Here is a 72,089-nt window from a genome sequence, read left to right on the forward strand (position 1 = left end):
CAAAAATACAAAAATAATGATTTTCCAGAGAAGATACAGGTCTCAGGGAATTAGACCAAAGTTCTCAATTGGTACAAATTATATAGAGTACTGCTTACAGTACAATTAATTAGGTTTAAAAATAAGCTCAACTGGACACCTAAATGAGGCAGTGAATTAACTGAAAGAGAAAGCACGCAGGGCATTCTACGCCATTAAAAAACAAATTCAAATTGAAATACTTATAAAAATTGGGCTAAAACGAATTGAATGTGTCATCAAACCAATTGCACTCCATGAGAGAGAGCGACAGAGAGCGAGTGAGAGGGTGAAATGTAGAGTATGGTAGATAAAGAGAAGAGAAAGTGAATGGAAGTGATCATGAGAAAGGTGTGTCTGAAACGATGTCTCACGAGGCAGTATGCCGTGTAGGGGAGGCTGTTGGGTCATTCTCAGTTTGACACAGGAGCTGGTCAAGGTGAGCAGATCTGGAGGAACCGTTTCTATGTCTGAGAAATAACACACACACACATCATAGACCACCTGAATGGCATACTGTGCAACAAACTACAACCATTGATGTACTGACTCACTCACTCACTTACACATTCCCTCATTAACTCACTTACTCACATACAGTACACACTTAATCACTCATACACCACTCACTCACTCACTCACTCACTCACTCACTCACTCACACTCACTCACTCACTCACTCACTCACACTCACAAACTCACTCACACATTCATTCACTCAATCACTCACTCTCTCACACTCAATCACTCACTCTCTCACACTCAATCACTCATTCACTCACACACACACTCACATACTTACACAATTTCTCACTCACTCACTCACTCACTCACTCACTCACTCACTCACTCACTCACTCACTCACTCACTCACTCACTCACTCACTCACTCACTCACTCACTCACTCACACAACTACACACACTACCCTTTCACTCACTATCTCTGGTGAGTCTGTGGATGGCCTCTCTCCACTCCTCTAGTTCATACAGAGATGACATCACCAGAGTGTGGCTCTGAAAAATAACGCACACAGAGGGGGATGTATGTGTATTAGGGTTTAGGTGTGTGTGGGACCAGAAGTCCTCACATGGATAGTAAATAAAGGAAAATTCAGACAAGTGGAGACTTTTCACAACCAAAAAGGCTATTTTAGGCTTAAGGGTTAGGTTTAGGATTAGGGTTAGGGTTAGAATAAGGTTTAGGGTTAGAATTAGGGTTAGGGGTTAAGGGCTAAGGTTAGGGTTAGGGTTAAAGCAAGGGTTAGGTTTAGGGTTAGAAGAAAATAGTATTTTGAATGGGAATCAATTGTTTGGTCTCCACAAGGATCGTAAAACGCGCGCGTGTGTGTGTGTGTGTGTGTGTGTGTGTGTGTGTGTGTGTGTGTGTGTGTGTGTGTGTGTGTGTGTGTGTGTGTGTGTGTGTGTGTGTGTGTGTGTGTGTGTGTGTGTGTGTGTGTGTACCTTGCCACTGGGGCTGTGTAGTTCCAGGGGGAGGAAGGGAGACTGTGTGAGAAACATCAGTTCAAGGTGCTCCATCTTCTTCCTGCCTCGCTCTGAAGTTCGAGCGGCCAAGGACTTCAGTGGGACAGGCTTCTGTAGGACACACACACAGTTAACATTTTAAATCTGAATACTTTGCAGCGTAATGGTTGTATTGGACAATACACACACACACACACACACACACACACACACACACACACACACACACACACACACACACACACACACACACACACACACACACACACACACACACACACACACACACACACACACACACACACACACACACACACACACACACACACACACACACACACACACACACATAAAGACTAACCATGATCTGTCGCAGTTCGTGTCTGAGCACGTACATCTTAGCTCTCATGGTGTGTATGCGCTGGTGTGTGTCTGTGGTGCGCTCCATCTCTGGTCCCCAGCGGAGTTTCAGTCCAGCTAGAGGCAGGTACCAACAGAACCTGTACTGGGCCTGCTTACTGGGAGATAGGACACACACACACACACACACACACACACACACACACACACACACACACACACACACACACACACACACACACACACACACACACACACACACACACACACACACACACACACACACACACACACACACACACACACACACACACACACACAAATGAACAAACAAATGGACAAATGCATGCACACACATTCTGTGTGATTTAAAAAAAAGAAAGTCTCTTAATAAACTTCAACACACACATTCTGGACCTGTCACTCACCCTTGAGCCCCGCCCTTGAGTTTGGTGCATAGCAGCAGGTCAGTGTACAGGAAGAGATGGCAAAGGTTACGCCCCCCCTCACACACATCCACCACGAAGCCATCACGCATCAACTGACGCCGCTGCAACACACACACACATACAGCGATGGCTATGATACGGTGTGTGAAACTTTATACGGGTGTGTAGTTAAAGTAGGTGCGTGTGTCCATGTGTGTGCATCATAAGGGTGTGTGTCTTCTGCGCATCGTAAGTGTGTGTGCAAGTGCGTGGATCTACATCTGTCTGTCTGTGTGTGTGTGTGTGTGTGTCCTCTCTGTCCATCTCACCATGCCCCTGCTGAGGGTGACCTCTTGTTTGCACTGTGACCCCTCGTTGACCCCAGACAGAAAGCTCTGGGAGAGTCTCAGAGCCTCCAGCAGCACGGGGTGGTCACCATGCGTCTGGGGAGTGTGCTTCAGTAGGTCCTATACAGTAGATGAGAGAGGGAGGAGGGAGAAAAGAGGAAGGATGAAAGAAAGTGGGAAGGGGAGGAAGACAGGAGATAGAGTGGTAAGTGTAGAAATGAGTGTCGGTGTTTAAGTGAACAGATAAATGAACGGATGGACGGAATGGGGGGGACACTCTTACATGCAGCACTAAGGTTGTCTTGGTGACTCTGTCCAGAGGCTTGTACAGCAGAGCTGCAGGGATTCAAACAACATGTGATTCATACAGTGGAGGGTGGAGGGACATGCAGTGACTCCTTAAAAAGAGGCAAAACCTTCATCTTACCCTCAAAGGTGTATTCCGTCTTCGATTTGTCTGATCCATTATAAAACATCATACTCTGAAAACAGGAGAGAGGGAGTGTGAGAAGGTTATAATATTGCATAACTTCAACTTTGAATTTGCTGATAATTCACGTGTTTCGTTCGAGGTAACAAGTGCATAGAGACAGAGAGAGAGAGAGAGTGAGAGAGAGAGAGATGTTGCAATTCACACATTTCCAAATCAGTGATCTCTTACATCGGCCAGTATTCTGAAGTTTACATCAGCCAGTATTCTGAAGTTTACTTCAGCCAGTATTCTGAAGTTTACATCAGCCAGTATTCTGAAGTTTACTTCAGCCAGTATTCTGAAGTTTACTTCAGCCAGTATTCTGAAGTTTACATCAACCGGTATTCTGAAGCTTACATCAGCAAGTATTCTGAAGCTTACATCAGCCAGTATTCTGAAGCTTACATCAGCCAGTATTCTGAAGCTTACATCAGCCAGTATTCTGAAGTTTACATCAACCAGTATTTTGAAGTTTACATCAGCCAGTATTCTGAAACTTACCCCGAACAGTATTCTGAATCTTACCTCAGCCAGTATTCTGAAGCGCTTGTCAGTCTGAGTACACCTCCTCACGATCTCCACAGCACTCTCATAGTTATCTATGAAACCACGATACACACCTATCTGGCTCACCTGTGTGTGTGAGAATAGGTGTGAAATAAGACCCCTGTAGCTGATAGTGAGTCAATAAAAGGATGGATGGAGCAGAAGGAGGAACTCACAATCTTAAGGAAGAGGTCTCCAACAGTTAGGTGGAAGCCCATTTGGCCCTGCTCTTTCCCCGGCCCCTGCCCCGGGTCTGTCTCTGGGTGTATTTGTGGCCCCAGCAGCCCCAGGCGGTCCCTCAGGCAAGTGTAGAAGTCTCTGTGCAGGTCTCTGAGCTCAGGCACCTGATAGAACACAGTTCGGACCTGCTGGCTGGACAGAACTGGCTGGGACGTCCCTGCTGTGGCCTTCAAGGCCTTCATAGGCTGGGGAAGGAAGGAGGTGAGGGATGGGATGGGGGGGGGGAGAGAGACAAAGAGAGAGAGAGAGACAAAGAGAGAGAGAGAGAGAGACAAAGAGTGGGTGTGATAAAAAAAGTTGAGAAAGGGAGGTGAGGGAGGGGGGTGAGAAGAGAAGAGAACGACGAGCACAGCTTAAATGTTCACACGTTAGTAAATATAGACACACAGGACACATGTATCTGTCAAAAGCCTTTTTGACACCCACTCTCGCAGTGCACACAAATGCACACTACAAATTCTCTCTTACACACTGTCATACAGTACTCACACTAAACACAAGCATCTGGGTGAACAGCCCATACTTTTCAACATGGGTGGGTCTGACCAACCTTACGATACCACACCAAGTGGGGGTTATTTCTCTATTTGTGTTGCTTGTTGACACAAAAGCAGAAGCATGACTATTATAATGAGATGGAGATAAAGGAGAAGAGAAATTAAGATATATAAAAAAGGACTTGGTCACTCGTTATTGCAAAACCACTTCCTATCACAGTCACTCACTCCTAATGCTGCCTACTTGTAATGGTTGAATTCCAATACAAAACCTCACCCACTTCCCTCAGCCCTAGTTCACTAGGTGTAAACAATATGGAGAAAACAATCCTTTCCAGAAGCTTATATTACACCTTATATTACAGCTTATAATTACACCTTATCCCTTTCAGGACTGTGAGGTGGAGTCAACAGGTAGAAAGGAGAGGAAGCATGGTTTTCATAATGAAATCAAGCCCTGGACAAAAGAGAGAAGTAATTCTCTCAACAAATAATTACAGAAGTGTTGTGGCTACAGGAGGAAGCAGTATGCCACCCGACAACAGAGCCAATAGAAAACGTGTGTTGTAATTGTTATTGCAAAGGATGCTGTATGCCACCATACATAACCGCGTGCTTAAGGACCCTTAGAAACAAATAAACACACCAAAGCCCCTGAGCAGTGTGTTCATGTGTGTGTGTGTTACCATTAACAGTGTCTCTAGCTCATTGAGGTAGATCTTCTCACTGTCCAGGACCGTTCTCAGGACCATGAGCCTCCTAACCAGCATCTCTTCCAGGGTACGCAGGACCTTAAAGGCAGAGAAAACACTCTGCTGTAAATGTGTGTGTGTACGTATGTGTGTGTGTGTGTGTGTGTGTGTGTGTGTGTGTGTGTGTGTGTGTGTGTGTGTGTGTGTGTGTGTGTGTGTGTGTGTGTGTGTGTGTGTGTGTGTGTGTGTGTGTGTGTGTGTGTGTGTGTGTGTGTGTGTGTGTGTGTGTGTGTGTGTGTGTGTGTGTGTGTGTGTGTGTGTGTGTGTGTGTGTGTGTGTGTGTGTGTGTGTGTGTGTGTGTGTGTGTGTGTGTGTGTGTGTGTGTGTGTGTGTGTGTGTGTGTGTGTGTGTGTGTGTGTGTGTGTGTGTGTGTGTGTGTGTGTGTGTGTGTGTGTGTGTGTGTGTGTGTGTGTGTGTGCAGGTCTGACCAATAGGAGAGGAAGGCACCATGTATGGCGCCATAGGGCAATAACTCACGGGGGTGTCGGGCAGGTCCATGCTGTCTGTCTGGAGGGGGGAGAACACATCCTCCTCTGGAAACACATCATCCTCCAGTGGATCAGGCCCTGTACCACCTGCAGCCTCCACTGAGATAGAGTAGAAACACACACATCATTTACACAGAAATAAAACATGCATACAAACCCACACTTATGGCAAGACACACAGTAATGTACTTGCCTAGGATATGCTGTGTCTCAAGGTAGTCCACTGCCTCCTTGAATAACTCCATTGCGCTGATATAACTGTAACAATATCCGTGGGTGTCTGGGTGAGGCGACTGGGAGTGTGTATCTACAGAGGCGAAATAAATAGAACACGTGTAAGCAGCAGCCGTTAAACTTCCTGTTTCAGTGGAACAAAAAAAAGAGGGTGGGGGGAGGGGGGGGGGGGGTAGCCTATTAGGACAGGAGTGAAACATTTGTGAAGCAGTATTGTCCGACATTGAACTGTCTGGTCCAATATCCAGTGGCCTAATTTGCCAAGTAAAAAAAAAAAAGACTACTTAAACTTCACACAGGATGAGAGCAGTGAGCACAACTTAGTTTGACGTCTCGGCTTACATTAACCATAATGTTGATTTTAACCATACTCTCGAATGCAGCACCTTGGACAGCACAGGCAGGAAACGGGCGGCACGCACACATGCAGCAGCAAGACTGTGACCCAGAAACACTTGTGATACTGATGACAAGAAAAACAATCATTTCAGCAGTAACTCGCTGCAATTGTACAATTATGGTAAAACTACTGACATGCTTTTGCAGAATATGTATTTTTTTATACACAATGATAGTCTATGGTTTAGATATAAAAGATGAATGTCACTGTGAACCAATCGCTTATTACAGGGACGGTAAAGGGGTTCTTTACTTGTGCAACAGGGCCATCTTGCGGTCAACCCTGTGATAAACATTTTTTTTTTTAAATCTCATAAAGTTGATCTGGGCTACATCATGCCTTGTTTTATGATTCTATTCACCGTTGCGTCGAAGTTACATTATGACATCACATAGCATCGTGAAATGAAAGTTCTCTGTCTTGTGATGACAATTCTAGAATGGCTGGTTACGGTCATGCGAACAGATACATTCAGAAGTCTATTTTATAGATTTTTAGATCCGGTTTCCTTTCATTTTCTGTCCTCAGAGCATCTTCTGGGAGATAAGGGGAAGAGAATATCGGATCATTCAAAATGCACTACCATCTATAGAATTCAATTCGAGAACATCACACTCACAGAAGTTCCAAAAGAATAAAGAAAATGCAAATGTCATATTATGTATGTATACAGTGTTGTAACGATGTGCAAATGGTTAAAGTACAAAAGGGAAAATAAGTGAACATAAATATGGGTTGTATTTAGCGTGGTGTTTGTTCTTCACCGGTTGCCATTTTCCTGTGGCAACAGGTCACACATCTAGCTGCTGTGATGGCTCATTATGGTTTTTAACCCAGTAGATATGGTAGTTTATCAAAATCGCCTTTGTTTTAGAATTCTTTGTGGATCTGTGTAATCTGAGGGAAATATGTGTCTCTAATATGGTCATACATTTGGCAAGAGGTTAGGAAGTGCAGCTCAGTTCCCACCTCATTTTGTGGGCAGTGTGCACATAGCCTGTCTTCTCTTGAGAGCCAGGTCTGCCTTCGGCGGCCTTTCTCAATAGCAAGGCTATGCACACTGAGTCTGTACATAGTCAAAGCTTTCCTTAAGTTTGGGTCAGTCACAGTGGTCAGGTATTCTGCCACTGTGTACTCTCTGTTTCGGGCCAAATAGCATTCTAGTTTGCTCTGTTTTTTTGTTAATTCTTTCCAATGTGTCAAGTAATTATCTTTTTGTTTTCTCATGATTTGGTTGGGTCTAAATGTGTTGCTGTCCTGGAGCTCTGTGGGGTCTGTTTGTGTTTGTGAACAGAGCCCCAGGACCAGCTTGCTTAGAGTATTATTCTCCAGGTTCATCTCTCTGTAGGTGATGGCTTTGTTATGGAAGGTTTGGGAATCGCTTCCTTTTAGGTGTTTGTAGAATTTAACAGCTCTTTTCTGGATTTTGATCATTAGCGGGTATCGGTCTTATTCTGCTCTGCATGCATCATTTGGTGTTTTAAGTTGTACACTGAGGATATTTTTGCAGAATTCTGCATTCAGTCTCAATTTGTTGTTTGTCCTATTTTGTGAATTATTGGTTGGTGAGCAGTCCCCAGACCTCACAACCATAAAAGGCGATGGGTTCTATAACTGATTCAAGTATTTTTAGCCAGATCCTAATTGGTATGTCAAATTTTATGTTCCTTTTGATGGCATAGAATACCCTTCTTGCCTTGTCTCTCAGAACGATCAGAGCTTTGTGGAAGTTACCTGTGGCGCTAATGTTTAGGCCAAGGTATGTATAGTTTTTGTGTGCTCTAGGGCAATGGTGTCTAGATGGAATTTGTATTTGTGGTCCTGGCGACTGAACCTTTTTTGGAACACCATCATTTTGGTCTTACTCAGATTTACTGTCAGGGCCAAGGTCTGTCAGAATCTGTGCAGAAGATCTTGGTGCTGCTGTAGGCCCTCCTTGGTTGGTGACAGAAGCACCAGATCATCAGCAAACAGTAGACATTTGACTTCAGATTCTAGTAGGGTGAGGCCAGGTGCTGCAGACTTTTTTAGTGCCCTCGCCAATTTGTTGATACAAATGTTGAAGAGGGTGGGGCTTAAGCTGCATCCCTGTCTCAACCCATAGCCTTGTGGGAAGAAATGTGTGTGTTTCTTGCATATTGTAACCTCACATTTGTTGTTTGTGTACATGGATTTTATAATGTCGTGTGTTTTCCCCAACACCACTTTCCATCAATTTGTATAGCAGACCCTCATGCCAAATTGAGTCGAAGGCTTTTTTGAAATCAACAAAGCATGAGAAGACTTTGCCTTTGTTTTGGTTTGTTTGTTTGTCAATTATGGTGTGCAGGGTAAATACTTTGCTTGTCGTATGATAATTTGGTAAAAAGCCATTTAACATTTGCTCAGTACATTGTTTTCACTGAGGAAATGTATGAGTCTGCTATTAATGATAATGCAGAGGATTTTCCCAAGGTTGTTGTTGACGCATATCCCACGGTAGGTAATGGGGTCAAATTTGTCTCCACTTTTGTGGATTGGGGTGATCAGTCCTTGGTTCCAAACATTGGGGTAGATTCCAGAGCTAAGGATGATGTTAAAGTGTTTTATTATAGCCAATTGGAATGTGTTGTCTGTATGTTTTATCATTTCATTGAGGATACCATCAACACCACAGGCCTTTTTGGGTTGGAGGTTTTTTATTTTGTCCTGTAGTTCATTCAATGTAATTGGAGAATTCAGTGTGTTCTGGTAGTCTTTAATAGATGATTCTTAGATTTGCATTTGATCATGTATATGTTTTAGCTGTTTGTTCTTTGTTATAGAGCCAAAAAGATTGGAGAAGTGGTTTACTCATACATCTCAACTAGATAGATCATTCTTTGTGTTGTTGTTTGCTTAGTGTTTTCCAATTTTCCCAGAAGTGGTTAGAATCTATGGATTCTTCAATTACATTGAGCTGATTTCTGACGTGCTGTTCCTTTTCCGTAATCTATTTCTGAATTGTTTTAGTGATTCACCATAATGAAGGTATAGACTCAGGTGTTCTGGGTCTCTGTGTTTTTGGTTGGACAGGTTTCTCAATTTCTTTCTTAGGTTTTTGCATTCTACATCAAACCATTTGTCATTGTTGTTCATTTACTTCAGTTTTCTGTTTGAAAGTTTTAGATTTGATAGCGAAGCTTAGAGGTCAAATATACTGTTAAGATGTTCTACTGCCAAGTTTACACCTTCACTATTACAATGGAACATTTTGTCCAGGAAGATGTCTAAAAGGGATTGAATTTGTTGTTGCCTAATTGTTTTGTGGTAGGTTTCTACGCTGCATTCCTTCCATCAATAGCATTTCTTAATATTAATCAGTTCCTTTGGCTTTGATGCCTCATGATTGAGTATTGCTCTGTTCAAGTAGACTGTGATTTTGCTGTGGTCTGATAGGGGTGTCAGTGGGCTGACTGTGAACACTCTGAGAGACTCTGGGTTGGGTTCAGTGACAAAGTAGTCTACAGTACTACTGCCAAGAGATGAACTACAGGTGTACCTACCGTAGGAGTCCCTTCGAAGCCTACCATTCACTATGTATATACCCACAGTGTCACAGAGCTGCAGGAGTTGTGACCAGTCACGGGAAATACTCTGAGTTTAGACACAATGTGTTTGGGAAAAAGTGGACTCCCCTTTTGAGTCCATAAGGAGTACGGTCTGAGTCTTGCGTATGTCCTCAGTGGGTATGGGGGGGGGGGGGGTTGTCAGGAGGGCTATGAGGGTGGATGACAGGGGGGGGGTGGTGCTCAGAGGGGTAAGATCCCCTGGGCTTGGGGTTCTTCATTTATCTGTCAACGTAGTCAGGGTCTGGGGTGGACGGTTCTGCTGTGGTGTCGAGACTTTTGTCAGGAGCTGAGGTGCGCTCTTCAGCTGGCTTCTTTGTGGGGGTGGCCACCTCTCTAGTGGGTTGTTCTCTGTCACGCGCCATCCCCTCTCCTCCAGAAGTCCAGCAGTCTGATCCTCTCCTCTAGTGCTCTGTTCTTCTCCTGCTCCAAATCTTTCTCCTGTTGAAGTTGTCTCACCACAGTTCAGAGTGCAGATATGTCTCTCTCCACCTCCAGCTCTCCTGTTCTGGTTAAGGGGGTGTTGTTGTGCTGGACTGTTGTCTGGGTCTGTACTGACTGGAGTGTTAACACCTGCTGTTCCTGGTCCAACTTCCTTATTTCCAGCTGGGTAAACATATCCTTCATTTCAACAAGGGAGTAGTACACTATGCTGGGAGGTTGACTTTCCTCATGGGGTTTCTCATCTGTGTGGTTATATAATGAAGAGGTCTGGTCTGACCCGCTCGGGGTGGGGATATCTTTCTTAAGGGAGAGCTTCTCCTGCTGAGTTAATTCTTTGATTAGGTGAAAGTCTAGCTGAAACTGTTTGAGGTTGCCCTGTACCAATACTGTTCCAGACTTATAGCGATTCATATTAGCTGACTCAGAGTCCTTGTTGTCTAGTATCCTGAGTTTCCACCCCTGGGCTGGCTGAGAGTCGGGGTACTCGGCTGAGAGTCAGACTCGGCTGACGTCATGTGGCCCTGGGCCACCTTCAGCAGTATTACTTATGGCTAGGATGCGGAGACTGAGCTTGGGCCGATTCCGGTGTGAGGTATCTGGCCCAAATGTATTACTTGGCCCTCGGGCCATTGGGCCAACTCTCAGGCAGATGATTACACAGGCTGCTTTATATAATTAACATTTCGTTATTTCTTTTTCCATATTTTCTCATTGTTTCTGTGATAAAAATCAATTTAAAAAATCACATTTAAATGAAATTCCTGTCCTGTGTTGTGTTTTTAGTATTTTGATACTTGTGCAAGGCAATTGATAAGCATTAAAACTTTATGATAGGAGCCTCCCGAGTTGCGCAGTGGTCTAAGACACTGCATCGTGTTGTTACAGATGCTGGTTCGAGACCCGTGTCGACTGCGACTGGGAGACCCATGGCGATGCACAATTGGCCCAGCGTTGTCTGAGTTAAGGGAGGGTTTGGCTGGCCGGGATGTCCTTGTCCCATCGTGCTGTAGATACTCCTGTGGCGGGCCAGGTGCTTGCACGCTGACACGGTCACCAGGTGTATGGTGTTTCCTCCAACACAACATTTTTTGGTGGATGGGTATTAATTTCAATGTATAAAATGTATAATAGTAATATTTAAAATGAGTAAATCGGTTAATTTTGTATACATTTATTTAAATTTGCATCGGGACGCTTCTGGGGGGGATTCTGGTAAGATGCCTGCAAAGCCTGAATTCTGGCCAGTCATTCATTTTGATTCCGGGCCGAGTCCGACACTCGATTCTGGGCTGATTCAATCAGTTCCGGCACCCCGGAAGAGGGCCGCTTCTGGGCCGATTCCTCATTTCTAGCTGGGAAGGCTCGACAGGTGCTCAAGATACGTGCTTTCAAGACCATAAATCACTATCATCTCTTTGCTACGAATTTATATTTTATAAGTCCAATAATATTCTGATACTCTGTGATAATATTTAATCTCCATCAAGTGCATACCTTGGCATCCAGGCCTTATTAGGCCTACTTGTAACCTAGCCTATTGATAGGAAGATGACTGATAGCTAAATGATGACTGATAGCTAAGATGATTCATTCGATGATTCTTTCAATCTCTCTCCTTTCTCTTAGGGCTGTTTTGCTGTGTGTGTATTTCAGAATTGGTCAAATACTGTCACACCATTGGAGAATCTGCCGCGCCTTTGCCTCCACGACCCATCTCAGCAATTCTCAGCCGCAGTCCGCACACAGTGCACTTTCCCTAGACAGCCTGGAGGGGGTGGTATTGCTACACTCAGGTATGGCCCAAGCACCTAGCCATGGATTTCTATTCTCTCTCTGTCTCTTGTCTCTTCCTCTGCCTCTCTCTCACTCTCTTATTATTTCTGGGGTGTATTTTATTAGGGTCCCCATTAGCTGTTGCTAATGCAGCCGCTACTCATCCTGGGGTCTCTCTCTCTAACGTGAATGTCCTCGAGTGGCTTTCATCATCTTCTTTACTGTTTTCTGTGAATGGATGACCAGTTTCTTACACTCACCAATCCTTTCACCTTAACCCTGCATAACGTTATGAAACACTCCCTTCCTAGCTCCTCAGAGTCATTTCTCTCTCTCTCTCTCTTTCGCTCTCTCTCGCTCTCTCCCTCCCCCTCTTTCCGGCTTTCCCTTCCCCCACTTTCTCTAAACACATACTCATTTCAAGAGAAAGGAAAGTCTACGATACAACACACCCATTTTACACAAACTACACAGGAAATGGGAGAGGAAGGGGTTAAGTACTTCTACAAGTGCACTCAAATTCAAAGCCCCTTGAGCCTTTGTGTGTGTGCGCATGTGTGTGTGTCTGCCTAAGTGCTTGTGTGTGTGTGTGTGTGTGTGTGTGTGTGTGTGTGTGTGTGTGTGTGTGTGTGTGTGTGTGTGTGTGTGTGTGTGTGTGTGTGTGTGTGTGTGTGTGTGTGTGTGTGTGTGTGTGTGTGTGTGTGTGTGTGTGTGTGTGTGTGTGTGTGTGTGTGTGTGTTACAAATGGTCTAATGTCCCCATAATGATGTTAGGGTGTATACAGAGCACTAATGACGTAAACAGAGGAGATGGCTGTTAAATAAAATCTCCCATCTCTGCTCACATGAAAAGTTCAAATCAAATCAAATTGTATTTGTCACATGCTTTGTAAACAACAAGTGTAGGCTAACAGTGAAATGCTTACGGGCCCTTCCCAACAATGCAGAGAGAAATAAAATAGAGAAATAATAGAAAAGTACAACACGTAATAATAAAAATAATAATAGATACATAATGAGGTCACATACACATATTTAGCAGATGTTATTGCGGGTGTAGTGAAATGCCTGTGTTCCTAGCTACAACAGTGCAGTAGTATCTAACAATCCACAATAATACACACAGATCTAAAGTAGAAGAAGGGAATTAAGAAATACATACATATCAGGACGAGCAACGTTGGAATTGACAAGGACCAGAATGATATGATAACTTAGCAACATACACAGGGCACCAGTACCGAGATGATGTGCATGGGTACGAGGTAATTGAGGTAGATATCAAATCAAATTCAAATGTTATTTGTCGCGTACACATATTTTGCAGATGTTTTTATTTTATTTTTCATTTCACCTTTATTTAACCAGGTAGGCTAGTTGAGAACAAGTTCTCATTTTCAACTGCGACCTGGCCAAGATAAAGCATAGCAGTGTGAACAGACAACACAGAGTTACACATGGAGTAAACAATTAACAAGTCAATAACACAGTAGAAAAAAAGAGAGTCTATATACATTGTGTGCAAAAGGCATGAGAAGGTAGGCGAATAATTACAATTTTGCAGATTAACACTGGAGTGATAAAAGATCAGATGGTCATGTGCAGGTAGAGATATTGGTGTGCAAAAGAGCAGAAAAGTAAATAATAAAAACAGTATGGGGATGAGGTAGGTAAAAATGGGTGGGCTATTTACCGATAGACTATGTACAGCTGCAGCGATCGGTTAGCTGCTCAGATAGCAGAGGTTTGAAGTTGGTGAGGGAGATAAAAGTCTCCAACTTCAGCGATTTTTGCAATTCGTTCCAGTCACAGGCAGCAGAGAACTGGAACGAAAGGCGGCCAAATGAGGTGTTGGCTTTAGGGATGATCAGTGAGATACACCTGCTGGAGCACGTGCTACGGGTGGGTGTTGCCATCGTGACCAGTGAACTGAGATAAGGCGGAGCTTTACCTAGCATGGACTTGTAGATGACCTGGAGCCAGTGGGTCTGGCGACGAATATGTAGCGAGGGCCAGCCGACTAGAGCATACAGGTCACAGTGGTGGGTGGTATAAGGTGCTTTAGTGACAAAACGGATGGCACTGTGATAAACTGCATCCAGTTTGCTGAGTAGAGTGTTGGAAGCTATTTTGTAGATGACATCGCCGAAGTCGAAGATCGGTAGGATAGTCAGTTTTACTAGGGTAAGTTTGGCGGCGTGAGTGAAGGCGGCTTTGTTGCGGAATAGAAAGCCGACTCTAGATTTGATTTTCGATTGGAGATGTTTGATATGAGTCTGAAAGGAGAGTTTACAGTCTAGCCAGACACCTAGGTACTTATAGATAATATAATAATAATAATATATGCCATTTAGCAGACGCTTTTATCCAAAGCGACTTACAGTCATGTGTGCATACATTCTACGTATGGGTGGTCCCGGGGATCGAACCCACTACCCTGGCGTTACAAGCGCCATGCTCTACCAACTGAGCTACAGAAGGACCACAGATGTCCACATATGTTATTGAGTGTGTTGCGGAATGCTTATGTTCCTAGCTCCAACTGTAATACTTAACAATACAAAACAATACACGCAAATCCAACAAATAAAAAGAAAGGAATTAAGAAATATAGACATTTTACAACAAGGAATGTCAGAGCCAGGAAAATAAATATACATGTGCAGTGCCTTCGGAAAATATTCAGACCCCTTGACTTTTTCTACATTTTGTTACGTTAAAGCCTTATTCTAAAATGGATTAAATAAATAAAAAATCCACATCAATCTACCCACAATACCCCCTAATGAGAAAGTGAAAATAGTTTTACTTTTTTTTGCTAATATATTAAAATAAAACACTGAAAAACTTTATTTACATAAGTATTAAGACCCTTTGCTTTGAGACTCGAAATTGAGCTCAGGTGCATCCTGTTTCCATTGATCATCCTTGAGATGTTTCCACAGCTTTATTGTAGTCCACCTGTGGTAAATTCAATTGATTGGACATGATTTGGAAAGGCACCCACTTGTCTATATAAAGTCCCATTGTTGACAGTGCTGGTCATATCAAAACCAAGCCTTGAGGTCGAAGGAATTGTCCATAGAACTCAGAGACAGGATTGTGTCGAGGCACAGATCTGGGGAAGGGTACCAAAAAGTTTCTGCTGCATTGAAGGTGGTGGGAGCATCATACTGTGGGTGTGTTTTTCAGTGACAGGGACTGAGAGACTAGTCAGGGTCGAAGCAAAGATGAACGGAGCAAAGTACAGAGAGATCCTTGATGAAACCTACTCCAGAGCGCTCAGGACATCAGACTGGGGCAAGGTTCAACTTCCAACAGGACAACAACCCTAAGCACATAGGCAAGACAATGCATAAGTGGCTTCGGGACAAACCTCTGAATTTCCTTGAGTGGCCCAGCCAGAGCCCGGACTTGAACCCGATTGAACATCTCTGGAGAGACCTGAAAATAGCTGTGCAGCAACGCTTCCCATCCAACCTGACAGAGCTTGAGAGGATCTGCAGAGAAGAATGGGAGACATTCCCCAAATACAGGTGTGCCAAGCCTGTAGCGTCATACCCAAGAAGACTCAAGGTTGTAATTGCTGCCAAATGTGCTTCAACAATGTACTGAGAAAAGGGTATGGAAACTTATGTAAATGTAATGTTTCTAAAAACCTGTTTTGCTTTTTCATTATGGGGTATTGCGTGTAGTTTGATGAGGGAAAAAACTATTTAATCAGTTTTAGAATAGGGCTGTAACCTAACAAAATGTGGAAAAAGTCAAGGGGTCTGAATACTTTCCAAAGGCACTGTATATGATGGTGTGTATAGATAGACAGTATGGACAGTATACGAATAGAAAAGGTGTGTTCAGCAGTAGTTATACAGGATGAGCCTTGACTATAATACAGTATATACAGTTGATGTCAGAAGTTTACATACTCCTTAGCCAAATAAATGTAAACTCAGTAAAAATGAGTTAGGATCACCACTTTATTTTAAGAATGTGAAATGTCAGAATAATAGTAGAGAGAATCATTTATTTCAGCCTTTATTTCTTTCATCACATTCCCAGTGGGTCAGAAGTTTACATATACTCAATTAGTATTTGATAGCACTGCCTTTAAATTGTTTTACTTGGGTCAAACGTTTCGGGTAGCCTTCCACAAGCTTCCCACATTAAGTTGGGTGAATTTTGGCCCATTCCTCCTGACAGAGCTGGTGTAACTGAGTCAAGTTTGTAGGTCTCCTTGCTCGTACACGCTTTTTCAGTTCTGCCCACATATTTTCTATAGGATTGAGGTCAGGGCTTTGTGATGGCCACTCCAATAACTTGACTTTGCTGTCCTCAAGCCATTTTGCCACAAGTTTGGAAGTATGCTTAGGGTCATTGTCCATTTGGAAGACCCATTTGAGACCAAGCTTTAACTTCCTGACTGATGTCTTGAGATATTGCTTCAATATATCCACCAAATTTTCCCTCCTCATGATGCCATCTATTTTGTGAAGTGCACCAGTCCCTCCTGCAGCAATTGCCCCCCTACAACATGATGCTGCCACCTCCGTGCTTCACGGTTGGGATGGTGTTCTTCGGCTTGCAAGCATCCCCCTTCTTCCTCCAACCATAATGATGGTCATTATGGCCAAACAGTTCTATTTTTGTTTAATCAGACCAGAGGACATTTCTCCAAAAAGTACAATCTTTGTCCCCATGTTCAGTTGAAAACCGTAGTCTGGCTTTTTTATGGCGGTTTTGGAGGAGTGGCTTCTTCCTTGCTGAGCGGCCTTTCAGGTTATGTTGATAGGTCTCTTTTTACTGTGGATATAGATAGCTTTGTACCTGTTTTCTCCAGCATCTTCACAAGGTCGTTTGCTGCTGTTCTGGGATTGATTTTCACTTTTCACACTAAAGTACGTTCATCTCTAGGAGACAGAACGAGTCTCCTTCCTGAGCGGTATGACTGATGCCTGGTCCCATGGTGTTTATACTTGCGTACTATTGTTTGTACAGATGAAAGTGGTACCTTCAGGCGTTTGGAAATTTCTCCCAATGATGAACCAGACTTGTGGAGGTCTACAATTCTTTTCAAAGGTCTTGGCTGATTTCTTTTGATTTTCCCATGATGTCAACCAAAGAGGCAAAGATTATGAAGGTAGGCCTTGATATACATCCACAGGTACACCTCCAAATGACTCAAACGATGTCAATTTGCCTATCAGAAGCTTCTAAAGCCATGACATCATTTTCTGGAATTTTCCAAGCTGTTTAAAGACACAGTCAACTTGTTGTATGTAAACTTCTGACCCACTGGGATTGTGATACAGTGAATTATAAGTGAAATAATCTGTCTGTAAACAATTGTTGGAAAAATTACTTCTGTCATGCACAAAGTAGATGTCATTAACCGACAACTATAGTTTGTTAAAACAAGTAATTTGTGGAGTGTTTGAAAAACAAGTTTTATTGACTCCAACCTAAGTGTATTTCAACTTCCGACTTCAACTGTATATATGAAGTGGGTGAAACAGGATGTAAACATTATTAATGTGACCAGTGTTCAATGACTATGTACATTACATGGCCAAAAATAGGTGGACAGCTGCTTGTCAAATGTCTCATGCCAAAATCATGGGCATTTATATGGAGTTAGTCCCACCTATAACAGCCTCCACTCTTCTGCGAAGGCTTTCCACTAGATGCTGGAACATTGCTGCAGCACTTACTTCCATTCGGCCACAAGGGTATTAGTGAAGCCGGGCACTGATGTTTGCCGATTGGGCCTGGCTCACAGTCGGCGTTCCTATTCATCCCAAAGGTGTTCGATGGGGTTGATGTCAGGGCTTTGTGCAGGCCAGTCAAGTTCTTCCACACCAATCTCTACAAACCATTTCTGTACGGACCTCGCTGTGTGCACAGGAGCATTGTCATGCTGAAACCGGAAAGGGCCATCCCCAAACTGTTACCACAAAGTTGGAAGCACATAATCCTGAGGAATAGTTCTTGTGCTGACGTTACTTCCAGAGGCAGCTAGGAACTCGGTAGCGAGTGTTGCAACCGAGGACAGACAATTTATACACTCTACATGCTTCAGCACTCAGCAGAACCCTTCTGTGTGGCCTATCCCTTCGCAGTTAGACGTTTCCACTTCACAATAACAGCACTTATAGTTGACCGGGGCAGCTCTATGAGGGCAGAAATTTTACAAACTGACTTGTTGGAATGGTGGCATCCTATGACGGTGCCACGTTGACAGTCACTGAGCCCTTCACCAAGACCATTCTATTGCCAATGTTTGTCTATGCAGAGTTCATGACTGTTTGCTCGATTTTATACATCTTTCGGCAACAGGTGTTGCTGAAATAGCCAAATCCACAAAATTGAAGGGGTGTCCACATACCTAGTGAACATAGGGCAGCAGTCTCCAAGGTGCAGGGTAGAATTTCAGGTAGCAGCCGGCTCGTAACATACTGTAACTGTCACGCCCTGAACTTAAAGAGCCTTTTTATTTCTCTATTTGGTTAGGTCGGGGTGTGATTTGGGTGGGCATTCTAGTTTTTCTATTTCTTTGTTGGCCGGGTATGGTTCCCAAACAGAGGCAGCTGTCTATCGTTGTCTCTGATTGTGGATCATACTTAGGCAGCCTTTTTTCCACCTTTAGTTTGTGGGATTTTGTTTTTGTACTGTTGCTTTCCAGCTCTACAGAACTGTGTGTTTCGTTTTGTATTTGTTGTTTTCCGGTGTCATCAATAAAAGAAAGATGTACGCCTACCACGCTGCACCTCGGTCCAATCCATCTTTAAACGAACGTGACAGTAACTTTATTCCTAGTTGTATGTGAATATAAAGTGCCAGATAATTAACAGTAGCAGCAGCGCGTATGTGATGTGTCAAAAAAGTTAGTGCAAAAAGGGTCAATGCAGATAGTCCGAAAAACCTATTTGGTTAACTATTTAACTAACTATTTGTCAGTTTTATGGCTTAGGGGTAGAGGCTGTTCAGGGTCCTATTGGTTTTTGACTTGTTTACTATGTAACTGAGCCACAGAGGAGGGTAGTGCATTGTGGAAGGGTGTTGGTGGGGGGGGGGATACATAACATTTGATGCTTGGCAAGATTTAAACACTTCTAGAAGTTTAACAAAAAAAATCTAACAGTAGATTTGTGGTGATGGCTGGAGCGGAAAGGATGGAATGGTATCAAATAAATCGTGTTGGATGCCATTCCATTTGCTCTGTTCCAGCCAATATTATGAACCGTCATCACCTCAGTAGGCTCCACTGGTGTTATCTTATTCCAGTCAGTTGTATGTGTGCGTATGTCAACAAACTTAATCCTGGTGAAATAGGATCGACCCGGCGTATGCCTACATCCATGTTATGTTTCTGCTAATATTTCCCAGTTCCCCATGTGTTGTGTAGCACAGTGCAACACTTCAGGATTGAAGTTGTCCACCTTGGCTTAAACTTTAAACCATCTCCAATTGAATCCTATTCCTCATATGTACTACTCTCGGACCAGTACAGATCCTCTGGTCTTAAAATTAGTCCACTGCTATATGAGTAATAGGGCATCATTTGAAACTTAAATCGAGGTGGACAACTCCAGTCCTGAACAACTCCAAGTGTGTGCAGGCTTGTGTTCCAGCCCAGTTTTGGCCCATTAAATGTACCGACCTTTGACTTTCCCTTTTCCACTGCTCTGTCAGACTCCAGAGTGGAGCTCCAGCCTACCAGCGACACCACCCTGAACCCTAGGAGATACCACAGCAGCCGGCTCTCCCTGGAGGACAAAGCACTTCCCGCTGTCGGGGAGGGGAAGTTCCATGATGGGAAAAAGAGCATAGGGACAGATTATGAGGAGAACTGGCAGGACGTGAGGGACAGCACCAGTGAGTCCATGCACCTTGAGGATGACGAGGATTAGGAGTCCCTCCAGTCCATCTATGAGGAGGAGGAAGAAGGGTCGGTGGTGGTAATGCCCAAAGCACATATAAGTAATAATAATAATAATAAGAAGAAGAAGAAGAGGCAGGATGTGAAGGGGACCTCCACTGAGAGCCCATCCCCATACCTGCAGGTACAGACATTGAAGAACTGATGTTTGGGGTTGGGGGGGACAACACGAGTTCCCTCCATTCGATGTTATTCAATGAGTCTCTTGTAAAAAGCACTTATAAAGAGAATTCACTTTTGTCATTATAGAATCAACCAAAGGGTTTGGGTTGTTTTGAACGCGCTACTTCTGGTTTGAAGCTCTTGTGTTTTTACATTTGCAAAGGGACGTAAAGGTTGTGCTCAAAGCCACGACAATGTTTTTCTAGTTGGCTTTTGAGTACCCTTGTTGTTCCTCTGGCTTAAGATGAAGCGGCGTTATAATATACTTATCTCTTGTTGGTTTCTGACAGTGTTTTGTATTTCCTTTGGCTTTTGTCCTTGCAGGAGTTCCATAGTTTACCGAAGAGACTGGTTCCCTCTGAGATCAAACACTGTCCGTATGAACTTGTGATGAGTGACAGAGACAGAGAGGAACTGGGTTGCAAAACCAGACATTGGGTCAAGTACTATTATGTTTTTCAAATGCTTTGTTTGATAGAGCCTGTCTGGAGTGTCAGGTGACAGTGTTTTGCACTTTTCGGGACTATTTCATCGGTTATATTATGCCAGGCAAACTCATTAGAGTGCAGCTAATGTTTTTGAAAGACAAAAAACAAATACTATTTGAACTCTGTCTGGTGAAACAATGAACAACAACTGACAAGAAGAAAAAGAGGAAATGTTGATACTTTTAACCTCGACAAAATGCAGACAGATTTATGATCATTTGGAGATGTGTGTTCTCTACTAACTCCTCTTTCAGTTCCTAGTGCTGGCGTCTTGCCAGGTTTCTCTCAGAAAACGTGCATGGACTGAAGACTGCAACCAGACACCATCCTTAGTGACCAAGAGCAAATGTGCCCGCTGGGTACACCACACCCATTCAACATGGAAACATGGGTCTTATGTGGTTGAGTCGTTGTTCAATAAGATTTCCGCCATTGTTCACCCACTCAAAAAGATAGCTTGACGTTTGCTGCAATTCAAAATGTTGGCTGTGCTTTCGACCATCTGAAAGCACAGCCAAATTAAAGTGGAGAAACAATGTCTGATATTTGGTTTAGTTGTCATCTAAATGTGTTTTTCACTGCGCTTTCAACCTATTAAAAGCACAAGAAAGCTCGATTGGGAATACCATGTCAGATATTTTGTATTTATACAACACGTTGACGTGTTATCACTGTGCTTCATCAAATAGCAAAAACAAATGACCTGGATTTCAGTTGAGATGAAATCAAATCAATTGTTGTTCATCACATGCTTCGTAAGTAAGAGGTGTGGACAAATAGTGAAATGCTTACTTACGGGCCCTTCCCAACAACGCAGAGTGAAAGAAAATAGATACATAATAAGTAAAACACGTAATAATAAAAGCAAAAATAGATACATAATGAGTAATGATAACTTGACTATATACAAGGGGTAACATGCAGGGAAACAGGGGGTAACATAACTAGGAATAAAGTCACTGACTGATAAAGAGAGAGAAGGAGCAATTGAAGATACGGCCAGTTGGAAATGATTTACAGATGGGCTTGAAGGAAGGGGGAGGGGAGAAAAAGAAGTTGAGGCAACAGATGAGAGCAAATTGCATGGGAAGGAAAGCAAGAGAACAGTCATGGTGAAAGGGGTCAGCTGGGTGAGAGGCTTATGAGGAAGAGAGAGGAGAGAAAACAGCAGACATTTTTAGTCTGTTGTTATTTCAGCCTTTCCAATGTTATCATCATCTCCATTTCAGAGGAGTTCCCTTCATATTGCTTGCTAAAAAATGAAATAAAGAGTGTTATTAGTCTTATTAGTGTTGTTTTAGTGTCTCCTTTATGCAACCAAATGAAATGGTGATTGCTGAATATGACGATGAAAACAAAAAGTTTGTTTGGTGAAAACAATTGGAAAATGGGACTGGAGCGAGGTGTGTTGGTAAGATATACCAAGCTGACACTCAACAAGTAGCAGTGAACCAAGCTGACACCCAACAATCAGGAGTGAGCCAAGCTGACACCCAACAGGTAGGAGTGAGACAAGCTGACACCCATCTTCCCTGTCCCTGCTGAAGAAAAGCAGGCCCAAACCATGATGCTGCCACCACCATGTTTGACAGTGGGGATGGTGTGTTCAGGGTGATGAGCTGTGTTGCTTTTACGCCAAACATAACGTTTTGCATTGTTACCAAAAAGTTCAATTTTGGTTTCATCTGACCAGAGCACCTTCTTCCACATGTTTGGTGTGTCTCCCAGATGGCTTGTGGCAAACTTTAAACAACACTTTTTATGGATATCTTTAAGAAATGGCTTTCTTCTTGCCACTCTTCCATAAAGGCCAGATTTGTGCAATATACGGCTGATTGTTGTCCTATGGACAGAGTCTCCCACCTCAGCTGTAGATCTCTGCAGTTCATCCAGAGTGATCATGGGCCTCTTGGCTGCATCTCTGATCAGTCTTCTCCTTGAATGAGCTGAAAGTTTAGAGGGACGGCCAGGTCTTGGTAGATTTGCAGTGGTCTGATACTCCTTCTATTTCAATATTATCGCTTGCACAGTGCTCATTGGGATGTTTAAAGCTTGGGAAATCTTTTTGTATACAAATCCGGCCTTAAACTTCTTCACAACAGTATCTCGGACCTGCCTGGTGTGTTCCTTGTTCTTCATGATGCTCTCTGCGCTTTTAACGGACCTTTGAGACTATCACAGTGCAGGTGCATTTATATGGAGACTTGATTACACACAGGTGGATTGTATTTATCATCATTAGTCATTTAGGTCAACATTGGATCATTCAGAGATCCTCACTGAACTTCTGGAGAGAGTTTGCTGCACTGAAAGTAAAGGGGCTGAATAATTTTGCACGCCCAAAATTTCCGTTTTTGATTTGTTAAAAAAGTTTGAAATATCCAATAAATGTCGTTCCACTTCATGATTGTGTCCCACTTGTTGTTGATTCTTCACAAAACAATACAGTTTTATATCTTTATGTTTGAAGCCTGAAATGTGGCAAAAGGTCGCAAAGTTCAAGGGGGCCGAATACTTTCGCAAGGCACTGTAAATGAGAAACACAGTTCTGTCTTGATTGAAACTGTTGAAATCAATTGTTTGTCTGCAAATATGTTCCATTCTTACATTCTCACAGAGATCAAATTAACTGCACATTCACTTCCTCCTTACACCTTGACCTTTTCAGTAAAGGGAAGTAGGTAAGTATTTACGATAGCCTGCTGTATGCTAAATGAATGGTTCACACTTTGGCCTCTTTGGAGTCACATGCAGTAGCGGTGCGTGGGTATGTTCACTGGGGAAGCGTTGTGATAATTGTTTGTTTGCTCTATAACCTGTTAATTCATATGCCTTGAGATTGTGATACAGTGAGGGGGGGAAATTATTTGATCCCCTGCTGATTTTGTACGTTTGCCCAGTGAAAAAGAAATGATCTGTCTATAACTTTAAATGGTAGGTTTATTTGAACAGTAAGAGGCAGAATAACAACAAAGAAATCCATAAAAACGCATGTCAAAAATATTTTCAATTGATTTGCATTTTAATGAGGGAAACAAGTATTTGACCCCCTCTCAATCAGAAAGATGTCTGGCTCCCAGGTGTATTTTATACAGGTTACAAGCTGAGATTAGCAGCACACTCTTAAAGGGATTGAAACATAAGAACACTCAACTGAAATGTGGTTGTCATTTGAATCACAGGTTACACATTTAGTCATTTGGCAGGCACACTTATCCAGAGCATTAATATTAAGGTAGCTAGGTAAGACAATCACATATCACAGTCATTTTAAGCAAACCTTTCCTTGATGGAGCAGCGTTCAGCAAAGTCAGGACTAGGAAGAAAAGACAAGTGCACAAGAAGGGCAAGTACATGGTAAGCTGTTTATAATGTTTTAAAGCCTGACATGAACATTCAATGGTTATTCAGACAATAATGATGGTATAGCATTTCTCTCCTAAAGACACATCTGAAGTATACAGTACATTCAACACACAGTATGGTTGCTATAGATTGTAGTGGTATTATATGCATGGCCCTCATTTATGGACGTCACTATTCAGCCATGATAGCAAAATTATGGAAGTGTGTTCTTTTTCAAACTATAAAATGCAAACAGTACGCCCCCATGTTAACCGTCACGCAAGATAAGGAACAAAAAGTTAAAGCACTTGCTCAACATTTCTGGTGAAATTGCACTTCTTGCTTGGCCATCTAGTTTACCACTCTCTTTTCTGGGTCCTAAGCCACGTGAAGCTGTTGGGTGACCATGTGAACCTGCTGGATGCCCGATGTGGTCCGTGTCTTAACCTCACGAGCCATCTGGCACCAGGCACAAGCGTAGCAGCAACACACCAACCCGACGTCCACGCAGTTCGAACCCTGAGAGGGGGAAGAAAGAAGGAGAGATGGATAGAAAATGAAAGCAGAGGACAAGGACACGTCAAGAGGACAGAGTTAAAAGGAGGATACGGATAGAGGACAGAGTTAAAAGGAGGATACGGATAGAGGACAGAGTTAAAAGGAGGATACGGATAGAGGACAGAGTTAAAAGGAGGATACGGATAGAGGACAGAGTTAAAAGGAGGATACGGATAGAGGACAGAGTTAAAAGGAGGATACGGATAGAGGACAGAGTTAAAAGGAGGATACGGATAGAGGACAGAGTTAAAAGGAGGATACAGATAGAGGACAGAGTTAAAAGGAGGATACGGATAGAGGACAGAGTTAAAAGGAGGATACGGATAGAGGACAGAGTTAAAAGGAGGATACGGATAGAGGACAGAGTTAAAAGGAGGATACGGATAGAGGACAGAGTTAAAAGGAGGATACGGATAGAGGACAGAGTTAAAAGGAGGATACGGATAGAGGACAGAGTTAAAAGGAGGATACGGATAGAGGACAGAGTTAGAAGGAGGATACGGATAGAGGACAGAGTTAAAAGGAGGATACGGATAGAGGACAGAGTTAAAAGGAGGATACGGATAGAGGCCAGAGTTAAAAGGAGGATACGGATAGAGGACAGAGTTAAAAGGAGGATACGGATAGAGGACAGAGTTAAAAGGAGGATACAGATAGAGGACAGAGTTAAAAGGAGGATACGGATAGAGGACAGAGTTAAAAGGAGGATACGGATAGAGGACAGAGTTAAAAGAAGGATACAGATAGAGGACAGAGTTAAAAGGAGGATACGGATAGAGGTGGAGAGAAGAATAGAAAGGTTCAGAGGAAGAAGAAGAGAGATACGGTTGTAGTTAATTCCATATTTAGCGTTATATTTAAAGGGGAATCAACACTAAGAACAACAACATTTCCAAGCACACCAATGATATTTCTTAACACCTCAAACGTCTGATAGTTTCCAACACCATTTCCCCTCAGAAGGGTAAATGAGAGGTGCTGTGGGTACCACCCCCACCTGCCCCTGCACCCTCTGTCCACACTCACCTCCCCTCCCAGCTTCCCCACCTCCGTCTACCCTCTTTTCCCAATCCATCCCACCCACTTTCCCCACCCACCCACCCTGCAATCTCCCAGGGCTCGTGCTGTACCTGAATGCCATAGCGTTCTCTCATGGAGGAGCGCATGCAGCAGGAGACAGCCATAAAGGCACATGGGTCCAGCAGGGGCATACAGGCACACCAGCCGTAGTGGGAGGCCGTCTGACACTGAAAACAGGGGAAGCACCAAGTGGCACAGCAACCTGGAGGGGGGGAGGCACAAAAATTCAAGGTCATCATGTAATATGTAATATTATGTAATAAGTACGTAATACTTGATGATTCATATGCAGTAGATTACAATGTGACATAACAAACTTTTTTTCTGTGTGAAAAAAGAGGAAAAACAATACAAAAATGTATGTAAATAAACTCATTTTCAACACATACAGTTGAAGTCGGAAGTTTACATACACTTAGGTTGAAGTCAATAAAACTTGTTTTCAACCACTCCACAAATTTCTTGTTAACAAACTATAGTTTTGGCAAGTCAGTTAGAACATCTACTTTGTGCACGACACAAGTCATTTTTCCAACAATTGTTTACAGACAGATTATTTCACTTATAACTCACTGTATCACAATTCCAGTGGGACAGAAGTTTACATACACTAAGTTGACTGTGCCTTTGAACAGCTTGGAAAATTCCACAAAATGATGTCATGGCTTTAGAAGCTTCTGATTGGCTAATTGACATCATTTGAGTCAATTGGAGGTGTACCTGCGGATGTATATCAAGGCCTACCTTCAAACTCAGTGCCTCTTTGCTTGACATCATGGAATAATCCAAATAAATCAGCCAAGATCTCAGAATTTTGTTTGTAGACTTCCACAAGTCTGGTTCATCCATGGGAGCAATTTCCAAACGCCTGAAGGTACCACGTTTATCTGTACAAACAATAGTACACAACTATAAACACCATGGGACAACGCAGCCGTCATACCGATCAGGATGGAGACTCGTTCTGTCCCTTAGAGATTAATGTACTTTGGTGCGAAAAGTGTAAATCAATCTCAGAACAACAGCAAAGGACCTTGTGAAGACGCTGTAGGAAACCGGTACAAAATTATCTATATCCACAGTAAAATGAGTCCTGTATTCGCATAACCTGAAAGGCCGCTCAGCAAGAAAGAAGCCACTGCTCCAAAACCGCCATAAAAAAGCCAGACTACGGTTTTCAACTGAACATGGGGACAAAAATCGTACTTTTTGGAGAAATGTCCTCTGGTCTGATGAAACAAAAATAGAACTGTTTGGCCATAATGACCATTGTTTTGTTTGGAGGAAAAAAGGGAGAGGCTTGCAAGCCGAAGAACTCCATCCCAACCGTGAAGCACGGGGGTGGCAGCATCATGTTGTGGAGGTGCTTTGCTGCAAGAGGGACTGGTGCACTTCACAAAATAGATGGCATCGTGAGGCAGGAAAATTCTGTGGATATATTGAAGCAACATCTCAAGACATCAGTCAGGAAGTTAAAGTTAATCTTTTTAAGTGTGAGAACTTGCACAATAAGTGGCTGAGTAAATACTTTTTTGCCCCACTGTACTTCCAAAGTTGTGGCAAAATGGCAACAAAGTCAAGTTATTGGAGTAGCCATCACAAAGCCCTGACCTCAACCCTATAGAAATATTGTGGGCAGAACTGAAAAAGCGTGTGCGAGCAACGAGGCCTACAAACCTGACTCAGTTACAATAGCTCTGTCAGGAGGAATGGGCCAAAATTCACACAACTTATTGTGGGAAGCTTATGGAAGGCTACCCGAAACGTTTGACCAAAATTAAGCAATTTCAAGACAATTCTACCAAATACTAATTGAGTATATGTAAACTTCTGACCCACTAGGAATGTGATGAAAGAAATAAAAGCTGAAATAAATCATTCTCTCTACTATTATTCTGACATTTCACATTCTTAAAATAACGTGGAGATCCTTTTTAACCTAAAACAGGGAATTGTTACTAGGATTAAATGTCAGGAATTGTGAAACACTGAGTTTAAATGTATTTGGCTAAGGTGTATGTAAACTTCTGACTTCAACTGTATATATTACCTCATCATAATTTCTTCTCTCGTTTCTTCCACTTCCTCCCACTCAGCCTCTCCCTCTTTCCCTCAGTCCCACCACTAAGTGCTGGGTATGGTTGAGACAGAGTGAGTCAGATCTCAACTCTCCCTCTCTTCTTCGCTCTCCAGCTCTCTAGAGAGCTCTCAACAACTACAGATCAATAACGGAAAACCATAAACCATCAACCGACCAGTGGTGGAAAAAGTACCACATTTTCAAACTTGTATAGTAAAGATACCTTAATAGAAAATGACTCAAGTAAAAGTGAGTCACCCAGTAAAATAAACTACTTAAGTAAAAGTCTAAAAGTATTTGGTTTTAAATATACTTAATTATCAAAAGTAAACTCAGCAAAAAAAGAATCATCACTTTTTCAGGACAATGTCTTTCAAAGATAATTCGTAAAAATCCAAATAACTTCACAGATCTTCATTGTAAAGGGTTTAAACACTGTTTCTCATGCTTGTTCAATGAACCATACGCAATTAATGAACATGCACAGCTTGGAAAATTCCAGAAAATTATGTAATGGCTTTATAAGCTTCTGATGGGCTAATTGACATCATTTGAGTCAATTGGAGGTGTACCTGTGGATGGATTTCAAGACCCACCTTCAAACTCAGTGCCTCTTTGCTTGACATCATGGGAAAATATATTTTTTTTGCCAAGACTTCAGAAAACAAATTGTTGACCTCCAGAAGTCTGGTTCATCCTTGGGAGCAATTTACAAACGCCTGAAGGTACCACCTTCATCTGTACAACCAATAGTACGCAAGTATAAACAGCCATCATACCGCTCAGGAAGGAGACACGTTCTGTCTCCTAGAGATTAACGTACTTTGGTGTGAAAAGTGCAAATCAATCCCAGAACCACAGCAAAGGACCTTGTGGACCTTGTCAAAAATAGAATTGTTTGACCATAATGACCATCGTTATGTTTGGAGGAAAAAGGGGGAGGCTTGCAACCCGAAGAACACCATCACAACCGTGAAGCACGGGGGTGGCAGCATCATTTTGTGGGGGTGCTTTGCTGCAGGAGTGACTTGAGCATTTCACAAAATAGATGGCTTCATGAGGGGGGAAAATTATGTGGATATATTGAAGCAACATCTCAAGACATCAGTCAGGAAGTTAAAGCTTGGTTGCAAATGGGTCTTCCAAATGGACAATGACCCCAAGCTTACTTCCAATGTTGTGGCAAAATAGCATAAGGACAAAGCACACTCCGCGCTGACCAATGACGAGTCAAGACAGAACTGGGAGACCTACGGCAACCCAGATGGGCCAAAAGGTACCGGTTCAACCTCTCAAAGTTTTAATCATTTCATCCGAAGTGTGCACTTGTTTCTTTCCCTTTAGTGACCTGACAGGAAGTGAGTGATATAAGACACTGCTTTTAGCCTAGTGGACACCTCCGAGGAAAGGAGATCGCGGAGCATCACGCCCCTCTGGACTCTAATTCAGGCCCGCGGGTCGTTTTGACTAATACGAGTAGAAATTATACTTTTAAAAAAAACTGTGAGGAAATTTAAATGGACGTACATATTTAGTCTCGTCACTGTGTCCAGCTTGACAAGTCATTGAAATACAATCATTTTGTGACCCGCGGGACCTAGTTGAAGACCGAATGTGCCACCCTCCCTCGGGACCTAGTTGTAAGTCGCTCTGGATAAGAGCGTCTGCTAAATGACTTAAATGTAAATGTAAATGGACAACAAAGTCAAGGTATAGGAGTGGCCATCACAAAGCCCCAGAGGTGTGGACTCGAGTCATATGACTTGGACTCGAGTCAGACTCAAGTCACAAATATGATGACTTGCAACTCAACTTGACTTGAACACCAATGACTCGTGACTTGACTTGGACTTGAGCCGTATTACTTGACCTGACTTGATATCCTCCCCAAGCCCAAATATTAAAAATAATGCTATTTTAAAAAGTGTGCAGCTCTTCATTTAACTGATTACAGTTTGAATCGGACATCAGCCAATCAAATTGTGCCAGCTGAGAAAAAGTTGTGTGTGGCAGTGCAGAGGAATGTTAGCGGGTGAATTTAGAGATGGAGCCCTTGGAAAGATGATACCCAAAATTATTATTTTTGGTTATAAAGAAGACTCTGTATCAACAAAAAACAGGTTGCAACTTGCAAAACATGCTTGAAGAAAATTACAGACGGAGGCACAACAATTTCCAACGTTGTTTGACATTTGAAGCTGCACAAAGAACGGTAAGTCATGGCTAATATAGCCGACAGCTATATATTTTATTACTTTACTCGTGTATCATGTAAGCTAGCGTAATGTTAAATCAATGAGCATCCACACAGTCAGTCAGTGCGGGAACGTGATCATTGCACCCAAGATTGAGCTACAGCTGGCTAGGCAGTTGGAAGCCTAAATCCTGCCTGATGTTCCTAAAACAAGGTTGGGCGATTGTGGTTGGGTGATTGTGTACAAGCATACATCGCCCGATTGCACCCCACAGCGATCCTCGATAGTCGAGCACTATTGGGGGGGGGGGGGGGGGTTCTTTGTCATGGCTACCCATGTATTTCCATGGAAATATAAAGTTTATTTGGAAAATAATAAATATATGGATAAATATAAGGCATTCATGATTTGTGTAAATGTAATATACTAACTATTACTCTTGTTAAAAAAATGAAATGGTATCACATTTGGTGAGGAGCCCATTATGACTTGTTTAGGACTCGAAACTCAAAGTGAAAGACTTGAGACTTGACTTGATACTTGACGGTCTTGACTTGGAACTTGAGTGCTAAGACTTGAGACTTACTTGTGACTTGTAAAACAATGACTTGGTCCCACCCCTGCAAAGCCCTGACCTCAATCCTCTAGAAAATTTGTGAGCAGAACTGAAAAAGCGTGTATGAGCAAGGAGGCCTACAAATCTGACTCAGTTACAACAGCTCTGTCAGAAGGAATGGGCCAAAATTCACCCAACTTATTGTGGGAAGCTTGTGGAAGGCTACCCGAAACGTTTGAACCAAGTTAAACAATTTAAAAGCAATGCTACCAAATACTAATTGAGTGTATGTAAACTTCTGACCACTGGGAATGTGATGAAAAAAATAAAAGCTGAAATAAATCATTCTCTCTACTATTATTCTGACATTTCACATTCTTAAAGTAAAGTGGTGATCCTAACTGACCTAAGACAGGGCATTTTTAGTAGGATTAAATGTCAGGAATTGTGAAAAACTGAGTTTAAAAGTTGGCTAAGGTGTATGTAAACTTCTGACTTCAACTGTATTTTCCAGACCTTGAAGTTAGGTCCAATTCAGGATCTGAATGAAAGGTGAAATGGTATTTTCCGTATGGTTAAAATAAAAACTTTCCATGACATTGAAAATATGTATTTTCTGGATGTTGAGAAATCAGGCTAATTATTGGGTTCTGTATGAAAGTTGAAAATAAGTCATTTATAGACATCTATGTTTAGGCCAAATCAAGGCTGGGTCCAGACCGGACAAAATCTGAACCTAACATAGACGTCTATGATTGGTTCAGATTTGGTCCAGATCGGACCAAAAACCAATGGATGTGGAAATCAAGGCCGGTCCAGAACTGCATAAGAAAAAGATGTACACAAGGCGTTGATGTCAGTCCGTGCTTACTGAGATGTAGCCTGAAATTGAATTGTATGAATTCCCATCTATGTGGTAAGTCTACCATTTGTAAGACCCCAAAAACGACATCCAGACAGGACCAAAAAAACATGTCCCTAAGACATCAGCTCATGGTCACGTAGGCCCACAGTTTGTAAAACCTGCCATTGCGTTGGCTTTATTAGTCCTGATTCCAGTGACTAATCAATTTGGTAATTTAAGCTGTGAATATCAGCTACACAACTTTAGCAGGAGCCTATTTGCAATGTATTTACACAGCGGGAAATGCAGAAGATTTTTATGTTTTGCTATGATCAACTTGTCAAAAATGGTACAAACTTGAAACCCCTTATCATGACAATGGCGTGAAACTCCTGGACAACAGTTGTGATTGTCCATTCCATATTGTCCATTTCACTTTTACCTGTCCTGTTTTTAGGATATGTTTGTTAACATGACAGCCCTCGTCAATCTGCTGCCATATCGCGTATAATGAGCGGGCTGGCGGCGATGTTCATATAAAATATCTAAATGAAACAAACTCTGTCCCTCCCTGTAACACTGAACATTCATTGACATTCCTGGAGCGCAGCCCCCCTTGGTCTCCATGGTTCCTGATGACGTCACCCACTTAGCTCTGGCTTTGTGTTTGTAATTCTCCAATCGGGTTCTCCTTGACCCTCCAACCACCCCCATTTCCCTTCCAGTAAATGTTAGATTCGCACAGGAAAACACAGCTCAGACCCCTCCCCTGGTAGGCCTGCAGTTTTATTTTTTCAATTGAACTGTATAATGAATATGTATGCCTACTCTGAATTAATCGAAAAAATAATAATAGAAATATACATTACAAAATAAAACATACACCTAGATCTTGGTGTGGAGATGAGCATATTATGGAAGTGACTCGATATGACTTACATGTGCCCATGTCAGAGCAGCAGTCAAACAGTCCTGTGCTCCATTGCCCTGAGCTCTGGGTGGTGGTTACAGTGGTGATCTGCTGCTGGACAGCCATGGCTACACCACAACACACCCAAGGAGGTAGGGAATGAGGAAAGGAGAGCGAGAGAGAGAGCGCGCACGCGAGAGAGAGGGAAGTAAGACGGGAGGGAGGGAGGGAGGGAGGGGGAGGGAGGGGGAGGGAGGGAGGGAGGGAGGGAGGGAGGGAGGGAGGGAGGGAGGGAGGGAGGGAGGGAGGGAGGGAGGGAGGGAGGAAGGAAGGAAGGAAGGAAGGAAAGGAGGGAGGGGAGGAAGAGAACAGCTTACATTTAGTGGGGAGAGAGATGTACTGGGCTGATAAGGGCTTTTAAATGCATGAAAGGATGTAGTTAGATATTATACATTTGCATGTTAAATGGTAAACTACTATCTTGAACAATAATAATTTCTAAGTTAAATAATTTTTATAGTAATGTATTTATTTAAAATACATGTTGTAACATTTCCAAAAATGTTTTGTTGTTGCTGCAAACAGCATGTGCCTGTATCATGTGGTCGCAATTGTAAATGAGAACTTGTTCTCAACTTGCCTACCTGGTTAAATAAAGGTGAAATAAATCAAATAAAAGTATCAAATAATGTCGAACATTCATATTGAATAATACATTCATACGAAAAATAAAAACTATTGAAAAACAAAACGTGCTATTCATTTATATCGCTTATCTTGTCGAATCTTGAAAGTTTTGTAAATAAAATGCAACCAACCAGGAACACGTATTTTCTAAATAACTATTCAAGTTTATATCCATCTCTAATCCAATAGTTCCGGTTTCTTGTGGGAAAAATATAAACTCATCTCATTCGATTTAAACAAAACGACGTTAAATAAGTCATGCAATATGAAAGAACGTACTCTTTAATACATGAATATACATTTACGGAATTTGTAGTCTTACCTTTCTTAGTATTCAACTGCAGCCTGAGTAGAGAAAGGGTGTACACTGGTTGCAGCAGAGTGAACAACTGTGTGCAGCAGGCTATTCCAAAGAACTGATGAGCACATCTATAAGGTCATTGCGGAAAGCTGTAAGATCGGTTCCTATTATAAAAGTTGGCATAGGTTACACTTTTGTCTCTGCCTAAATCCACCATATTGTAGCAAAAAAACCTTTAGGAGTACTTTAATTATTGTGGGTCCAGTGACATTTTGATGTATATCAGGACGATATTATTTTGATATAATACATACTCATATTATAATTGTTAGGGTCCTCCTCTTTATTGTCAGGACAAAAATATTTTCACGATTTCAGTAATATCTTCAAAATCAATAAATCAAAGCAAGTTGTTGGGTTCATTTGACCTGATAAAGTAAAATAATGTTGAAAAATGGTAAAAGTACAATTTATAGTCAGAAAAAAATCATTTTTAATGTTAGTGTTGCTGCTTCCTGTTTTAATTTTTTTATTGTTGCTTGAGTGTCAAAATACCGCTTTCAGGTATCCAAATTCATAATCAATATCCTGCAATAAGTCATGATATTTTGAAGACCAATACATAAAAGTTACTCGCTACACACACGTCACACTTGTGTTCAGATTACTTGCATTTTTCTAAACTAGTACCTTATAATATACACACGCACCAATATTTACCAAATGGTCACTCAAGACTGGAATTGATTAATCAATAGCGTGCTCAAATTAATCAGTCACGTCAACATGGTATATCAATCAATGGAACTGGGACCGTTTGCGCTCTTCTAGCAGACAAATCTCAATTATATACTACATATATGTCGATAGATGACAACTTGTCGTAGCCATTTATCAATGTAGAGTGCATTCAATTTAAGAATTATGGAGTCGATTGTGTTTTTGGGAATCTTCAATGCTGCAGACATTTTTTGGTACCCTTCCACACACCTGTGCCTCGACACAATCCTGTCAAATCAAATCAAAATCAAATTAAAATGTTATTTGTCACATACACATGGTTAGTAGATGTTAATGCGAGTGTAGCGAAATGCTTGTGCTTCTAGTTCCGACAATGTAGTAATAACAACAAGTAATCTAACTAACAAGGATCAGCGGGGTGGAGATGGATCAGCGGGGTGGAGATGTTGTTGCCTACCCTCACCACCTGGGGGCGGCCTGTCAGGAAGTCCAGTACCCAGTTGCAAAGGGCGGGGTCGAGACCCAGGGTCTCGAGCTTGATAACGAGCTTGGAGGGTACTATGGTGTTGAATGCCGAGCTGTAGTCGATGAACAGAATTCTCACATAGGTATTCCTCTTGTCCATATGGGTTAGGGCAGTGTGGTTGAGATTGCATTGTCTGTAGACCTAGTTGGGTGGTAAGCAAATTGGAGTGTCTCGGAGCTCTATGGACAATTCCTTCGACCTCATGGCTTGGTTTTTGCTCTGACATGCAGCGTCAACTGTGGGACCTTATGTAGCAGGTGTGTACCTTTCCAAATCATGTCCAATCAATGTAATTTACCACAGGTGGACTCCAATCAAGTTGTAGAAACCTCTCAAGGGTGATCAATGAAAAACAGGATGCACCTGAGCTCAATTTCGAGTCTCATAGAAAATGGTCTGAATACCAAATTCTGTGGGTTTTTTTTCTCGTTTTTATCGTTAAGGGGCATAACTTCATAATCAAATCCATGAAGTTCCACTACCGGCGCATATGACATAAACACTGCAAGCACCAAATATATTGATGTGTTTCAAGCCTTCGATTTTGTGAGATTGTGAAGACTATAAACTTCAATACTAACGTCACCAATTTGAGGTTTTAAAAAAAATGTGTACTTCCTGTGCGGCAACTTCGGTTTTAGAAGTGGGGGGGGCTTCATAGTATTTTTTTAATGCGTTAAACACTCCAAACAGCCTACCCAACCGCTCAGAGGCGTCCCTGATCCTAAAGCACACATCTTCCTCCGTTTGTATCACGGAAGCATTTCCTCAGTATGAGACACCTAAACTCTGCTTGGAGTTTGCCAAAAGGCACCTAGAGGACTCTCAGAACATGAGAAACAAGATTCTCTGGTCTGATGACACCAAGATTGAATTATTTCGCCTGAATGGCAAGCGTCAGATCTGAAGGAAACCACCCCTATAGTGAAGCATGGTGGTGGCAGCATCATGCGTGTGGGGATGTTTTTCAGCGGCAGGGACTGTAACACTAATCACAATAGAGGGGAAGATGAACAGAGAAAAGCACAGAGAGATCCTTGATGAAAACCTGTTCCAGAGCGCTCAGGACTTCCAACAGGACAACAGCCAAGATAATGCAGGGGTGGCTTTGGGACAAGTCTCTGAATGTCCTTAAGTGGCCCAGCCAGAGCCCTGACTTGAATTCGATCGAACATCTCTGGAGAGGCCATAAAATAGCGGTGCCGTTGACGCTCTCCATCCATCCTGACAGAGCTTGACGGGATCTGCAGGGGAAAATGGGAGAAACTGTCATGTTTTGTCATATATTGTCTTGTCCTTGTGCTTTCCCTTCTGTTCGTTTCCCCCTGCTGGTCTTATTAGGTTTGTTCCCTTTTTCTATCCCTCTCTCTCCCCCTCCCTCTCTCTCTTCTCTCTATCGTTCCGTTCCTGCTCCCAGCTGTTCCTCATTCTCCTAACTCACTCATTTAGTCTTTTCACACCTGTCCCCTATCTTGCCCTCTGATTAGAGTCCCTATTTCTCCCCTTGTTTTCCGCTTCTGTCCTTGTCGGATCCTTGTATGATGTTCGCTGTGCTGTGTCCTTGTCTCGCCCTGTCGTGTCTTGTCTCCTTCAGATGCTGCGTGTGAGCAGGTGTCTTAGTCTGCTACGGTCGGTGCCTTCCCGAAGCAACTTGCAGTCAATGGTCGTGTCTCCAGTCTGTCCTCGTTACTACGAGTGGATTTAAGTTTTTTCCTGTTTTGTTTTCTTTTTGATTTTTCCAGGATTATTACTTTTGCCATATACTGGAATAAAGACTCTGTTTTCGCTAAGTCGCTTTTGGGTCCTCATTCACCTGCATAACAGAAGGATCCGACCAAGAATGGACCCAGCGACTACGGATTCTCGTAACACTACCGTCGAGATCCAGGGAGCTATGCTCGGCAGACACGAGCAGGAATTGTCTGCTGCTCGTCATGCCGTTGAGACCCTGGCCGCTCAGGTTTCCGACCTCTCAGGACAGTTTCAGAGTCTTCGTCTCGTGCCACCAGCTACTTCCTGGTCTTCCGAGTCTCCGGAACCTAGGGTTAATAACCCACCATGTTATTCTGGGCAGCCCACTGAGTGCCGTTCCTTTCTCACCCAGTGTGATATTGTGTTCTCTCTCCAACCCAACACATACTCAAGAGAGAGAGCTCGGATTGCTTACGTCATTTCACTCCTTACTGGTCGGGCTCGAGAGTGGGGCACAGCTATCTGGGAGGCAAGTGCTAAGTGTTCTAACAATTATCTGAACTTTAAAGAGGAGATGATACAGGTTTTTGATCGTTCAGTTTCTAGGGCCTTGGCTTCCCTATGTCAAGGTGATCGATCCATAACGGATTACTCTATAGAGTTTCGCACTCTTGCTGCCTCTAGTGACTGGAACGAGCCGGCGCTGCTCGCTCGTTTTCTGGAGGGACTCCATGCTAAGGTTAAGGATGAGATTCTCTCCCGGGAGGTTCCTTCCAGTGTGGACTCTTTGATTGCACTCGCCATCCGCATAGAACGACGGGTAGATCTTCGTCACCGAGCTCGTGGAAGAGAGCTCGCGTTAACGGTGTTCTCCCTCTCCGCATCGCAACCATCTCCTCCCTCCGGCTCAGAGACTGAGCCCATGCAGCTGGGAGGTATTCGCATCTCGACTAAGGAGAGGGAACGGAGGATCACCAACCGCCTTTGCCTCTATTGCGGTTCTGCTGGACATTTTGTCAATTCATGTCCAGTAAAAGCCAGAGCTCATCAGTAAGCGGAGGGCTACTGGTGAGCGCTACTACTCAGGTCTCTCCATCAAGATCCTGTACTACCATGTCGGTCCATCTACGCTGGACCGGTTCGGCTGCTTCATGCAGTGCCTTGATAGACTCTGGGGCTGAGGGTTGTTTTATGGACGAAGCATGGGCTCGGAAACTTGACATTCCTCTCAGACAGTTAGGGAAGCCCACGCCCATGTTCGCCTTAGATGGTAGTCTTCTCCCCAGTATCAGATATGAGACACTACCTTTAACCCTCACAGTATCTGGTAACCACAGTGAGACCATTTCCTTTTTGATTTTTCGTTCACCTTTTACACCTGTTGTTTTGGGTCATCCCTGGCTTGTATGTCATAATCCTTCTATTAATTGGTCTAGTAATTCTATCCTATCCTGGAACGTTTCTTGTCATGTGAAGTGTTTAATGTCTGCTATCCCTCCTGTTTCTTCTGTCCCCTCTTCTCAGGAGGAACCTGGTGACTTGACAGGAGTGCCGGAGGAATATCATGATCTGCGCACGGTCTTCAGTCGGTCCAGAGCCAACTCCCTTCCTCCTCACCGGTCGTATGATTGTAGTATTGATCTCCTTCCGGGGACCACTCCCCCTCGGGGTAGACTATACTCTCTGTCGGCTCCCGAACGTAAGGCTCTCGAGGATTATTTGTCTGTTTCTCTTGACGCCGGCACCGTAGTGCCTTCTTCCTCTCCTGCCAGAGCGGGGTTTTTTTTTGTTAAGAAGAAGGACGGTACTCTGCGCCCCTGCGTGGATTATCGAGGGCTGAATGACATAACGGTTAAGAATCGTTATCCGCTTCCCCTTATGTCATCAGCCTTCGAGATTCTGCAGGGAGCCAGGTTCTTTACTAAGTTGGACCTTCGTAATGCTTACCATCTCGTGCGCATCAGAGAGGGGGACGAGTGGAAAACGGCGTTTAACACTCCGTTAGGGCATTTTGAGTACCGGGTTCTGCCGTTTGGTCTCGCTAATGCTCCAGCTGTTTTTCAGGCATTAGTTAATGATGTACTGAGAGACATGCTGAACATCTTTGTTTTTGTCTACCTTGACGATATCCTGATTTTTTCACCGTCACTCGAGATTCATGTTCAGCACGTTCGACGTGTACTCCAACGCCTTTTAGAGAATTGTCTCTACGTGAAGGCTGAGAAGTGCGCCTTTCATGTCTCCCCTGTGGTCCTTCTGTAGCTCAGTTGGTAGAGCATGGCGCTTGTAACGCCAGGGTAGTGGGTTCGATCCCCGGGACCACCCATACGTAGAATGTATGCACACATGACTGTAAGTCGCTTTGGATAAAAGCGTCTGCTAAATGGCATATCTTATCTTATCCTCTGTCACATTTCTCGGTTCTGTTATTTCCGCTGAAGGCAATCAGATGGATTCCGCTAAGGTCCAAGCTGTCAGTGATTGGCCCGTTCCAAGGTCACGTGTCGAGTTGCAGCGCTTTCTAGGTTTCGCTAATTTCTATCGGCGTTTCATTCGTAATTTCGGTCAAGTTGCTGCCCCTCTCACAGCTCTTACTTCTGTCAAGACGTGCTTTAAGTGGTCCGGTTCCGCCCAGGGAGCTTTTGATCTCCTCAAGAAGCGTTTTACGTCCGCTCCTATCCTCGTTACTCCTGATGTCACTAAACAATTCATTGTCGAGGTTGACGCTTCAGAGGTGGGCGTGGGAGCCATTCTATCCCAGCGCTTCCAGTCTGACGATAAAGTCCATCCTTGCGCTTATTTTTCTCATCACCTGTCGCCATCGGAACGCAACTATGATGTGGGTAACCGCGAACTGCTCGCCATCCGCTTAGCCCTAGGCGAATGGCGACAGTGGTTGGAGGGGGCGACCGTTCCTTTTGTCGTTTGGACTGACCATAAGAACCTTGAGTACATCCGTTCTGCCAAACGACTTAATGCACGTCAAGCTCGTTGGGCGTTGTTTTTCGCTCGTTTCGAGTTTGTGATTTCTTATCGCCCGGGTAATAAGAACACCAAGCCTGATGCCTTATCCCGTCTCTTTAGTTCTTCTGTGGCTTCTACCGATCCCGAGGGGATTCTTCCTTATGGGCGTGTTGTCGGGTTGACTGTCTGGGGAATTGAGAGACAGGTTAAGCAAGCACTCACTCACACTGCATCGCCGCGCACTTGTCCTAGTAACCTTCTTTTCGTTCCTGTTTCTACTCGTTTGGCTGTTCTTCAGTGGGCTCACTCTGCCAAGTTAGCTGGCCATCCCGGCGTTCGAGGTACACTTGCTTCTATTCGCCAGCGGTTTTGGTGGCCTACTCAGGAGCGTGACACGCGCCGTTTCGTGGCTGCTTGTTCGGACTGCGCGCAGACTAAGTCAGGTAACTCTCCTCCTGCCGGTCGTCTCAGACCGCTTCCCATTCCTTCTCAACCATGGTCTCACATCGCCTTAGACTTCATTACCGGTCTGCCTTCGTCTGTGGGGAAGACTGTGATTCTTACGGTTGTCGATAGGTTCTCTAAGGCGGCACATTTCATTCCCCTCGCTAAGCTTCCTTCCGCTAAGGAGACGGCACAAATCATCATTGAGAATGTGTTCAGAATTCATGGCCTTCCGTTAGACGCCGTTTCAGACAGAGGTCCGCAATTCACGTCACAGTTTTGGAGGGAGTTCTGTCGTTTGATTGGTGCTTCCGTCAGTCTCTCTTCCGGTTTTCATCCCCAGTCTAACGGTCAAGCAGAAAGGGCCAATCAGACGATTGGTCGCATATTACGCAGCCTTTCTTTTAGAAACCCTGCGTCTTGGGCAGAACAGCTCCCCTGGGCAGAATACGCTCACAACTCGCTTCCTTCGTCTGCTACCGGGCTATCTCCGTTTCAGAGTAGTCTGGGTTACCAGCCTCCTCTGTTCTCGTCCCAGCTCGCCGAGTCCAGCGTTCCCTCCGCTCAGGCGTTTGTCCAACGTTGTGAGTGCACCTGGAGGAGGGTGAGGTCTGCACTTTGCCGTTACAGGGCGCAGACTGTGAGAGCCGCCAATAAACGTAGGATTAAGAGTCCTAGGTATTGTCGCGGCCAGAGAGTGTGGCTTTCCACTCGTAACCTTCCCCTTACGACAGCTTCTCGTAAGTTGACTCCGCGGTTCATTGGTCCGTTCCGTGTCTCCCAGGTCGTCAATCCTGTCGCTGTGCGACTGCTTCTTCCGCGACATCTTCGTCGCGTCCATCCTGTCTTCCATGTCTCCTGTGTCAAGCCCTTTCTTCGCGCCCCCGTTCGTCTTCCCCCCCCGTCCTTGTCGAGGGCGCACCTATTTACAAGGTACGTAGGATCATGGACATGCGTTCTCGGGGACGTGGTCACCAGTACTTAGTGGATTGGGAGGGTTACGGTCCTGAGGAGAGGAGTTGGGTTCCATCTCGGGACGTGCTGGACCGTTCGCTGATTGATGATTTCCTCCGTTGCCGCCAGGATTCCTCCTCGAGTGCGCCAGGAGGCGCTCGGTGAGTGGGGGGGTACTGTCATGTTTTGTCATATATTGTCTTGTCCTTGTGCTTTCCCTTCTGTTCGTTTCCCCCTGCTGGTCTTATTAGGTTCGTTCCCTTTTTCTATCCCTCTCTCTCCCCCTCCCTCTTCTCTCTATCGTTCCGTTCCTGCTCCCAGCTGTTCCTCATTCTCCTAACTCACTCATTTAGTCTTTTCACACCTGTCCCCTACCCTTGTTTTCCGCTTCTGTCCTTGTCGGATCCTTGTATGATGTTCGCTGTGCTGTGTCCTTGTCTCGCCCTGCCGTGTCTTGTCTCCTTCAGATGCTGCGTGTGAGCAGGTGTCTTAGTCTGCTACGGTCGGTGCCTTCCCGAAGCAACCTGCAGTCAATGGTCGAGTCTCCAGTCTGTCCTCGTTACTACGAGTGGATTTAAGTTTTTTCCTGTTTTGTTTTCTTCTTGATTTTTCCAGGATTATTACTTTTGCCATATACTGGAATAAAGACTCTGTTTTCGCTAAGTCGCTTTTGGGTCCTCATTCACCTGCATAACAGAAACTTCCCAAATACAGGTGTACCAAGCTAGTAGTGCCATAGCCAAGAAGACTTAAGGCTGTAATCGCTGCCAAAGGTGCTTCAACAATGTACTGAGTAAAGGGTCTGAATACTTACGTAAATGTGATATTTCAGTTTTTGATTTTCAATCAATTAGCAACAATTTCTAAAGAATACTGTTTTGCTTTGTCATTATGGGATATCAATTTTAGAATACAGCTATAAGGTTACAAAATGTGTATTAAGTCAAGGGGTCTGAATACTTTCCCAATGCACTGTATAGTATGTGGTCGTAATTCTGCTAAAACTGCACTAGATGGCAACGTCTCAACTGTTTTAGGATCGTGCTTAAAAGAGCCTTGCACGTCACTTAACGTCACACATGTTCTTCCGCTCTTAGTCCTCATTTGAATTGAATTTAAAAGTGACAGTATCGAATTTATTGTATTGGAATATTTGTTATGTTTATTGATAAAGTAAATTATGTATGTGGTAACATAAAGGGCCTGTGTCCCTCAGAGTAAAAGTCCTATCCTGTATCAGAGCAGCACATGTTGGTGGAGACATTTTTATTGTTTAGCATGAGTTTTGGTTATTTAGATACCCAAAAGCATAGTTTCCAGTTGAAGATGGGAAAAATACTATAATGAAATGTGGGCATTAGGCACTGTGCACACTCGCTCACTTTGTGATTGACAAACAGCCAGACAGAGAAAGAGGAGGGGGGTGGGGGTGAGTAAGAGAGATAATTCTCTCACTCAGACTAGACCATTGCATTGAATGTCTTGGAAGTACTCAGATTGATGAGATGATCACTCAATTTTTACACGTGTTGGAAACTATGAGAAGAAAGAGGCCACGATGAAAAAATCCAATACCCCAAATCCAGTATCAGAAGAGGAATAATGTCAATACCAAACGGGACTGGAGAAACGGGCGCAAAGGACTACACCTATGTACGGGTTTGTGCGTCTACCGTCTCCTTCATAATATTGGCGTTCTTCAACATCGTCATTAACTGGACTATAGTGCGCGAGGAGCGACTTCGGGGCCATGCGCGCTTTGTGTTAGTTTTTCACCTGTTGATGTCAGCTCTGGTGTACTTTGGGATGTGCTCTGTTTTCTACCTCCAGATTTACCTCGGCGCCAGGCTGGTGGCATCCATCTGTGTGGCCATGGTAACTGTCCTAATCACCAGCGCGTCCAATATACTCCTGACTCTCACTGCTATGGCGCTGGACCGTTATTTTGCTGTCTGTCACCCTATGAAGTACAGTTCTGTCTGGCATTGGCCCTGGTTAGTTGGACTACTGACGTGGGGGCTCGCGCTGGTTATTCCCCTCACTCTGCTCCCCAAGACGGAGCTGGACGCAACTGGTCCAAATGGGGAATGTGGACGGGAACAGCTGAAGAAAGGTGAACTGAAAAAAATCTTGCTGATATCTGTGTGTACGATATTGATTCTGTACAGTTATGTAAGGATACTGTTTGAGGGGCGAAGGTTGGGGGTGATAAATCGACGCAATAGTGTCGGATGCAAGACCATCGCCCTGCACTTTACTCAACTCGCCGTGTACATCCTCCCCAACTTTGTGCTAATAGTTATCCAGAAACAAGAACACCTTCAGTCGGGGACCAAAGAACTGTCAGCGGTGGTGAGCTTTGCCTTCTTTAGTTTGGCGCAGTGCATAGCACCAATCGTCTACGGTTTGCGTAAAGAGGAACTCTTGGAGCAGGTGCATCTCCGGTTCCCTTGTTGTTCCCGCCACCTGAAAAGCGTTCTCGAGTGGACCGTGCGTGCCACGACGCCTCGTCTGCATCCACAGCCACGGTATGTGTTAAAATATTTGTGGTTAAGATAAATGCCAAAATGTGTTACTCATTTTATGCACACTCATTTGTCGAGCCCAGTGGCTTGGAGAATGATGAATGGATGAATACTGAAAGACATGACTAAATACTCACTTGTGTAGACCAACCAGAAACAGTACTGATTATTTTAAAAAACGTATTATTTTATACTGTATATTCTCTGACAAAGTTAAGAAAGTTGATAGCTATCATTTGCTGTGTTTCCTGCTTCCCCTTTTTTTACTTCAGTTTTGGAAAATGTGGGATGTGAGACTACAGACAAAGCTATTCTTACCGTAGTTGAAAAAAATGAAACAATAATGTCTCTGACAAACATCACATGGCTTCGGAGACATCTTGTTTTACGCAGATGCATGTTTGGCTTATTTTCCACAGGGAAAGAACATTGACATCCCAGACACTCATCTCACTGGAGCCTCCACAGACACCAGTATGAGGGAAGAGGGAGCCCTCACTACTAACTCAACTACCCCTGTAACAGACCCATCAGTATGTCTCCAGTGCTCCATAGGCTGGGCTAAATACGTTTTGTACCAGACTGATACTGCCACCCAAATGCCATGGAGACGCTGGTGGAATGGAGGGTGTAGCAACTAGACATCACAACACATTTGGAAGCATATTGTATATCCATACAGTGTGGATTCACCCTCTTTTGCTGATTCATTCATACAGTACTTGAATATCCAGCATCTGCACAAAGCTGTGAAAGTGCTTCTGTTCTACCCAGGATGTAGTGACTTTATAGGAATGGGTATCACTATGAACATACCGGCCCCAGACCTGTATTATGTTAACTGTACTGTGTCAGAGAAGAGTCCAATGAGGTTTTGACTAATTGGACTGAAAATATACCGTACAAAACAGTGGCACAGCCAGATATATGGGTGGGCCAAAAATATACACTACCGTTCAAAAGTTTGGGGTCACTTAGAAATGTCCTTGCTTTTGAAAGAAAAGCAAAACAAATGGTCCATTAAAATAACCCGCAAAACACCAGTCTCGACGTCAACAGCGAAGTGGTGACTCCGGGATGCTGGCCTAGGCAGAGTTGCAAAGAAAAAGCCATATCTCAGACTGGCCAATAAGAAGAAAAGATTAAGATGGGCAAAAGAACACAGACACTGAACTCTGCCCAGAAGGCCAGCATCCCGGAGTCGCCTCTTCACTGTTGACGTTGAGACTGGTGTTTTGTGGTTACTATTTAATGAAGCTGCCAGTTGAGGACTTGTGAGGCGTCTGTTTCTCAAACTAGACACTCTAATGTGCTTGTCCTCTTGCTCAGTTGTGCACCGGGGCCTCCCACTCCTCTTTCTATTCTTGTTAGAGACAGTTTACACTGTTCTGTGAAGGAAGTAGTACACAGTGTTGTGTAGCTAGCTAACACAACATAGTTAGCTAACACAATGTGCCATTGGAACACAGGAGTGATGGTTGCTGATAATGGGCCTCTGTACTCCTATGTAGATATTCCATAACAAATCACCCATTTCCAGCTACAATAGTCATTTACAACATTAACAATGTCTACACTTTATTTCTGATGAATTTGATGTTATTTTAACGGACAAAAAATCTGCTTTTCTTTCAAATACAAGGACATTTCTAAGTGACCCCAAACTTTTGAACGGTAGTGTATATATCTTTCCAACAATAGAGGAAAATGTATAGTTTTATAGCTCATTTCATTCTATTCTACACATTTTGCCTTGAGGCTTAGAGAAATTTTATAGCTAATTGAAGCAACAAGCTAATTGAAGCAACAACGAAAAAAATGGGTGTGTTGATTGTGATAAAGGCACTGGACTATGAGCTGTCTGGTGTGCTAAATGAACAAATGAAATAAACCGTGACATGGTGTATATATAGCCATAGAAGCACAGTGACATTATGCCTCAATGCAGTCATATTCGTGGCTTATTGGGGGTGTGGCTTGCAGTTAGTTATTTTTGGCAACCCACCCCGTGAGTGAATGTCATTCCAGTGAATCTGTTTTTATATTTCATCAAATCTGACTAAACCAGTGTTTGCTATGAATTTTATCTTATGGTGTTTGCAAGTTTAGGTAAAAAGACAAATAATGTCCCGTTTGGAAACCAGACAAGTAAAGAGCATTTTTGCTCAATCTCATTGGGTGGGTGTGGCTCCCCTGCGCCTACTCCGCTAGTACAAATCCCCCAGAAGACACCAGAATTGACTGCATGAGCATTGTGCAATTTAGCCTACTATGCAAAAGTTGATTCCTTTCATGATAATTGAAGCAGCAATGACTTTTTTGTGAGATAAAGTCAAGACAATACATACTACTTGAAATGAAAAGACTCCAATTAATTCAAGCAGAAGCCAGATTGAACATTATTGCCCACCCCCACCATATGGACCCGTGACAGATTTTCAGTAATACAAGAGTTAATACTGTGAACAGCATGTGATCTGGAACAGTAGCAGCTCTGTGGTTGAGCTCGCGTCACTTCAGTTTGTCAGACTTGGCACTCACTGTACACTCAGACAAGGGGAAATTCTCAACGGCAAACCGCAAGAGTTCCTCTTAACTGGCGCAGCAGATAGCCTACATGCAAAAACACAACCAAACTATGATTCGTAGTGCACATTCACAGAGGATGAAGCAGGGGACAATGTTTGACATTGACACATTATCAGTCTTCACACACCACAACTCATTCCTGTAATTGCCTGGTTAGGTTCGGTAAACGAGGATGTTGATGAGGTGAAACTAAGATTAAGGTTCAGATGAGTGGACTGGAGGGGTTTACCTGCTCAGACCCACATTACACAAGGTTTTAATCCTGGACTATAAAGTGCTTTTAATGAAGACTTGTCTCAACATGTTTTTTTGTTTAGGTTATGTGTTAGTTTGAGAGAAAGGCCAAGTACACTAACAGAAGTATACTGTTATGAATACTTTGGGTACCACCAGGTGGCATAAGGTATAGATGTTCTGTACTCTGTTCTGGGCAGCCTTCTCCAATTCGTTCCACCCCATGCTGGATCTTTTGTTGTCTTCTTCTAGCTCTCGCCTCCAGGTGTTTCATGGCCGCCCTCTTTTCCGTTTCACATGTGGGGAAACGTATAATAAATAACAAAGGGTAACATTTATCAAACAAACAACTTTTAAAAGGGCAGTTCAAGTGACTATACTTCAGTTAGACATTGTATTTATTTTGTCAACACATCACAATATCTCCTCCTAAGCCCCCTGGTGCAGTGCACTGGCCAAGCGTAGAGAAAATAAGCAGGACAGCTCGATTTGCAGAAATGTTCCAATGCTACATTCTGGTGCAGACAGACAGGAGACAGAGATTTCCTTCCAAACCTTGAACATTACAGAGGCGTCTACCATCATGCGACTGCTATGAGAACAGGCACTGGCCAAATGTGTGTGTGTGTGTGGTTTCAAAAAGATCTGACAATTCTCCAATGAGTCAGTTTAAACTATTATCTTCACTTAATATGTATGTAGTACGCACCTGATAACAATACTAAATATTGTTGTTCCTTGCAATCAAAATATTTCAAAACAGTATTGAAATGGGCACTTGTAAGGCTAGCAGACATTCTGGGGGTAGAACGGGGCAAGTAAGGGCCATGTAAGAATCCTGCAAGGGCATCAGAAACTATGTAGCAAAATGTCCATAATATCTTGATGCAGAAGACAACTAGGAAAGCTGCAGTTACTGTCAATATTACTCGGCAACGTGCAATCATTGGACAATACACTCGACGAGGTATGATCACGAATATCCTACCGACGGGACATCGACAACTGTAATATCCTTCACGGAATCCTGGCTGAATGACGACATGGATATTCACAGCTAGCGGGATACACGCTGCACAGGCAGGAGGTGGGGGGGGGGGGGGGGGTCTGTCCATATTTGTAAACAACAGCTGGTGCACCAAATCTACGGAAGTCTCTAGATTTTGCTCGCCTGAAGTAGAGTATATTTTGATAAACTGCAGGCCACACTACTTGTCTAGAGAGTTCTCAGCTATACCTTTCGTGGCTGTTTATTTACCACCACAGACAGATGCTGGCACGAAGACCGCACTCAGTCAGCTGTATAAGGAAATAAGCAAACAGGAAACCACTCATCCAGAGGCGGCGCTCCTAGTGGTCGGAGACTTTAATGCAGGGGACCTGATCACCAACAACGACGAGACAGCCAATAGGGAGGAGGTCAGAGACCTGGCCGGGTGGTGCCAGAATAACAACCTATCCCTCAACGTAACCAAGACTAAGGAGATGATTGTGGACTACAGGAAAAGGAGCACCGAGCACGTCCCCGTTCTCATCGACGGGGCTGTAGTGGAGCAGGTTGGGAGCTTCAAATTCCTTGGTGTCCACATCAACAACAAACTGGATTGGTCCAAACACACCAAGACAGTGGTGAAGAGGGCACGACAAAGCCTATTCCCCCTCAGGAAACTAAAATGATTTGGCATGGGTCCTGAGATCCTCAAAAGGTTCTACAGCTGCAACATCGAGAGCATCCTGACCGGTTGCATCACTGCCTGGTACGGCAATTGCTCGGCCTCCGACCGCAAGGCACTTCAGGGGGTAGTGCGTACGGCCCAGTACATCACTGGGGCAAAGCTGCCTGCCATCCAGGACCTCTACACCAGGCGGTGTCAGAGGAATAATATATAATAATAATATATGCCATTTAGCAGACGCTTTTATCCAAAGCGACTTACAGTCATGTGTGCATACATTCTACGTATGGGTGGTCCCGGGGATCGAACCCACTACCCTGGCGTTACAAGCGCCATGCTCTACCAACTGAGCTACAGAAGGCCCTAAATCAGAGGGGTTGGGTTAAACCGAAGTCCACCAAACACGCACAGTGTGATGGCGAACGTGTGAGGTACAGAGACAGAGATTGCGTGTGTGTGTAGCAGTGTACTAATTTATACCGAGACGGGACGACCACCATGGCGTACAGGTCAATGGCACTGGCAGCAAGTTTCTTCAGCACAAACTGCGCATCTGTACCAACGACAAACAAACAGAGTCATACAATCAAACACCCTTCTGATTGACACAATCACACAACAACCATGTTCACCACTGCAGTGGCTTACATACCACAGTATCACCATCCAAGCCACTGTCCTAGCAGCACCTATCCAGTCACGTGGACAGCGATCTTAGTCACTCAACTAGGATCCTCTTGCCGTGTTTGAGGAGCGGCACTTCAACAAGGGCTCCCACCTGCTCTCTGGCTCGAACCGTCCACAGAACACAAAAATATCAACAGCAAACTGAGGAACACGTACAGTCAGGCACCAACACACTAATATAATCACCAGTTCTCCACTATGGGTTCCCTGTAGTGTCAGCCCTGTGCCCCAATCTGCCTTCAGACACATAGAGACAGGGAGAGAGAAGGATGGAGGAACAATGCATGATGTTTGTAGTGTGTGTGTGTGTGTGTGTGTGTGTGTGTGTGTGTGTGTGTGTGTGTGTGTGTGTGTGTGTGTGTGTGTGTGTGTGTGTGTGTGTGTGTGTGTGTGTGTGTGTGTGTGTGTGTGTGTGTGTGTGTGTGTGTGTGTGTGTGTGTGTGTGTGTGTGTGTGTGTGAGACCAACCTCTTGGCCTGCTTGGTGAGTTCTCCAGCCAGAGTCTTCTGTAGGTGTTTTAGCTGGTTATCACCATTCTTTACACACACAAACACACACAATTCGTGTTCAATTTGTATAGCTAGATTCACATCTTAAGAGTAATGCTATAATGGTATGTACACAGAGTTCAAGTCAGAAAGGAAGAGAACAGCAAATAATATCAACGCAGGTTATTGCACCTGATACAGTCCATACAGCTCACAGTACAGTAGGGGACTTTACATTCGGACAAATGTGTTTTATTAAATCTTTGTTTCCTGGTATTCTACTTAGTAACCTTTGACTCTCTGTTAGCCGGAAACTGTTGAGAGCCATGAATTGCTCGAGGATGCCACTAGTTCCCTTGAAGATCCGGAAGATTCTGTGCTCAAGCAAACACACACACACACACACTTGCACACACACACAAAACAACAAAACATGTCAACATTTCAAGTTGAGAAGGAGGTTGAATCTAAGCTAAGCTACTACTAATATTCTTACTGCGTGCAGCTCAATTTAACAACCTAGACATCTTTATTTCTTTTCGGAACTATCCCATGAACAGTGAACGGTTTGGCCAGTTGGATGTCGAACCAACAATATGATGCAACAGAGCCTCCGCTTGCAGAGAGTATGTTTTTGTCACAGTGAGCTGAGAGGAAGCAGAAGAGGAACTATCGATGTGGTACATACTGTAGTGTCTATTGGCTTCGTGTTCACACTGGCCAGATGTACGATGTTATTAGAAACTGTTTACCAGCATAATTAGAGCAGAAAAAAAGACATGTTTAGTCATATGGTCTGATATACCACGGCTGTCAGCCAATCAGCATTCAGGGTCGAACCACCCAGTTTTATATTCTACTAATACTAAACTGAGCTGCTGTATTCCTGATTAGTGGTCAACTGTACAGTGCAATACAATAACCGGAGCAGTTGTCACAAGCTCCGGTAAAAGGGAGCTACTTGGCTTGCAGGCTTTTGTTTCCAGTCCATCAATAATACACTTTATCGATTAGGCTTAGTTGAAGATTGTGTATTAGTGCTGGGCTGGAACAAAAGCCTGCACACCCAGGGGCTTTTCTGGACCAGGGATGGTGAGCAGATTAATGATCTGTTATTTATTACATTTTTATTTAACCAGGTTAGCAATTGAGAACACATTCTCACTTACAATAACAACCTGATCAAGATAGAGCAAACTTCTTGCTTGGTATAATTTGGGTTGTACCTTTTATTCTATGAGCTGGGGCCAAGAGGTTTTAAATACATACCTTTACAAACAGTCTGTGACCTACATTTTAGCACAGCAAGGCTCGTCTCTTGCTGCTGTATCATCTTCATCGTTTATGAAGGCATTGGTTAACATTAGGATACGGTTTGTATTTATTTAACTAGGCAAGTAAATTAATAACAAGTTATTATTTACAATGATGGCCTACACTGGCCAAACCCAGACCACGCTGGGCCAATTGCATGCTGCCCTATGGGACTGCCAATCATGGCGGGTTGTGATACAGCTTGGATTCGAACCAGAGTGTCTGTAGTGATGCCTCAAGCACTGAGATGCAGTGCCTTTATACCGCTGCGCCACTCGTTTATGTTACTGTAGGCTACATTTACAAAATAACAATAATAATACGAAAATAATAATAAATATATATATATATATATATATATATATATATATATATATATATATATATATATATATATATATATATTAAAAATAAACAAATTATAAAAATAAAAATCTAAACTTCAATTTATTTCATTTGTGGAGTGCCTTTATTACAATTATGAAAAAGAAAGCATGTGTTGGAACACGTAACAGCTTATTTTTATAACAAAAATACCACTACCATGGTCAAGACACATTGTCAAATTATGAAAAACATCAGCAGCATAAACATCATTATAAGCGCCAAGTGGCCTTGATAAATAGTAAAACTCAGCACAAAAGCAACAATGGCATTATAATTAATGTAAGTGTCCATATGACAGCAGTCAAAAATAGTCAATTATTGTGAGCTGGTGCTTGTTTGCGTCTTCACGAAATGGCATCAGTTGGGTTTCATTTAGCTGTTATCCCTTCTAACATTTGACACGTGTTGTAACTTTCACTTGCTTGACACATATTTGTTTGGTAGTGCGTAAATAGTCTCCGGTTCTCTCATTATTGTGACCCAGTCGCCTTGTTTTTCTTCAGCAAGTTTGCAAGTGCTGTGCAGGTGACTTATTTTGCGCAGAGAGAGGAAGCTCCAATCTCACTTGTTCATGGTGCAAGCCAGACTTGTTTTCTTCGCAAGCATTGCCATTGACAGTGACGTGAATAAATTGTCTACGGTGACATTTCTCCCCTTGCCAACATAAGACGACACGTCATCACTACATTCTCCAACAATCGCTCAGCTGCTGCGGATATTTTTCCAGATATTGAAAGACGTTACGCATGTATATTTACGCACGCTCTCACTGTGTAGCATACTCCAAGTAGACCAGAGTAGACTGACAAGACTGCTTTTATTCGGTGGACTGATAATAGGGTACATAACATTTGATGATTTATATTAGTGAATCAATACAATAGAATGTCCAGCCCTGTTCTTCATTCACAGTTGGTTGTTGCATACAATAAATTAGGCATCGTTTGCTTCTCCTCGCTCATCAACTCACCCCATCATCCTTTACTTAATTGATTTATTCTGTTGTTATGTGTGAAATTAGTTTCGATATAGTTTAGGGTCAGTTTCAAGGCAATTATCGGGGTGATTATTAGCTGGACACAGCACTTTCAACTGTCAGAAGGATCAGAACAGACCCTACTGTCAAGGAGGAGGGGAAACTGGGGGAAAGCTATTTTTTAAATGACATGCCCTCTTAAAACTAGTTCTTATTCCATTTCTGTGTGATATTAAGATTCTATCACTAACTGTGTGTTATACTGTATAGTCTTCTTTAGAAAAAGAAAAGGACAGAGGGTGACATGACTTAAATAATGGCAATCCCCAAAACATGTAACCAAAACCCAGTATTCAAGCCTGTGTCACAAGATGTGATGTTTCTTATTGTTCACAGTCCTCTTTCTCTGACAAAGCGAGACTAAGTATAAACTTCCTCAATTTGTGACAATGAACAATAGTATTTGTGTCACTCAATTCAACCATTTATAGATTTTGGGGTATTTCTTTTGGAAACCCCAATAGGTAGAAGTCAAAGCACAATGGTGGCAAGGAGAACTACTCTGTTACTGTGGGATAAGAATACATGAATATATCGTGAGGACTTTTTGCAGACTTTTTTCTTTAGTCAGATCCCTCTCACGCTCATTAGGACCCGTCTCCCTCAGGCGGACCATGCTGTCAACAGGATCCAGTTTGACAACAAGATCCACATCTATAGAGCAATCCAGGAAAAGGTGGCCCACATGGCCATGATGTACTGTCACAGAGGACAGTTCATCGCACACCCTCTAAATTTTCATTGGCTAGCAACTAACACTGTTGTGGTCCATGCAGTCCAGATTGACACTGCCATCCGTAAGATCTTCTGCCTCTGTACATATTCAACCCTTTCCATTGGACAACAATGTCTGCCATCTTGTTTCTCTGTGTTTGTCTGTGATCTTCCTTATTATGTGGAAGTCTAGCTGTCAACAGGGGAAGTGGAAATGGCTGTGTCAGAGTTAACATTTAGGGGGACAATTTACTGGAAAGCCTTCTTTAGAAATGAATGATCCTGTGGTGTGTGTGCATGTTGACACTTTCTCTCTCTATTTAACAGTAAGTAGTGTGGACAGTTACTGATGAGTGAATTCAGTTCATGGGAGGCATGGGCTTCATGAAGGTGCAATGTCTTGCCAATTCTGAGCTCACTCATATGTTATATGTGTGGTTAACCCTAGAACCGCTAAAGCAGTCATTTTGACTGCACACAATTTGTATTTTTTTTTATTGGGGGCATTTCATCAGTGCATTTAGAAACAGAGGAAGCAAAGGCAGACCCGAGACCTTAACCAAGTGCTTTGTGTTGGGGTGAGCTGCAACCACCACCCATGGGCTGTGAGCTGAAGGATTGCCTCTCAAACAGACAAACAACCACGATTCCCATCTAGAACGGGGGCTAGAAGTAGCAAAACAACCAAATTACTGAAAAAGACCCACCACAGAATACACTTTCAATACAACGTCTTTGTTTACGGTAACTAGGGTGTTTGCTTGATTGCATATAATTTTTTGCAGTTGTACTGTTCGTTAGTAACATGATTATCTGCTGTTTTTCGCCACATTTTCACAGCTCCTGCAAATAAATAATCTGTAAATAATGAAATAATGAATACATAAATGTAATCACGCTGCACCCTAAAGCTTCCACGGGATATGGCACTGTAGAAACCAGTGCCAGCCTGTACAATGTATGGTGGGGAAATTCCATCCCACCCACTACAAAGGAAACAAGAGTGACAAAAGACTGGATGGAGGCAGCAGACTGAAGAGAAGATACTCAAATATGTGTTAGCTTACCAACAAAGTGAGAGACTGAAAGGAAATGAAAGAGAAAGCATTTCTGCTGAATGGATGCTAAGTCAAATTCTACCAATTGACAAAATATCATGTCACAATATTTTTCACATTTTTGACAGTTTGACAGGTATTTGATGTTTTAATAAAATAATATGCTTTATGAGTAGATAATGACCCTAGAGTGGAAACAGAAATTAAAAGTTATTTCAATTGGTCTTTCTCCATTCTGAATGTTTTATATTGTTCAATCCAACTTCAAACCAAAATCATTTTCAGCATTTTCATCCATTTCTGCATTTTAAAAATAATTTACAGACTGTGCCCCACAGAGCTGCATAATACGGTCCAAAAATCTATGCCTAAATAATTGGTGAAGTGTTGGAATCATGGAAACAAAATGATTCATCTAATTCTATAGTTGGAATATGGTGGGCAGCACCTTTAATACATTGTTTGACATGACAATAAATTAATAAACCAGGGAGGAATTCTTGACAGGGTAGGAAGCAAAGTGTTGGTCTGTGTTTCCAGGGGACGCTAATCTGATGTTACATCACATGTTTTCTTACCACTTGTAGCTATCTAGCTAACATATTCATGATTCACCTATTACACTCTTATGTAGGCCTACACCAGCACTGGTACCAGGCTGTATAGAGCCCCACAATGGAGACGTCATAGTACCCATAAAACCTAGTAGTGAAACAGGGAAATGGTTCCAATCGTTTTTTCCACCTTTCATTCAAATAAGGGCTGTGTTTTGAGAAAACTTACCCTGGTGTGACATTTTGATAACCATGTAAAAGGTGACTTTTATCAATATATTCAACTCCATTTACTCTCAGATTTGAAAATACTAATTAGCATCAAAGTAGACATCATGAAGACTACACATCCCTGCGAGCTCCTTGCACGTCATCTCTAGCTGACACCTTTGCTCACAATTATTGTGTCAATTTAAAACCTGCACATGACAGTTCAAATGTTAATTACTAATGTTGCTAACATTAGATAGCTAATCCAGAGATTCGTACCTTTGCCTCGATTTGACAGTCTTGTCCAGATCATCATGGCATTTGTAGTTCTTTATGACAGTGACATTAGCAGCTAAATAGCATTTAATTTTGGGTGGATAAATACAGACAAATATGTTGATTAAAAGTCACCTTGTTCTAGAGAAATTTAAACGGTTACCGAAATGTCACGCCAGGATAAGCCTCCATGAAAAACAGCCCTTATTATAAGTATTTATAACATCTATGGGAAAAATGACTGGAACCATTTCCTTGTTTGATTGCGAAGTTTTATGGTTATTATGACTTATACTGTGGTATTCTATTAGCTAGCTAAGTTTGCTCTGACTTAGTACATTTAGCAAGCTAGCTAGCCAGTTATCTAGCGATTAGCATTTGCGGCTAACACAATTTATTTTAGCTAGAACTTGCTAAGAAAATAAACTAGCTGACAGTAGTTTGCAGACAGTACAATACACAAACTAAAAGTGTAATTATAGAATGCTTGTAGAAAGCAGCATCGTTCTCACAAACATATTTCTGCATTTGACCATGGAGACAGCAGAATGAATGGCAAGAAAGCACTCTTAACTCCGTGGTTGAGCAACTGCTCTCTCCTTGAGTGACATGGCTTGGTGTGCAAAGCAGCATTCTGCAGGAGGAGAGGGAGAAAGACAACTCAAGTAAACCGTAACGTTGGACATTACACGCTCCAGAATTGCCTATCACATTTAACAAAACAAACAATGCTGTCATAGAAGGTAAAGTAAAAATCAAAACCGGTTCCTGTATCAATACTAAAATAGTCAAATAAGGTAATAAGGCAGTGATCTTGTCCTTCATCTCTCCCGCCTTTTCATCTTTCACCGGGGTCTTGGCGAATACTGTGAAGATCTCAGCCTGGCCCCCATTGTTATGGGACAGTAAGATAGGCGAAATGTAAACCATTGATGCCCGGGATCACTGAATGGGAATGCATAATGAACAACCTAGACTAGTGTGATTCAGATCTTGCCTCCATTGAACGTAAATTACTCTCCGTAGGGCAAGCGTACTGCTATTGTCTTAATAGAAGTGGCGTCAGAACCACTGGCCGGCTCAGTCAGACAGAACGCTGCTATTCTATCTCCCCCAAATATGAATTTCCACAAAGTTTGCTGCTTCATTGTCTTTAGATATTTTTGTCAGATGTTACTATGGAATGCTGAAGTATAATTACAAGCATTTCATAAATGTCAAAGACTTTTATTGACAATTACATGAAGTTGATGCAAAGAATCAATATTTGCAGTGTTGACCCTTCTTTTTTAAGACCTCTGCAATCCACTCTGGCATACAGAAAAGAGGTCCATACAGAAATGGTTTGCCAAGATCAGTGTTGAAGAACTTGACTGGCCTGCACAGAGCCCTGACCTCAACCCCATCAAGCACCTCTGGGATGAATTGGAACCAGTGAAGGCTGGTGACTTGAAAAATTGAGGAAGATGGCAGACCGACGGTATAGGCGCGGAACGCACAGAAATGACTAAGCATATTTCAAAACTCGTCAAAGACTAATTATTTTAACCTAAAGCATTTAATAAAGACATTTATAGTATAATATTATGAGGAATATGAATGAGAGGGCTACTTGCACAGTGTTGGAAAGGGATCACCAGCAGTGATTGAATGAGAGTATGAGGCGTGAATTCAGGTGTTCAGAGACTTGACCACTGCAGGACAGTATTTGACTGGGAAGACAAAATACTATAACACAACACACTACACAGTTTGACAAAAGAGCTAAGAATGAGTTAGTCCATGCAAGGAGTAAAATCATTGATGTGTAATAATGTGATTGTGTTTGTGTATGTGATTGACTCTACATACAGTAATGAGACAAATTTGATAGGAGTACTCACAGTGCTTGGAGGGGAAACTTGCAATGTGCCAGTCAGTGGATGAGCAGGCACACGAGATGAGGCTTCAGTTCATGTCAGGAGAAAGTTGACAATGGTAGTGGAGTGGATTAGTCATCACCTCTTAATCAGGGAACACGAGGGGACTTAGCTGTAAAAAATGTAAAACATTCATTAAAAAAAATATATTATTTTTTATTTCACCACCTTTATTTAACCAGGTAGGCTAGTTGAGAACAAGTTCTCATCTACAACTGCGACCTGGCCAAGATAAAGCAAAGCAGTGCGAAAAACAACAACACAGAGTTTCACATGGAATAAACAAACATACAGTCAATAATACAATAGAGAAAGTCTGAGGTAGTTGGATGGGCTATTTACAGATTGGCTATGTACAGGTGCAGTGATCTGTGAGTTGCTCTGACAACTGGTGCTTAAAGATAGTGAGGGAGATATGAGTCTCCAGCTTCAGTGATTTTTGCAGTTCGTTCCAGTCATTGGCAGCAGAGAACTGGAAGGAAAGGCGGCCGAAGGAGGGATTGGCTTTGGGGGTGATCAGTGAAATATACCTGTTGGAGAGCTTGCTCCAGGTGCGTGCTGCTCTGGTGACCAGTGAGCTGAGATAAAGTGAGGCTTTACCTAGCAACGACTGATAGATGACCTGGCGACAAATATGAAGCGAGGGCCAGCATGAGGGAAGGATGCTTTGTTGCGAAATAGGAAGCCGATTCTAGATTTAATTTAGGATTGGAGATGCTTAATGTGAGTCTGGAAGAAGAGTTTACAGTCTAACCAGACACCTAGGTATTTGTAGTTGTGCACATATTCTAAGTCAGAACCGTCCAAAGTAGTGACGCTGGACTCTGGATTCTGTGGAGAAACCGTACACATGACATGAGGAAAACTGTTGTAATGAACACTTATAAGTATGGTGGGCTGAATTTTCTGGACATTACTACCTTAAATAATACTTTTAAGATCAATTGGATAAAACAATTCCTAAGAAGACCCACTTTTATGTGGAATTTTATTCCTCATGTCTTCTCTACTTTTGGTGGCCTTAACTTCATGTTGGGTTGCAATTAAAATATTGACAAAGTTCCAGTGAGACTTTGCTTTTCATCAGCAGGTTTTCTTGTCATGGTCCTTAATTTACAAGCATCATTTTTCTCCACACAGATATTATATATGGACTAATTGGGATATATTGTATAAAAATACTTATTTGTTTTTAGAATATTGGTTCCGAAATATTATCCTATTGGTGAGCCAACTTGTAAATTAAGAGTTTTTTAAAACTTGGTTATAAGGAATTCTTATCACTTTACAAGGTCTGTCATGGAAAATTGCAAGATTATGTTATAATGCTTGTAAAATTATATTATAATCTTTGTATTACATTATAATAGTTGTTACATTCAACAGAATAGAGTATTGTGTGTGTGTTCGACTGAGGATGAGCCTCTATGAGATAACACTGACAGAGGAGATTTAGGATGTCTTTGGGTAATAAAGCCTAAAGAGCATACCAGATAGTAAAGGTAATGTTTTTGTGCTATACCGTACCAGGGTGAGACGGGTTCCAGTTAGAGTAGGAGGGGTCAGACACTGGTCTTTACAATGAGAACTATTGACACATCAGTAACTGTCTGCTATGTTTTATAGATATCTTTCATACAAATCTTAACCTTTGTGAACTGTTCCTAAGATCTGTGGTTCATCATGTAAGTTGAGAGGGGTGTATATTGGCTATAAAAGATCTTTGTAATTTTCTATGGTTCATTAGAAATGGCGCATCATTGAAAGTGAAAAAGGCTATTTTAAAACTGTTTTTAAAAAGATGTAGTTTAAGTGTAACTCTGACTGGTGTGTGAAGTTTGTAACTCTCTTCTCATTTGGTAAAGCAGAAAAGGGCCACCACAGGTTCCTGTAACACCTAAAGATTTTGCAATTGTTTCAGATGCCATTCCCTCAGGTGTTGCTTTGTTATTCAGGGATGTGTCAAGGCCTGACCCTCAGAGCATACCTTCCATTAACCCTGTTAACTCATCGGTAGGGAAGATTTGTTTCTCTTTTGGTCCATTCAACATCAGAGCAATACGAACCTGGTTTCAGTAGGAGGTTGTATCTATACCTTATGTAATGCCTTATTGGAATGGTTTGATTGATAATATCTTTTGGAAAAAAGTTTGGATGTTGCCACACACATACCTACTTATTAACAAAATTAAGGAATTTTCCTTTAAAATTGTTCATACATATTATCCTGCCAACCACTTTGTGAAGAAGTTTAAGGAAAACACAAACTCAAATTTTACCTTTTGTAATGACCACCCAGAAACAGTGTTGCATCTTTTTTGGCATTGTATTCATGTAAGGAAACTATGGCAAGACATTAGTAGATTTATAATTGAACACATTTATGAAGATTTTACACTATTGTGGAGAGATGTACTGCTTGGATTCTTTACCTACGATAGAAAAAAGCTGAAACAATTTTGTAATTAATTTAATTATTATTTTTACAAACAAACACCACATTTTCTTACCTTACAAAAACAAATTGAACTATATTTTAAGACAATGAAATACTCTAGTAACAAAAAAGCTGTTATAGTTATAAGTGTATGCATGTCCCTTAAGGTCCTTGTGTAATGTGATATTGTACCCCCTAGCCCAATTGTCATTTGTATATTATTTATATATACTTGTGCTCCCACATGTACTTCCTGTACTGATTAGATTTTTTTTAAGTATGAGTATTAAAACACAGCTCTTGTAACAATTTTTTTTTAATACATGAATCAATACTATTGGTTCCCCTTTACATCTGTAAGAACATTTCACAACCCCTGGACCAATAAAATGTGTTCAAAATAGCTTTTCATTAGCTCAATTGGCTGGCGAAATTGTCCGTCAAACGCATATCTTCACTCCTGATGATATTTTTGTTTGTGGCTTTATTTTTGTTTGTGGGTTTTAAGCAAGACGCAATCAGAAGTAAGTATTTCTCAGATTTAATTCTGCTGTTGAAATTGTGTTTTGAGGGCGAGTGCTAATCAAATGGCTAGGTAGCTAACCCGCTATTTTAGGCTAATCCAGAATCTGACAGATAATGATTAATCTCCTGTTTATAGCTCCCCATATTATCTCTGCATCTTGGCTAACTTGTCATTGGCATAATGAGTGAACAGATTAATCAGATGTTGCAATAGTTTAAGTAGCTTTCACATTAGATTTCTACTAGATAAAGTCGCTAAATTAGCTAGCTGCAGTGTCAACCATGTAGTTAGCTAATGTTAGTTAGCTGAACCAGTCAGTCCAGTGCAGCATCATCCCACTCCAGGAAAATACCCTTCAAACTGGAAAGGAGAGGTTTGGAAGAGAAGGAGGATGGAGGGTAAATCCTACCGTGGCAGGAAAAAGATGGAGTTGACTATGGCAATTTATATCTGCGAGTATGGCAATTGATATCTGTACTGGTTGATGATTTATTACTTATGCGGGTGATTCTCATGAAACCATGTCTGTGATGAATTCAGCTATATATGCTTAGTTTTTGTCTCTAACTTGTTTTGGGCTCCAATATTATTTTTTTGTGTTTAGTCTCATTACCGTAACACATCCAGGTCAATTTTGCAGGACTTTACATGCATTTCATTTATAAAGTGTAAAGTGTTACATATTCAAAGACAGTTATCATTTCTGGGTATTCACATTATAAACAAGTCTTATTTCAGACAGAAAAATGTGTGTCCAAGCACTTGTTTCTCATTATCGTTGTGTGTTTTTTACAGTTCCTGTAAAAAGTACAGTTCCTGTAAAAAATTTAAAATAAATGTCATTATTTTTTTACCCATAATACATTACTAAGAGAAGATCAAAGATGGCTACAAGGTAAGTGAGTCTTTTCTCTTTTATTATGTTTTAATTTGATAATTGTCCTCTTACACACCATTTACCCATTTTAGATTACCATAACTGTAATATTTATGTTTGAGAATAATTATTTAAACTATTTACAGTATAATAGATTAGAAAGAGCATGAATTTGTCACGTTCTTTCAAAATCGAACCCAGAAGCAGACCAGGACAAGGAGAGTAGGAAGAAGGTGAGTATTTATTTACAAGTGAATGTGAATGGGTAGATATATCCAGGTGACGTAGCGGGCAGCGGTGGTGAGTTGATGGGAGTAAATAGGTGGATCCAATGGGGTAGCGGAATCCTCCGATGAGAGCATTGCCTGCCTTGAGGTAAAAGGTGGATCCAAGGCAGTGGGCAGAGGGAGTCTTGGAGGTTAAAAACGACCAGGCGGGAATGGGGTAAATGATCCGGGTGAGTAACTGAAGACAGAACAAACGGAGGTAAGTTTAAGGCAAGCAATACGTAAAAAACAAAACAAATTCTATCCAACTTTAGGCTGATACTATGGCACAACATACTGTTCATGGCTAACGATCCGGCAGGGAATGGATGTCAGGTCAGAGCTTTTGAAGGGAAGAGGTGATGATCAGGACAGGTGTGCAGATTACTGATGGGATACAGGTGCGGGTGAACATCGATCTCCCAACAAGCTAATTCGCCCGGCAACCAGACAGGGTGCGTTCCAGGACACCAGAAACACACTCCAGGACAGAAACACAGGCAAACACAGACTCAGGAAGCGGGATTCGTGACAGAATTGATGATGTAAGTTTTCTAGCTAGTTATCTAGCTAGTTTTCTAGTTATGCGTCATAACAGCTTGGTTAGCTAAATTTGCTATTGGCCTTCTCATTACCGTAATGCTCATTTATCAATACCATATGTTGTCTGATACAGTAATTCAAAGTTCAGTTACGGTAATGATAGAAGCAGTTTCTGATGCATGTACAATGTAACTCCATCGTACTATGTGCGCAACAGATACACTGCTAACCAAACAACAGTTCAAGCTGCATGCACACATGAATTAAAGGGCAACCGCACTGCAATTATTTACTTTTTTCAGGTTTTTCCCAGACCTAAAAAAAAAGATGGGGTTTAAGCATTGTTAGCACATCCAATTTTGTTATTTTATTAGAATTGTTATTGAGAGCAAAAACCTAAAGAAAAAAAAATCTGAACAATCACAATCCCTGCGTGACCCTTTCGCGTCCCACCACTGCTAAAAAAAGTAACATTTATGATTTTTCAAAGGCACATTACAATTAAAAATCCAAAGTTTTGTTGTTTTTAGAACACCAAAAGTGGTGCTCTGTCAACAGATGTCCCCATCCTAGACCATATGTTTTGTAAATGTAAATGAATGAAAAATCATTTCCAGACTTGTGGTGTTTATCTTTTCCACTGACCACTAAACTTATTGGTGTTCTATTAGATTGTAATCTGTCATGGTCCAAGAATATTGATTCTATTGTTGTAAAGATGGGAGAGGTTTGTCTGTGATAACGAGACGGTCTGCTTTTTTTAACATCACATGCAACTCCTGCAAGCTCTGGTTTTGTCACATCTTGACTATTGCCCAGTTGTATGGTTACAAACCCTCAAGGAACAATGCAGACTGAGAGAGACACACATAAACCCAGACTTTCTTATAATTATACATGTTTTTATTTTCTCCTTTTCACAAGATGAATATAAACCCCAAGCCAGCTGTATGTCTCAACGCCAACATGAAAAGATCAACACCATATAATTTCCAGGTCTTATTTGGTGCTCATCTTTTTCATCTACAGTGCCTTGCGAAAGTATTCGGCCCCCTTGAACTTTGCGACCTTTTGCCACATTTCAGGCTTCAAACATAAAGATATAAAACTGTATATTTTTGTGAAGAATTAACAACAAGTGGGACACAAATCATGAAGTGGAACGACATTTATTGGATATTTCAAACTTTTTTAACAAATCGAAAACTGAAAAATTTGGCGTACAAAATTATTCAGCTCCCTTAAGTTAATACTTTGTAGCGCCACCTTTTGCTGTGATTACAGCTGTAAGTCGCTTGGGGTATGTCTCGATCAGTTTTGCACATCGAGAGACTGAATTTTTTTCCCATTCCTCCTTGCAAAACAGCTCGAGCTCAGTGAGGTTGGATGGAGAGCATTTGTGAACAGCAGTTTTCAGTTCTTTCCACAGATTCTCGATTGGATTCAGGTCTGGACTTTGACTTGGCCATTCTAACACCTGGATATGTTTATTTTTGAACCATTCCATTGTAGACTTTGCTTTATGTTTTGGATCATTGTCTTGTTGGAAGACAAATCTCCGTCCCAGTCTCAGGTCTTTTGCAGACTCCATCAGGTTCTCTTCCAGAATGGTCCTGTATTTGGCTCCATCCATCTTCCCATCAATTTTAACCATCTTCCCTGTCCCTGCTGAAGAAAAGCAGGCCCAAACCATGATGCTGCCACCACCATGTTTGACAGTGGGGATGGTGTGTTAAGGGTGATGAGCTGTGTTGCTTTTACACCAAACATAACGTTTTGCATTGTTGCCAAAAAGTTCAATTTTGGTTTCATCTGACCAGAGCACCTTCTTCCACATGTTTGGTGTGTCTCCCAGGTGGCTTGTGGCAAACATTAAACGACACTTTTTATGGATATCTTTAAGAAATGTCTTTCTTCTTGCCACTCTTCCATAGAGGCCAGATTTGTGCAATATACGACTGATTGTTGTCCTATGGACAGAGTCTCCCACCTCAGCTGTATATCTCTGCAGTTCATCCAGAGTGATCATGGGCCTCTTGGCTGCATCTCTGATCAGTCTTCTCCTTGTATGAGCTGAAAGTTGAGGGACGGCCAGGTCTTGGTTAGATTTGCAGTGGTCTGATACTCCTTCCATTTCAATATTATCACTTGCAGTGCTCCTTGGGTTGTTTAAAGCTTGGGAAATCTTTTTGTATCCAAATCCGGCTTTAAACTTCTTCACAACAGTATCTCGGACCTGCCTGGTGTGTTCCTTGTTCTTCATGATGCTCTCTGCGCTTTTAACGGACCTCTGAGACTATCACAGTGCAGGTGCATTTATACAGAGACTTGATTACACACAGGTGGATTGTATTTATCATCATTAGTCATTTAGGTCAACATTGGATCATTCAGAGATCCTCACTGAACTTCTGGAGAGAGTTTGCTGCACTGAAAGTAAAGGGGCTGAATAATTTTGCACGCCCAATTTTTCAGTTTTTGATTTGTTAAAAAAGTTTGAAATATCCAATAAATGTCGTTCCACTTCATGATTGTGTCCCACTTGTTGTTGATTCAGTTGAAATCTTTATGTTTGAAGCCTGAAATGTGGCAAAAGGTCGCAAAGTTCAAGGGGGCCGAATACTTTCACAAGGCACTGTAGGTGTGTCTACACAATAAATGGCCTGGGATGTGGATTTAAATGCATAGTTAAATAAACCAATATGTAATTTGTGTTCATTTTACTTAACCCTTATTGTGCCAGTTAAATTGACTGAAGCCATTCTCATTTATAGCAATGACCTGGGGGATGAATGAGCCAAATGGAAGCTGGGGATGATTAGGTCGCCAGATTGGGAATTTAGTCAGAACACCAGGGTTAACACCCTTACTCTTAAGATAAGTGCCATGGGATCTTTAGTGATCACAGAGAGTCAGGACACCCATTTAACATCCCATCTGAAAGACAGCACCCTACACAAAGCAATGCCCCAGGGCATTGGGATATATATTTTTTTAGACAAGAGGAAAGAGTGCATCCTACTGGCCCTCCGACACCACTTCCAACAGTATCTGGTCTCCAGAGACCGACCAGGACCAACCCTGCTTAGCTTCCGAGGCAAGCCAGCAGTGGGGTACAGGGTAGTATTCTGCTTGCTTCCTTAACCTGTAAGCAGTCTAACAAGAGAACACAGCAATCCTTGCTTGGGTTTGTTTACCTGGTCACGGTCTCCATCTTTTTAACATTGATAGCACAAAACCAATTTAACTGAATATCTGTGATATTAGCATATTTCACATTTCATGTCCAAACATCTTAAACTAACTTTATTGAGCTAGACAATCAATTTTTGGCACTGGGATGATTTGGACATGGAATGTGAAAATGCTTATAAAAATCGGGGATATCCACTTGCAGTGGTTTTGTGCTATAAACCAAAGCATGGACTGCTGTCTTGCCTTGTCCATTGACTGCTTACAGGGTAAGGAATCCAATGTACGTTGGTAATTTTGGTGATCTATCCCTTTAAGTCTACTTTTGAGACATAAGACTACTTTTGAGGTGTGCAAACGTGCCAAACGTTACATTTTTTGAGTGTAATGCCCCTTTTAGTGGATGTGCAATAATCTAGAACAATCTGATTAATCTAAACTTCTTGTTATCTTGGCAGAAAAGAAAGAAGGCTGCATCAAAAGCTAGGGTGGAGAAGCACAGAAATCCAGAGCTGCTTGAGCAACACAGAAGAAAGGAAAGAGAGAGGTATAGAGAGGAAGAATTGCAGTCATGAGTGGTTTCAGAGTTGGAGTGCTGCTCTATGATCGATTGCGGAGCTCCCACTCCGGACACTCTTAAGCAGTTCAGTTAGGGTCCTCGGGGGAATCTTGGGGGAAAAACTTATTTCTGTGCCTGAAAAAGAACACACAAAAAATAAGCCCAAAATGCACCACCAAAATGAGTAAAATCACATTTCATATATCTCTTTTCCACTCAATCAAATCTAAACACATTTACATTTGAATCCTATAGCGGCCACTCCTATCCAGAGTGACTTGGTGTTAGTGCATTCATCTTACGATAGCTACAGTAGGTGGGACAACCACATATCTCAGTCATAGTAAGTACATTTTTTCTCAATAAAGAGCTATTAGCAGTCAGTGCTAGCAGAGTGCTAGCTGAGGGGGAAAAAGTCAAGTGCAAGTTAACAAAAGGCAAGTGAGTTAGTATTAAAAAATATACACTGCTCAAAAAATAAAGGGTACACTAAAATAACACATCCTTGATCTGAATGAATGAAATATTCTTATTAAATACTTTTTTCTTTACATAGTTGAATGTGCTGACAACAAAATCACAAAAGTTATCAATGGAAATCAAATTTATCAACCCATGGAGGTCTGGATTTGGAGTCTCACTCAAAATTAAAGTGGAAAACCACACTACAGGCTGATCCAACTTTGATGTAATGTCCTTAAAACAAGTCAAAATGAGGCTCAGTAGTGTGTGTGGCCTCCACGTGCCTGTATGACCTCCCTACAACGCCTGGGCATGCTCCTGATGAGGTGGTGGATGGTCTCCTGAGGGATCTCCTCCCAGACCTGGACTAAAGCATCCCCCAACTCCTGGACAGTCTGTGGTGCAACGTGGCGTTGGTGGATGGAGCAAGACATGATGTCCCAGATGTGCTCAATTGGATTCAGGTCTGGGGAACGGGCGGGCCAGTCCATAGCATCAATGCTTTCCTCTTGCAGGAACTGCTGACACATTCCAGCCACATGAGGTCTAGCATTGTCTTGCATTAGGAGGAACCCAGGGCCAACCGCACCAGCATATGGTCTCACAAGGGGTCTGAGGATCTCATCTCGGTACCTAATGGCAGTCAGGCTAACTCTGGCGAGCAAATGGAGGGCTGTGCGGCCCTGTCACGTGCTCAGTGTGAACCTGCTTTCATCTGTGAAGAGCACAGGGCGCCAGTGGCGAATTTGCCAATCTTGGTGTTCTCTGGCAAATGCCAAACGTCCTGCACAGTGTTGGGCTGTAAGCACAACCCCCACCTGTGGACGTCGAGCCCTCATACCACCCTCGTGGAGTCGGTTTCTGACCGTTTGAGCAGACATGCACATTTGTGGTCTGCTGGAGGTCATTTTGCAGGGCTCTGGCAGTGCTCCTCCTTGCACAAAGGCGGAGGTAGCGGTCCTGCTGCTGGGTTGTTGCCCTCCTACGGCCTCCTCCACGCCTTCTGATGTACTGGCCTGTCTCATGGTAGCGCCTCCATGCTCTGGACACTACGCTGACAGACACAGCAAACCTTCTTGCCACAGCTCGCATTGATGTTCCATGCTGGATGAGCTGCACTACCTGAGCCACTTGTGTGGGTTGTTGACTCCGTCTCATGCTACCACTAGAATGAAAGCACCGCCAGCATTCAAAAGTGACCAAAACATCAGCCAGGAAGCATAGGAACTGAGAAGTGGTCTGTGGTCACCACCTGCAAAACCACTTCTTTATTGGGGGTGTCTTGCTAATTGCCTATAATTTCAACCTGTTGTCTATTCCATTTGCACAACAGCATGTGAAATGTATTGTAAATCAGTGTTGCTTCCTAAGTGGACAGTTTGAGTTCAGAAGTGTGATTGACTTGGAGTTACATAGTGTTGTTAAAGTGTTCCCTTTATTTTTTTGAGCAGTGTATATTTTTGGGGGGCGCTGTGGGATTATTTAAGATACTATTTGAAGATTTAGCATTCCAGACATTTTTAGAAGATGGGCAGGGACTCTATTAAGACGACATATACTATTATACAGACTATTTGTCTTCTATTTTATTTGATAACGGGAACATGGTGGTATGGTAACACAATTACACCACTGTCTGTGTTCTGAAAGAGGGAGAGAATGTAGAGAAAGAGGAGAAAGTACCATAGAATTCCTCTTCGCTCCAGTCGCTGCCTCCCTCCCCACACCATTTCGTATAGACTGCTTTAAGCTTGACTCTGTACTGGCATCTCTGGTCATATGAAACCTTCCCTGGTACATGTTCCAATTGTATTTCCTTACCCTGGAAGAAACATACACAGAACCATGAGTGGAACTGAAAGTGTACTATTTGACTGACACACCCATGCACGCACACACACAAGCACACACAGCAGATGTCCAAAGCCCTTTATTCTAACACATTCAGTAAGTCTGTAAAAACAATGCAAATACTGTCCAGTGACTAAAGCTCTATTTTTATTGGTGTAATTCGCATACGTGACCGGTGTTATGTTGACAATAGCAGAACGCCCAACCCCTCATCTGACACATTCTGTCTGCAGCCAGCTAATCTTTAGGCCTCATTATCTGTGTATTTGTTTATGGATCATTAAGTATTATTACAAAACACAGGTTCTGAAAAGTTCCCTGTTGCAAAATAGATTTTTATCTCCGTGAGACTAACCTGTATAAAAATGACACGACTGAGTGGCGTGCAGTGCCTTTGGAAAGTATTCAGACCCCTGGACTTTTTATACATTTTGTTATGTTACAGCCTTATTCTAAAATTGATTAAATTGTTTTATTTCCCCTCATCAATCTACACACAATACCCTATAATGACAAAGAAAAAAAATAGGTTTTTAGAAATCCCTTTTTGATGACCAATTTACCCCTTTTACCAAAGAGCACCTTCTAGCTACCAAAATGTACTATTGTGTACCTTAGTAGCGCTTCCCTTCCTCATCTTTCTACTAGAAAAGGCATTTAGCTCATCTGGTATGCTCGTGTCACTGGGCAGCTCATGGCTGGGTTTCCCTTTGTAATCCGTAATAGTTTTCAAGCCCTGCCATATCCGATGAGCATCAGAGCCGGTGTAGTAGGATTCAATCTTAATCCTGTATTGACGCTTTGCTTGTTTGATGGTTCGTCTGAAGGAATAGCGGGATTTCTGATAAACATCCGGAATAGTGTCCTGCTCCTTGAAAGTGTTAGCTCTAGGCTTTAGCTCGATGCGGATGTTGACTGTAATCCATGGCTTCTGGTTGGGATATGTACGTACGGTCACTGTGGGGACGATGTAGTCAATTCACTTATTGATGAAGCCAATGACTGAGGTGGTATACTCAATGCCATTTGATGAATCCGTAACATATTCTGGTCTGTGCTAGCAAAACAGTCCTGTAGCGTAGCATCCCCGTCAGCCGACCACTTCCGTATTGAGCGAGTCACTGGTACTTCCTGCTTTAGTCTTCTTGGGTATGACGCTAGAAGCTTGGCACACCTGTATTTGGGGAGTTTCTCATATTAATCTCCTGTTGGAAGGTAAAACCTTCGCCCCAGTCTGAGGTCCTGGGCGCTCTGGAGCAGGTTTTCATCAAGGTTCTCTCAGTACTTTGCGTCGATCCTAACTAGTCTCCCAGTCCCTGCCACAGAAAAACATCCCACAGCATGATGCTGCTACCACCATGCTTCACCGTAGGGATGGTGCCAGGTTTCCTCCAGATGTGACGCTTGGCATTCATATCAAAGAGTTCATTCTTGGTTTCATCAGACCAGAGAATCTTGTTTCTCATGGTCTGAGAGTATTTGGGTGCCTTTTGGTAAACTCCAAGCAGGCTGTCATGTGCCTTTTACTGAAGAGTGGCTTCCGTCCGGCTACTCTACCATAAAGGCCTGACTGGTGGAGTGCTGCAAAGATGGTTGTCCTTCTGGAAAGTTCTCTCATCTCTAGAGAGGAACTCTCAAGCTCTGTCAGAGTGACCATCAGGTTCTTGATCACCTCCCTGACCAAGGCCCTCCCCCGATTGCTCAGTTTGGCTGGGCGGCCAGCTCTAGGAAGAGTCTTGGTGGTTACAAACATATTCCATTTAAGAATGAGGGAGGCCACTGTTCTTGCGGACCTTCAATGCTGTAGACATGTTTTGGTACTCTTCCCCAGAGCTGTGCCTCGACACAATCCTGTCTCGGAGCTCTACGCACAAATTCCTTCGACGTTATGGCTTTGTTTTTGCTCTTAACTGTGGGACCTTATATAGACAGGTGTGTGCATTTCCAAATCATGTCCAAATAATTGAATTTACAACAGTTGGAGTCCAATCAGGTTGTAGAAACATCTCAAGGATGATCAATGGAAACAGGATGCACCTTATCTTAAATTTTGAGTCTCATAGCAAAGGGGCTGAATACTCATGTAAATAAGGTATCCGTTTTTATTTTTGTTAATTTGCAAAAATGTCTAAACCTTCTTTCTCTTTGTCATTATGGGTTATTGTGTGTAGTTTGTTTTCATGGATATATAAAGGGTGACATAAATAAATAAAAATATCCCCACATCCAGGGCTTACCAGAGACTCTTGACACTTGTTGTATTTTAAGATGAAATTCCAGCAGTGGACAGCGCCTATGTTGGAGGGTCCCAGCTCAGGATGAGATTCCTACCTTCCTCTGTGATCTTCACCTTAGGGGCTGGGGGCTTGACTGAAGGGAATCAGACATATAGTATAACATTAGATAAATGAGAGTATTATTAATAAACAGTATTGCATACTTGAGAGAATAGTTGTATCATACAATTACTCACTGGTTGGTCTACTTTCATAAAGATATAGCTTTTTTATATTGACGACTGTCACGAACGTAGTCTTGAAAATGACCGGACCAAGGTGCAGCGTGGTGAGCGTACATTTTTCTTTATTTTTAAACGTCGCCAACAAAAAACAAAAAGTAACGTGAAGCTCCGTAAGGCTATACATGAATTAAACGAAGACAACAACCCACAAATGAGAAAAGGAAAAAAAGGCTGCCTAAGTATGATTCCCAATCAGAGACAATGATAGACAGCTGTCCCTGATTGAGAATCATACCCTGCCAAAAACAAAGAACCAGAAAGCATAGACTTTCCCACCCCGAGTCACACCCTGACCAAACAAACAGAGAATAAAAGGATCTCGACGGTCAGGGCGTGACATTTTTACTGACTTCACTTCCTGAGGTAAATGTGTTTGAATGTTTTTCAGATCATACCATGAGGATATCGTTATTCTTACCATGATATCTAGGAAGCACCAGGAAGTTATTCTGTACAGATAAGCCATCGAGAGTCCCATTGACCTTGAAGTAGACGTCATATTGAAGGAAGGATCCTCTCAGGTGACACCCTGTCCTTTGACCTTCTCTGTACTGGTACTCACTGCATGCTGCTATGTGGGAGGGACAAAGGTACCTGAAACATAAGGGATGAGAGGGTTGACAATCTGTCACTGCTCAGCTAAACTGACACAGCTCAACTGACAAATATTCAGTGTTCCAGGAGTTATTTTACCAGTTCAGTTGTTATCCGTTGAATTGGGTAGGGATGTATTAGGGGATTTTGACAGGAAGTAGAATAGTTCTCACCCATAGTAGAGCTGGAGGTCTGAGGCCTGATTGGCTGGGAGCCAGCTGCAGTTCATGGCCTTAGAGGAGTAGAGGGAACACTGGAAGTTCTTCACCAACTCTGTTATAAATAAATATATATATATATATATACTGTAGTCTGTTCTCTCTCTCTAATATATATATATATTTGAGAGAGAGAACAGACTCATGGCAGACTACAAAAATAGGATCTGACAAAGAGAGAGATGGAGATTTAAATGTTAAGATTAAGGTTTTCCATCCAGCATAGCCTTAAGCTGTGTGGCTGTTTGCTCACCCCCTTTGTTCAATATTTTATTGGATGTACAGTACCTACCGTAAACTAGAATTAAATGCAAGGGAATTTCAAACATGTAAAACAATATTAAATTGCAGCACATTGTTCATATTACAGTAGACACATTGGATATAGTTCAGAGGGGTACACCTGTCCCAATTCATAAAGGGAAACTCCTTCCACTTAAGCCAACTTTTCACTCAGTCATGCAATGATTTCAGAGGGAGACTAAGTGAAAATTCAAAGTTAGGATTTGCCCCAGTGATTGTTACCTACCTGTGGGTTTAGTGATGGATTTGCTGACAGGTTTGCTTATGGTTCTACCTGTACAGTGTTTGGGGTTTGTTTGCACTGTGTAATTCACTGCATCTTCTGTAGAGAGTCTATACTCTTTATACAACTTGAAAGTTGTCTCTACTTTGGGTCTCCTCTGCAAAGAAAAATGTTAACTGGAATTTCAAATTCAGTGTTATATCTTAGATTAATATGATATGGCCTACAGGTTAACATCACTTCATAGCAGATGTTTCTCATACTTTAAAATGTTATCATTTATAAAGTAGCTATAAGAAAAGTTTTGAAATGTGAATAAATATTTTACTTGGCTTTTGATATAAATTTAATTGAGATTCATATTTTGCATTTGATTGTTTTCTATTGTATGCATGAATATGTGTCCCCATTCAGTCTATGCGGGCAAACCAGTCTGTAGTTAAATCAATTCCAAATTAATATTTGTATTAAAATAAATGTCCCTTTCGTGGGCCCGGGTGAAACAGATGACTCACCTCTCCGATCCTTGTAGTGATCATGTAGTTCACCTTGCATGATGCATCTAAATCCTTTGGTGCGTTCCACGACAGCTTTATACGGAATTCAGACTCCCACGCCAATGACAGGTTGAGTGGCTCAGGGAGAGCTGAAGAGGTGACAAGAGATGAGCAGTGTAAACTACTCTGTATGGCAATGTGATGACCGACTGCTATATATATATATATATATTGATCCACAAATCTGTTTGGAGTATGCCCTACTTAGAATTTCTGAACAATATGACTCACGGGGGGCAAAGTAACAACAACAAGCATAACCCATATGCTTTATAGTCAGGCTACATCAAAAAGAATAGGCAAATAATCATAGTCTATGTCAAATTAACATGTTACAATAGATGCAGATTTGGCTCGGGAATCCAACATGTACTTTCATTTTAAAAGGCTTTCCTATTGAAAGAGATTAAACAACTTCTGCCACATACAGTAGGACTTACAGGTCATGTAAAAGTTCACACAATTGCATTACCTTTCGCAGCTGCAATCTCTGTTGCGACGAAACAAATAAAGTATTGTAGAACCAAGATACATTTCAAATGTTTCAAAATCATGTTGTCCTGCACGGAATTCCAAAGGTAAGGATCTCAGAATTGTCAAACAGTGGTCTCCCAAACTGAGAGAACAATGCAACTGCCTCAGATCTGATTGGTCACAGGTTAGTGATTGATGTCTCGATCAGAGGTACTGCTGGTAATTTGTTCTACCTGAAAAGTGATGAATATACATACTGCTGGGAATAGGGCAGGGCAGTGTGTGTGTG

The 72,089-nt window shown here is 42.4% G+C and overlaps 3 protein-coding genes and 1 pseudogene across 3 annotated transcripts in view; 1 reads left to right on the plus strand and 3 right to left on the minus strand.

Annotated features, from left to right (window-relative positions):
• The window catches only part of LOC124014626 (active breakpoint cluster region-related protein-like), a 13,541-nt gene extending 7,602 nt beyond the window's left edge, over nt 1-5,939 (minus strand). Inside the window, exons 1-13 of the mRNA XM_046329850.1 lie at nt 5,825-5,939; nt 5,621-5,730; nt 5,078-5,182; nt 3,831-4,079; nt 3,634-3,741; nt 3,064-3,118; nt 2,920-2,972; nt 2,619-2,756; nt 2,290-2,411; nt 1,863-2,019; nt 1,481-1,612; nt 958-1,033; nt 393-488 (exon numbers count right to left, since the gene is read on the minus strand). Of these exons, the coding sequence (XP_046185806.1) occupies nt 393-488; nt 958-1,033; nt 1,481-1,612; nt 1,863-2,019; nt 2,290-2,411; nt 2,619-2,756; nt 2,920-2,972; nt 3,064-3,118; nt 3,634-3,741; nt 3,831-4,079; nt 5,078-5,182; nt 5,621-5,730; nt 5,825-5,876 (1,453 nt within the window). The 5' untranslated portion in view covers nt 5,877-5,939. The remainder of the gene's footprint in view (nt 1-392; nt 489-957; nt 1,034-1,480; nt 1,613-1,862; nt 2,020-2,289; nt 2,412-2,618; nt 2,757-2,919; nt 2,973-3,063; nt 3,119-3,633; nt 3,742-3,830; nt 4,080-5,077; nt 5,183-5,620; nt 5,731-5,824) is intronic.
• An 18,061-nt stretch (nt 5,940-24,000) lies between these two features.
• On the minus strand, nt 24,001-33,398 carry LOC124014390 (cornifelin homolog A-like). The gene is made up of 4 exons (XM_046329298.1): nt 33,232-33,398; nt 32,252-32,350; nt 25,688-25,839; nt 24,001-24,518 (listed from the first exon to the last, which is right to left on the minus strand). The coding sequence occupies exons 2-4, from the start codon at nt 32,346-32,348 to the stop codon at nt 24,378-24,380; spliced, it is 390 nt and encodes a 129-aa protein (XP_046185254.1). The 5' UTR covers nt 32,349-32,350; nt 33,232-33,398; the 3' UTR covers nt 24,001-24,377.
• An 8,392-nt stretch (nt 33,399-41,790) lies between these two features.
• LOC124014362 (odorant receptor 131-2-like) lies at nt 41,791-44,115 on the plus strand. Its single transcript, XM_046329259.1, has 2 exons — nt 41,791-43,059; nt 43,476-44,115. The coding sequence occupies exons 1-2, from the start codon at nt 42,134-42,136 to the stop codon at nt 43,534-43,536; spliced, it is 987 nt and encodes a 328-aa protein (XP_046185215.1). The 5' UTR covers nt 41,791-42,133; the 3' UTR covers nt 43,537-44,115.
• Nucleotides 44,116-63,368: 19,253 nt separating this feature from the next.
• LOC124014248 lies at nt 63,369-72,021 on the minus strand (annotated as a pseudogene).
• Between the last annotated feature and the right edge of the window lie 68 nt (nt 72,022-72,089).

This window comes from Oncorhynchus gorbuscha, linkage group LG25 (genome assembly GCF_021184085.1).
Source record: "Oncorhynchus gorbuscha isolate QuinsamMale2020 ecotype Even-year linkage group LG25, OgorEven_v1.0, whole genome shotgun sequence".
In the NCBI taxonomy this organism is placed as follows: domain Eukaryota; kingdom Metazoa; phylum Chordata; class Actinopteri; order Salmoniformes; family Salmonidae; genus Oncorhynchus; species Oncorhynchus gorbuscha.

Coding starts and splice junctions, on each gene's coding strand:
- LOC124014362 (XM_046329259.1), top strand. CDS start 42,134: ATGTCAATACCAAACGGGACTGGAGAAACGGGCGCAAAGGACTACACC. Junction 43,060..43,475: donor CGTCTGCATCCACAGCCACG/GTATGTGTTAAA, acceptor TATTTTCCACAG/GGAAAGAACATTGACATCCC.
- LOC124014390 (XM_046329298.1), bottom strand. CDS start 32,348: ATGGCTGTCCAGCAGCAGATCACCACTGTAACCACCACCCAGAGCTCA. Junction 25,840..32,251: donor CTGCTCTGACATGGGCACAT/GTAAGTCATATC, acceptor CCCCCCCTCCAG/GTTGCTGTGCCACTTGGTGC. Junction 24,519..25,687: donor GAGAACGCTATGGCATTCAG/GTACAGCACGAG, acceptor TCCCCCTCTCAG/GGTTCGAACTGCGTGGACGT.